Below are 72089 nucleotides of genomic sequence, written 5' to 3' on the forward strand. Positions count from 1 at the left end.
TATTGTTGGCTATACGAGAGAGATACTTATGTGTTGTATTTCTACTATAGGGGAGCGAACTAAAGAGTGTGTTATAAGTTCTAAAATATAAACATAAAATGTTGATCTATAGAATCAATTTTCATCTCCCACCCTATGAATTTGAGATATGCTTATATGTGAACCTTGAAAAGTGGTGCAATGTTAAATTCTAAGTCAAATAGCCTAATTTATTAAGTAGATTTTAATTCCTCCAAATAAAAAGATTAAACGGCCCCTAAAAGTGCATGGCTACCAGGAGCTTACAGGCCCACAGCGTGCCACACCCAAACAACATTAAGGTAAGTAGTATGCTACGACCATTTTCTCAAAAAAAAAAGAGACATAAGTACGTTTATGGGAAAATTTGATTAACCAAGAGTACTCATGGACCAATCTTTCAGTTGCAGGTACAGTATATTTGTCGGTGTTTCGGACCGGGGGTCCTCAACCAACTAGTGAATTTGTTCTGCGTGCTTCCTATTCCGGATGGTGATGCAAAGAGACACAAGGTTTATACTGGTTTAGGCAATCGAAGCCCTACGTCCAGTCTGAGAGGTCGATCTTGTATTCCTTGCACCGAAGTGCTCGTAGTAGGGGGTTACAAGCTAAGGGAGAGAGGGAACCAGTCCCAGGTCTCGGCAGGGTGTCGTGTGGGCCGTCTGAGACGTTCCTCTCAAGTGGCTGGAATGTGTGCGTTACGAGGTGTTCTTCGTCGTCCCCCCCCCCCCTAAGTGGCCCAAGTCCTCTTCTTTTATAGTTGAAGGGAGGACAAGGACAGTACATGTATTACTATGCGGCGTCGTGCCAATAGGGGTGGCACGTCCGAGCCCTGTGGCCTGTTCCTGTGGCGGCGTGGTCGTAGGAGTGGTCCGTCCTTGGAGTACTAGGGCGGCGTGGTTGTCCCATCAGATCCTGTGCGTCGTGGGAGCCCCGGGAATGCCTCGGAGTGGACGCGGCGGCGAACGTGCGAGCCACTGTGGACGGACTGTGCGCGAGGCCGAGACTTGGTCGGTGCCGAGGCTTACACTGCGGTGGGGGGGGTCTCGGCAGGCACGAACCCCAAGATCGCCGAGGCCCTGGTGTACAGTGCCGAGGCCTTGAGCGGGTGGCTGATCGTGGGTACAGCGTTAGGACACAGTGGCCGGTAATCCCCGTCGTACCCTGTCCCAGCCGGTATGGCGCTGATCGTGGACACAGTGTTAGGACACAGTGGCCGGTAATCCCCGCCGTGCCCTGTCCCGGCCGGTATGGCGCTGATGCGACCTCGGGTCGCGTCGGCCATTCTGTGGCGTTGAGCCACCGTCCGGCTGAGATTGCGGGAGTGGTTGAAGTATTAATGAGACGTGACGCGCTGTCGGGAGGGTCGACCGAGGCGAGGGGCGACGGGCTGCGGACGAGCTGGCCTCGAGCGACACGAAGAATGAGGCCTCGCGCGAGACAGAGATCAGGCTCCTTGCCGAGGCCTCGCGCGATACGGAGAATGCACCTCCTGCCGAGGCCTTCTGTGGAGAGCCTCGGGCGAGGCGGAGACGGCGTTCCCTGCCGAGGCCTTCCCTGGAGAGCCTCGGGCGAGGCGGAGACGGCGTTCCCTGCCGAGGCCTTCCCTGGAGAGCCTCGCACGAAGCGGAGTTTGCGTCAGGATGCCGAGACCTCCTGCTTGAGGCTCGAGGCGAGGAGGAGGAGGACCCAGTGGGCTCGGTCGTGGCGGGTGAGGGGCCCACAACTTACCTTCTAGTTTTTATTTTTTAGATGGGACTTTAGCGACCCTTTCGATATTTGCTTGGGGTACCCCGTTCTAAGGTACCCGACGACATTATACATTTCATTCCAAGGAACATCGACAGGTTTTGTACTACTATTACGTACGTTACGTGTAGTAGTACTCCTATACTATGATATCTCCTGCACCAATCAATCCCGTTGAACCACCTGTCGACTGTCTACTTGCCAAGGGAACAAGAAGAGCAAGCCGTAGTACACCCAGCGTCCCAGCGTGGGAGCCACAAGGGGCATGGGCGCATGGGCATCGTCGCTTGTTTCCACGCCGCGATTCGAACCTTCGTGACGAGGACCAAGGGAAAGCACGCGAAAAGTACTCTGTTCCACGGGAAATCTCGTCCCCATCATCATCGCCCAATCTGGGAGAAACAGAATCCCCACCTCGGCGACGGAAGGGCCGGCAGCTTTGCCATTCGCGGCGCCAGTGGCCGCACCCGCGGGGCCCGGTACGGGCTGTCCGCGCTAAACGCCGAAGCCTAGCAGCACTCTCGTGTCGTGCGCGCGGCGGGTCGGGCCTGGCCTTTCCCGGCTGGTTTGGTGCACCTGGTCTGGTCTGGCCGGCTGGGTCTCTGGCGCTCTCCCTGTCTGCAGTCTGCCAGTGGCCGTGAGGGAGGGAGGTGGTGTGACTGTGTGAGGTGCACGCGACACGAATGGAGACGGGTAGGCGCGTGATGCCAGTCCTGCATGTGCGCCTCATGCCCGCCGCCGCCGCGGCGGTTACAGGGTGCACACCTAGCTGGGATGTGCACCGTCCATGCATCGCCAGGCAACATGGTCAGTGCTAGGCAAATAATTGTGAACCGGTCCGCCAATTTGCACGTCAAATGTTTTTGGTGTAAATTTTGAAAGCATCAATTGATTTTTCCTATGAAAACTAGTAGGAGCATACTGTAGATTAATAAAGATTGTACTGTAGTAAAACGGAACGATGCATGCTTGGTCGTGGACTCGTGGTGCCCACACGCAAAGTGATGGGTGGCACCAACGATTACTTGCGGACAATCCTCGAATGCCCATTTTGGACGCACTTGAACGTTACCCAGGACTTGGAAGCCGAACGCGACGCGAGACTAGTGGCACGAAAGGCGTTCCGAGGAACGCGACGCGAGGCTAAATGGTGCAAAGGCCTTGTGCGGCACACGCCGCCTTGGTTTGGTTGTCGAGCAGCACGACACGAAGCACCCGTGCGCGCAGCGCTGCCGTGGTGGTAAAACCAAATCGTGAAAAAACTTTCCTAATTGATATTTCTTCTCTTGTCTCTTATTCGCGGTGGATCCTGAAACTGAGTGCTGCGGGAACACGATCCACGCAGAGTTCTGCACTGGAAACGCCAGGCAGCGAAACGCTGGATTCTGGAGTGCAAACGGCAGACAAAGGGGACGCGGATTTGAACCGGAAACGGCAGACAAAGCGGAAGCGAAACGCTGGGTTTCGCACGGCAAACGGCAGGCCGCGGTGAGATTAAGAGGAACGGCATGCGCATCGGCATCGCATATATCCGGCGAAGTGAACAGAGCAATGGATCTCTGCAGGGTGCGGGGGGAGGTGCGTACCAGGACGACGGCGTCGCGGGCGGCCATGATGACGATGTCGGCGCAGGAGACCACGCCGGGGCAGCGCTCCTCCAGCGCCTCCTTGATCTTGTCGACGACCTCGAACGAGCGCAGGGAGTCGATGTTGGACAGCGCGTCCTTCTCGCCGAGCATCGTCGGCGTGGCGTCCATCAGCACCGAGCCGTCGCACCCCTGCAGCCGCCCCGGCCCCGCCACCACCGGGAAGGAAAAACAGAGAGAAGCCATCGCGTCAGATCGACTGCAAACGGAGGAAGGAAAGGCACGTAGTAGGGCAGCCGGAGCGAGATGAGATGCGTGGGCGGGGCTCACGTTGACGAAGCAGTCGTGGAACTGGAGGCGCATGACGGAGGCGACGCTGCGGGCCTCGCGCGCGCGCGCGCGCGCCATGGTCTCGCGGACGATGTCCTCGGCCTCCGGGCACGTCTCGGCGTAGTACCCGACCTTGAGCTCCCTCGCCGCCGCCTCGCCGCGGCAGCAGAGGAACGCGAGGAACACGGCGACGGCGGCGACCAGGGGAAGGCGCCCGCGGGGGACCGCCATGGATAGAGAGAGAGAGGGGGAGGGGCGGGGCAAGGACGCCACGCTCTGGTGGTCCGCGGCTGTTCCGATCCGAGACGAGACGGGTCACACTGCACCGCACTGCACTGCACTTCGCCCTCTGCTCTGCTCGGCTGGGCTGTTTGGCACCGTACTAGTAGCGTCCAACTCGCGAGGCCACGGCGGCGGGCGGGTAGTTGCTGTGTTGATAATAAGGGGGGCTGGCCGCTGGCTGCAGGCGGGGAGGCCAATGAGCTGTCGGCACGGGGTTGGGGAGGAGGGCGCGGGGGCCGTGCGCGACACGGGGAGCTGTGTCAAGTTGTGGGCGGACGGGACGGCGCGAGCACGGGCGCCAGCCTCCAGCGCGCGGCCGGCCGGGTCGGCTCGCGTCGGGTGCGCCAGGCGCCGTTCCTACTACACCACCAAGACCTACCAGTACACTGTACACCACTAGCACGCGCCGGCCGGGCGCGACGGCTTCGGTCACACACGGTGTTTACGTTGGTGCGCGTGCGGCCGTGCGCGCGTCAAAGATATCCGCGCTCCGATCGTGCTCCGTGTCGCGGTGGAACTGTGGAAGATGCTGGCATCAACCCGGACTTTTCTGTGGGCGTCTGTGTGTCACTGTACGTGGACGGTAGTATTTGAGTTTTGCTGGCCTTTTGGAAATGTGAAAAGAACAGTCATTACTTATTCTGGTCAAAGGTATGAACGGTGGGAGAAATGATATGTAGATGTGGGGAAAAAAATGCGCATGGGATTCTCCATTATCTCGGATTGTTCATAAAGGAGGATTTACTCAGTAAAATTAAGGCCATGTTGGGTCCAGGTGACTAAAGGTTTTGGTCTCTTTTAGTCAATAAATTGTTAAACAAGATGACTAAAAAGTGACAAAACTGGTTTAGTCCTCTAGTCCTGAGGGTGACTAAAGAGAACTAAACCAGCTAAAAGACACCCCCTGTCCCTCATTAATGCACAGAAGAAGGGAGAGAGAAGAAGAAGAAGGGCATTTTGGTCTTTGTATATTCAGCCTGTTCGCTTATGCTAAAATTTGACTTATGCTTATGCTGAAATGTTGTGAGAGAAAAATATTGTTCCATGGCTGAAAAGTAGTTCTGAATAAGTTCAAGCGAACAGGGCTATTAGCTTTAATGGTCTTTGGTCCCTGGATCTAAACAGGTAGAGCTTGGACTAAACTTTAGTCCAGGGACTAAATGGAACCAAGCAGGCCTTAAGTGAAATCTTTAGCTAATATTCTAACTAATATCTTTCCTACCACCAAACTAACAATTAGTTGTTAGCTTGTTTTTTTAGCTGACTGGACTAAAGGTTAATTGAAGGGATTCAAACAAGATCTTAGATGTCATGAAGAGAAGATGAGATAGCTAGTAGCAATAATCTAAGTTTGAGTGTAGCATAATATCATCTTGATCTTATCATGTATCATCCTGATTTTATCATTTATAACCTGTCTTAATAGACATAAGCATAGTTATTAGGATCGGACCAGACATTGAACCACTTAAGGCCTCGGTTCACGGTTTGATTGGTCTAACCGATTGAACCGTCAGTTTAACCCGGTTCAAATAGAATGAAGATTGATACAAGAACACAACTGAAGTCGTGGCTCAGTGGTGGAGAACTTGCTCTCTGACCCTGCAGACCAGAGTTTGACTCCCTGCTGCCCCCCCTTTTTACATAATTTTACAGTTTCCTCTCATTTCTCTCCTCTCCTCCCCATTCCCACGTTGGAATCCCACGCACGGTGGTTGGCTACCCGTTTTTTTCACAGTCCAGTGTCCGGTTTTATATTAACCATAATGCCAACATTATGTAAATCTTAAATACTTATATGTGTATTTTGGTTTAATCTTTTCATAATGGTAATTGTGGGTAACTTATAATAGGTCTTTAGACCTAAATCTATTGTAATGGCAATGTTGGATATTTTTTTATTTTTATACGATTATTAACATGGTAAGTTTTAGACCTCCAAAGCAAACATGAAACCTTATTTTGTTGCCAAATACAAAAGTGACAGATAGATATGAAGAATACTTTTAAATTTGGTTACGTGTTTTCTTTCAATCTTATTTCTTTTTTTAAAGAACTTTCAATCTTATTTCTCCTTGGAACTTTGTGCTGTCTGGTGACATTAATTATACACCCTATGCTGAACAAAGAAAAGATATACATAATTTTACAGTTTCCTCTCATTTCTCTCCTCTCCTCCCCATTCCCACGTTGGAATCCCACGCACGGTGGTTGGCTACCCGTTTTTTTCACAGTCCAGTGTCCGGTTTTATACTAACCATAATGCCAACATTATGTAAATCTTAAATACTTATATGTGTATTTTGGTTTAATCTTTTCATAATGGTAATTGTGGGTAACTTATAATAGGTCTTTAGACCTAAATCTATTGTAATGGCAATGTTGGATATTTTTTTATTTTTATACGATTATTAACATGGTAAGTTTTAGACCTCCAAAGCAAACATGAAACCTTATTTTGTTGCCAAATACAAAAGTGACAGATAGATATGAAGAATACTTTTTAATTTGGTTACGTGTTTTCTTTCAATCTTATTTCTTTTTTTAAAGAACTTTCAATCTTATTTCTCCTTGGAACTTTGTGCTGTCTGGTGACATTAATTATACACCCTATGCTGAACAAAGAAAAGATAATATATTATTACATTTTACATTATGAAAACCATAAATAAACATAAATGAATAAGATACAAAGAAGACACGTGTAGATAAATTAACATCAAGTTCTCATAACAAATTGAAAAGTATATCATTTGTCATCTTATTATTCTTTATTATCATCCAAATCACCATTCTCAACATTCTTATTGCTATTAAAACCATCCACATTATTACTATTCTCATAATAAATAGCGGTCTACCAATAGCGGCGGCTCTTGCAGGCGCTATGAACACTATTTATTACTCTGATGCTCTGTTTCCTGATGGAAGCAACCTGGCTTCTTGAAACAAGTTGGTCAAGGTGGTTGCCAATATGTTCGAAACCAGTTTATAAATTAATATCATGCTGTATGCCAGGCTAATGGGCCGGCACCCACTCAGTGTCTTTCAGTCTTGGGGAGTCTCAAACTTTCCGGTCCATGTCATGATCGGGTAGAATTAGAATATACAATACAAGGGTACTATGCAGGTTTCCAGCAGCACCTATATATTCCATCCGCACTACTAGTGCCTTGAGAAAATTTAGTGTGAGTGATCGCTTTCAATCTTTTATCTTATCCCGGTCTGGAAACTTGACTAGTACACGGTACAACCATAGTCACCTGTTCGGCCATATTTATTAACTATGATATAGTATTTTTCTTTCACAACAAAATAGCATCAGCCAGTTTATAAGCCACAGAAACGATCATGCGAACATGGCGAACTATGCACTAATAATATCATACTACTTGCAAAACATGCGAAATTGTGGCCCATGCAGCTTACCACGTTCTCTCGTCAAATCAAATCAAATGCTATATAAAAGAAAACTCCTCTGGTTCGGTTTCCAAGTGCAGGAGTTCTTTGCTCTGTTCGCTTGGACTTGTTTGATTAATAAGCTATGGCTGAAAGTACCGTTGCCTGATTTGGTGTAAGAGAAAAATATTATTCATTGGCTAAAAAAATATGACTTATAAGCCAAACAAATCAAAACGAACAGGTGCTTGGCCGCATCTTCTCCCAAGTGGAAACGCCAACTCATCACAGCCTCTGAAATGGTATGGCGTCAAACTTACGCAAAAACGAAGCATCCATCCACCACTTTGTTCAGGGGAAAGAGAGAATCCACACGCGGAGTCCAAACTGCAGGACCCAACCAACACCACCCGCGCACCGGTCCCTTCCGAGGGTGCACGACAGAGCTCACCGAGGCGGCAGCATCACGGCAGTTCGACGCGACGCATGCAGAAGCCTAGCATCACAGGACGGGGCCGGCGACGGGGACCAGATAAAAATCTGGCGCAAAACGCCGCGGGCGCGGGCGGCCGGAGCCGGGGCCAGCGCGCGCGTGCTAGGCCACTAGGCCAGCCAGCTCGAAGTGCGGCGCAGCAGTAGCCTACTACTACTCCTGCGATCCTGGCGTCCTCCTGCGTGACTGCGTCCGAGGTGAGCCGGGAGCGACCGGTCGGCCGGTTGACACCCAGCGCAGCGACAGGCCGTGCCGCGGCGGACAACTTTCGAGCAGTGCGTGATGGATCGGCGCGCGGGGCCGGTGCCGTGCCCCTGGAAGGGACAGCAAAGCGACTCGTGACCGCGCCGCTTGACCAAGGGCCTGTTAGAGCTCCAGCTCTGGTTAAAACAGTTTTAGTTACAGCTTCTGCAGAGCCGATTCAATCAGAGAGCTAGAGCAATTTTTATGACCGTATGACAAAACAACTTCTTCTAGTAGTCCAAAAGGATGAAATGCCCGTAATACCCTTTTTCTTTTTTCTCTTTTCTTTTTCCTTTCCTTTCCTTTCCTTTTCTTTTCCCAACCTTATCTCATCGGTCAAACCACCGACGCATCCAACCATCCGCAGCCCCACGACCTTATCTGCATCTAGCCATCCACATCTCTTCAACCACCGACGCCCGATGGCCGCCGCATTCGCATCCTCACGCTCGACGGCATCGGTGACCTCGGTGGCATGCGCCCGACGGCTCCACGCGGCATCCCTGCGCCCCCAACGAGCGCTCGCACAACAGCGACCCCGGCGGCCCTGCACGACGTCCTTGCGCTCAGCGGCGCGGCTCCCGCCCCCGAGGGCTCACCCCTCGGCGACTCCAGCGGCCCCGGCGTCTCTGCACTTGGCGGCGCCCGAACGTCCCAGCGAGGGCAAATCCGCCTGTCGCCCTGCGCTGGGCCCACGGAAGCAAGCGGAGCCGGTGGAAGCTACGATTTTCTAGCTCCCACCCTCTCTCTCCTCCTCTCTAGCGGAATATCCGCGACTCCGAGCGCGAAGCCGTTTGCGTTGCCCCTGTTTGATTGAAGAAGGGCAAAAATGGCTCCAGGAGCTGGTCAGGGAGCTTTACCAAACGGCCCCGAATTCGTTGGGCGTGGGATTGGCAGCGACGACGTCTAGGAAAAAGCTGCCTGGTAGGGAGTACTGGGTAGTGATAATTGCCGTCACGGTCAAAGGATGAGGCGCGGGAGCGTCGGCTGGGCTTGGTATGGGCCTCACCTGGACAGCGAAAAGGTGCATACGGGGTGGGCTATATGACCTTGCTGGACCCCGGGCCGAAATTCAGACAGGTTCACGAGAGAGCGGAGAATGGCATTGAGACTCGAGAGGAACGGAAGAAATTTCAGGCCCCGCATTTCGGAAGGACCAAAGGAATCACGTCCGGAAAAAAAAGGGGAATAAGCCGAGTTCCGTTTCGGGGGAAAGGAAGCTATTGATGTGCAAAACACACAAAATAGAACATCAGCTCTGAAAACTCAAAGAAGAATCTTTGCTCGCTCTCCCTCTCACCTCTGCTTGCTCAGTTGCTCACGTTCCTATTTCCTTGGCCCCTCTAAGCCATGTCTTAGCTTGAGCCATATAGATAATTCAAATATTTGTATATCTTTGACCATTGATTTCAAAAAATTTATGTTTGGACTCTGGACTTTTTGGTCTGAATTCAATCATAGAGAAAAAAACACTTTGTTTGATGGACTTTGGACTTAATCCCCTTGTTGCTATAGACCTTTTCCTTCTATTTTTATAAAGGATTAAGCTATCCTATTTACATGCTATGGACCATGGTTACCCAACCATTATGTTGTGCACATTGTTCACCTTGTAACATGCTTATCTTACAAGAGCCTAAACTACCAACCATGTAAACTTTACAATGGCTAGCGCCCTGACTCTAAGCCCATAGCGATTTTCTTTGCAATGCTGAAGGACTCTGTAGTAACTGCCGAGCTGACCATAGAGGGAGGCTCTCCAAGCAAGCTGTCCAACTCTTCAGAATTCTCATGTGCCCATGGGTGTTGAATGACCTTCCTTAACCTATCAAGCTTATCTGCCACCTCCTTCATTGATGGCCTATTCAAACCACTCATCTCCAAGCACCGCCACGCTAACTTTGCAATCTCCTCGAGATAGTCCATGTTGCCATTGTTCTTGATTTGATCATCCAGGATATTCTCAAGCTTGTTTTCCTTCATCGCATATAGAAACCTCATCGATAGGCTCTTCTCATGCTCAGGCCCTTCAAGGTTGAATGCCTTCTTGCGTGTGAGCAACTCTAGGAGAACAACTCCAAAGCTATACACATCACTCTTGTCTGTCAATTGGCATGTTTGCATGTACTCCGGGTCCAGGTACCCACAAGTTCCTTGGACAAGTGTAACAAATTGTGATTTATCATTTGGTGCTAGGATGGATGCACCAAAGTCGGAGACTTTTGCTGTGTAGTCACCATCCAGGAGGATGTTGGTCGATTTGACATCACCATGGATGATTGGTGGAGATGCACATGAATGGAGGTAAGCTAAGGCCTCTGCAGACTCATAGGCAATCCTCAAGCGAGTGCCCAAGGAGATGTGTTTGCCATGGTTTCCATGGATGAGATCGAACAGAGTACCATTTGGGATGAACTCGTATACTAGCATGGGCACTTCAACTTCAAGGCAGCAGCCGAGGATCTTGACAATGTTCTTGTGATTGATTTGGGATAGGATTAGCATTTCCTTGCCGAATTCTTTCCTTTGTTGCTCATCGATTGTCATACATCTCTTCACGGCTACTTCAGCATCGCTCTTCAAAACTCCCTTATAGACTTTTCCATGGCCTCCATGACCAATGACATGCTGTTCATCAAACCTGTTTGTGGCTTGTTGTAGTTCTTCTTCGGAGAAGATTTTGAATGCTACACCCTGTTGTGATTTCATCTCCTCAAATAGCAGCAGACCACCATGTTGTCGAAAATACATCTGTTTGATCCGGTGTAGCTTTCGCCTTTCTCGGATCAAATATGTACAAGTAATGGCAATCACAAGAACGACAAGTCCAACACTTCCACCTGCATAATTATTCAAAATGATCACTTTGGCTTACCCTTGGTCAGCAGTCAGCACTAAATAAAAATGCCAGATCCCATCAGAGGTGAACGCAGGGGACATAAAAAAAAGTGCATGCAAACTTCCTCGAAACCTACCAACAACTGGCTCCATCCAAACTGACTTCTGCTTTTTTACGCAAACGCCATTGATCAAACTTTTTCCCGGCGAGCATGAACAATCATAACCCCCCACTGTATTTTTGCATATTCCAGCGCAAGGGTAAGTAACCTTGTCCTGGCACTCATCAATGTCTGAAACCGCACCAAAATGCTTTGTAAAAATCTCTGCGTGAGCACTTGAAATAAAAGAACAACAACTGGATAATAAAAGAATAATAATGGAGCTGAAGTGGAACCTGTGCATCCGCCTGCGATGTATGGATTGCCTTTGAATCCCCTGGAGCACTTGCATAGATAGCCTGCATCATTCGTGATACACTTGCTATAGTTGCTAACACACGCGTAGGGCACATTCTTGTCAATTTTGGCAGCTTCACATGTCTTCTGCGTAATCCCCCATTCCATCACGACAGGAGACCTCGAGTCGTCTCTGTCGTAGAACACTGAAGAGGTGAGATAAGTGGTGCTGAAGCTGAAGGCTGCTCTCTCCATGACAGTCACATAATTGCAAGGGGTGTTCCTCCATTTCGCAGTCGTGTTGTATAACGAGTTGAAAAAGCCTTGGTAAACCCGCACGCCCTTCGGGAGGTCCGCCTGGCAGCACCCAGCACCAACAGTACCAGAGCATGAGCCGTTCTTGGCTGGTATGTTGACGTCGCATGTCGCCAAGCAGCCGATGATGTACTGCAAGTGTTGCACAGCGGTGCTATATGTCGATCAGCTTGCTGCGAGTTCATTCATAATTTCATATATATGTGGACAGGACCGGAGAGTGGCAGAACGTCATCAGCAATACTTACGGAGTCACTGAGCATGTAGGCGAAACTGTTACACCCGAGGACGATGATTTTGTTATCGTCTGCCGATAGCACATAGGGCGAGCCAGTGATGTTCATCCACGCGTAGTTGCCGTACAACATCCCGCTGGTGGTTTGGTTGTAGCACTCCCGAGAGATCCAAGTCTTGAGCCAGGCCTTGCCATCCTGCACCGAGAGCTTGATCACCTCCAGGTTATTGTGGAAGAGCTTGGTTGTGCGGCCGACGGTGGTGCAATTGAGCTGAAAGCCGGCGTGGATCGCACACTGCGGGTCTAAGCCGAACGGGTACGGGACGTCGATGTCCCCGCACCTTGCTGCGCAGCCAGGACCCCGTGCAGCCGGGACGTCGTCCGCCGCTGCAGCGGCGGCGGCGAGCATCCACACGGCCGGAAGGCCGAGCAGAAGCCGTGAGAACTTCACCATGTCTCTCATGATATGTGGAGTTTTTGTCTGGTTCTTTGGGTGGTTTGCGTGGTATCTGGTTGCTGATATTCTTGTTGGCATCAGTAGTCTGTCTATACTCTCTATCGATCCATGCATCTACATATAAAGAAGGTAGAGTGCTGTTAATATATCGTAGTATATTGATAGAAGACACAATGCAACTATGCAAGTTGTCAATGTGAACGCACGACATATTCCGAAGGATGGAGTGATGGACTGACCTGTTCTTTTTCGCAATTTTCATCTGGGGAATCGCAGTTGGTGAATTGACCACGTGTGGTCGTTGCGTGCATATGCATGCATCCTTCCGTTGCAGTATCGCTCTCAAGCGGCAATGATTACACGTTTTGACGTTTTGTAAACGCCGAACGAAGCATCACAAGAAGAACGCGAGGTGGTTAATGTTCTTCAGAAATCAGACCCGGTTATAAAAAAGGGCAGCCGCCTCGTGTTTTATTGTATTGTATGCCTGCTGTTATCTTGTCCCTCTACTGCCAAAGTTGTATCGACTTGACGAGTACATTAAGGCTTATTATCTGTTTTTGCAATAACATGAAAACTATCCAACAATTTTCTTGATTGCTATATATGTTCTGAAATTTGTTTGGAGATGGTCGTTCAAGTCGCTTATATATATATATATATATATATATATATATATATATATATATATATATATATATATATATATATATATATAAAAGGACATCCGTTCGTTTCGCTGAAAAAACAAGCTGAAATACTGTTCCGGCTGATTTGTTGTGAGAGAAAAATACGGTTACGGCTGAAAAAATAAACTGAAAAGTACGGATTATAAGACAAGCGAACGGAGACAGAAACGCCATTAGCAGTACTTATGGAGTCGCTGCGCATGGATCGCGCACTGCGGTCTAAGCCGAACTGGTACGGGACGTCGATGTCCCCGCACCTTGTTGCGCAGCCAGGACGTGGGTCCTCCGCGGCGGCGAGCACCCACACGGCCTGGCTGAGCAGAACAGGCCGTGAGAACTTCACCCATATCTCTGATGATACGTACTCCGTACTAGATTGTTGTGCTGATTGGCCCTTTGGGTGGTGCTTCGGGTGGTATCTTTGATTGTTGATTGATAGTATTGTTGTACGTTGGCAGTATATATATTTTTTTTGATTGGGTACAACATGACGTATATAACCCACACACTCCACACACACGCGTGCGCATCCGTACACATGTAAAAAAAAAAAAGAGATTGGAGGCTCTCTAGCCTCCGGTGCATGGAAAGTGTGCAACACCACCCGTGTACCTTAAAATTTTTGGAAAATTCCAGAAAAAGGCGCTGACACCAGGGGTAGCGTCCCACCACCACCAGATCACTGGCCCATTCACGGTAGTATAGATTTTTTAGAGGCTTGGTTGCAGCAAGTCCATAAAATTAAAAAACGGTAATGCTGCGGTTCGGGCCTCAAAAATTCCCACTCCGCCTTGTGCGCTTGCAGCAAGCTCCGCTCCCTGTCTGCCGCCAGCCAGCGTCGACCACCTCCGCTTTCCTCCGCCCTGGGGCCCTCGTCTGCCTCCATGATGCCAGGCTCTGCCGCTTGAGTCGTGTCTCCCGCCTGCCCCTTGCAGCCGGCGTCCTCTTCATCACCTCCTCATGCAGCCGGAGACAGTGAGGGCGTCGCTAAGATTGAAAGTGGACGGAAAAAATCATGTTCCGACTCGTTCCGTTTTTTATTTTGTTCCGTCCGTTTCTGTATTTGTGAGATCCCGTTTCGGAAACGGGAGAGGGGTTTTTCCGTCCGTTTCCATAGGATTCCGTTTTCATCTAGAATTGACTCGTATTTGTTTCGTTTTTCATCCCGTTTTCAATCTATGTGAGATATGTCTAGAAATTGATATGTTCATAAACCTACTAATCACCAATTATGCATGTAAACATGCTAAAAAATGGCATGCTTGTGAATATTGGATCGATAACTTCGTACGTGTATATTATTTTGTGACTTTGTTCATGTATACTCGAGAATATTTGATCAGTGTTATTCTAAATTAATTTTTCGGTTCTCCGTCCGTATTTGTCTGTTTCCGTATTTCCGTATATCCCCATTCGTTTTTATTTCTATTTTTTTTCCGAACCCGATCCTATTTCCGCTAAAAATATAGAAACAGAAATGAAAGAGGAGCTTTTCCACCCGCTTCCATCGGTTTTCATCCCAAGGCGTCGCGGCTGGGCCGTACTTCGTGCCCGCCTCGAGGCTCCTCGCGCCTCGGTGCCCCAGCGAAAGAAGCTCGTGGCGGCCAAGTTCGTGGTGCTCTTCGCTCCGCTGCTTCCCAGTCCCGATCTGCCCATCGAGACGGTTATCGAGTTCCTCAGCACACCTGACATGGTGGTCGCCGGGGATGAAAACTGGTACGGATATTTTCCGACCGTATTCGAAATCGAATCCGTTTAGAGGGGTTGAGATCTGTCCGTATCCGAGTCCGGATATCCAACATCCGATACCGTATCCAGTATCCGAATACTCAAATCGCATATTTATGATGTCGATATCCAATCGTATCCTATCCGACATAGTTGACACTATCCGTATTCGAATCCGGATCCGGACAGAAATATGAAAACAAATGTAATATCGGTGATATCCGTCCGTATCCGATCCGTTTTCATCCATTCGCCGCGCCTGGCATGTTGCAAGCGTTGTTTCATGTGTTTCAGAGGTATGTTGAAAGTGTTTCATATGGATGTTGCAAAAGTAGATCGGGATGTAGCATATGTTGCAATGGCTATACACGTATGTTACAGGCGTCTGTTCCAAATATTTCATGTGGTTTTTCAGACGTAACTTGCAAGCGTGTTTATCTGGATGTTGCATATATTTCACACAGTATGTTGGCAGTGTTTTCATCTGAATTTTGCATATGCTTGCAATAGCTTTCAAGTGTCTTTCATATAATTTTGCAAGTGTTTCAGATATATCACATCATCATCATCGTCGCACTATAAAAGGGTTATTCTATAACAACCGTTTGATCTAGACTCATACTATATAATTCCTCTGTCATCCATGATCTTACATGTAAGATACAAAACTCCTCCTAAACCAAGATTTCTTCTGGACCCTCTGATCTTAGAGATTCCTTGCCACCACACAACTAGATCACGTCACAACACGTCAGCCGCCGAGCAAGCCGTGTCTACAATGGACACTGGACCAAACTTCGCATGCGCACGTCCATGCACCGTATATAAACAATGACTAAGGAGGTGGTATACTCCAAATTCCAGTCGGAGTTGGCTCCACGTGTATACATATATCTCAGAGTACAGATCCATTTTTTTTTGCAGTAGTAATAAACCTTCGGTACAAGGGTTTGGTTCAGGACCCAGCGGCGCACGGTTTGGCTAGACAGGGCCGCATGTTGCACCCTCAAGGCCACATAGGTCTGCCCGTGTGCCAGCATGCTGTCCAACGAGCAAAGCTTTGTGTATAAAAATACAAAACCAAACAGCGAAAAGAGAAAAAAAAACAAAAATATCCCACTACTTTACTAGTCTTGACGAAGACTAATCTATACCTATATCTATACCTTAGGACGAAGAGACAAAATTTATGCCACCTCTAAATTTTCGTCCAGACTAATCACCGCTTTCGTGTCCGTGTCTTTTTTTCGTTTTCGTCCCTATTCCTTCTCCCGCTGCTTTCTCTTTATTTCTTCTCCCGCTCGTAGGTTGGTCCCATATGTGGTCTCAAGAAAAGTGCTGTCCCACCTCCGGGTGATGTCCAGTGACTTTCCTTTGTCGTGATGCCCTTTTTGCGTTTTTAGTTTTAGTTTTTTATTTCTCGATGAAACAACTTTGGTGTCTCTTATAAAGACAAAAAAACTAATAAATACAAGGGGTCTTCGAAGTTTTGACCCTTCCTTAATAAACAAATAACTTTATTGCTACCGCCCTGTTGGCTTAAGCTTATGCAGAACTACTTTTTAGGTATGGAACAATATTTTTCTCTCATAATATTTCAGCATAAGCCAAATTTCAGCATCAGCGAAAAGAAGAATAAATTATTATTATGATATGAATAATTAGCTGATGGCCCAAATAATCAAACCAAAAATTAAAATCTTGAGCACTTTGTCTCCTAATCTAATCAAAAGAAATGTTTCTCTAATATGTTCGCATATATCGGTGCAAATCTCTAAGCTATCCGAATATACCGGTGGAACTTTCAACAAGGGATGCCATGTGGGAAACCGATTTTTAATAAGATATTAAAATTACATAGCTATATATACCTAATATTAAAGAGACAAATTAAGAGGTCGCGACCGCTGCAATTGTGTAACAAGATGAAGCGAATAGGATTTGATAGTTTTTTACACCCGTTGCAACGCACGTGCATGTTTACTAGTATTGCAAATATTTCACATGTATGTTGTAAAAGTAGATCTGGTGGTGCACATGTTGCAACAGGACCCATCTGCTACGGCTGCTGGGGCGCCACTGAGCGGGCACAGATGGCGGAGGGGGCACGAGCGGTCCCGCACGCGGTCTGGCGGCGTGGGCCCTGTTTGGGGGCAGTGAAACGCAGGTGCGGGCGAGGGCGTGCAGGCGAGGGCGGGAAACAAAGTGTAGGCGAAGGGCGTCCATCCAGACATCCGAGCTCTAGCCGCGCCGGTAAAAAAAAATACAATCTCAAGTTTGTGTGGAAGTAAGTGAGGAGGACATGCCTACCATACCCAATTTTTTTTTTCGATCTTTCATTGTACAAGCTATCGATAATTAGTATCTCTAGTGCTGTCTGCTGTGCAAATCTCACGGTACAAGCTATCAATAATTAGTAGTCTTTGGTGCAGTGCAAATATTTGGTAAAAGCAACAATAATTGTGAGTTTGGACGCCAGGCAAAAAGTATCACATGACTATTGGCCCTGTTCGACAGGATTTATAGTTGCTGTGACTGATTTGTTGTTAGAGAAAAATACTATTTCATAACTGAAAAGGTAGAACTGATTCTAACTGATAAGTTCAAGATAAGCTCAAGTAGACTGGGCCATTGTTGACAGAAAAATAATTCTTGTAGTCCTCACATCACTAGCCCAGATTGAAATAATCCAAGACAATATAGCAGGGCACCCTAGAAAAGACTTACGACTATTAACAAACTAGGCAATAACAGCAGCCAGTTGTATTTTCAGGATGTCGATAGTATTCTCTATTCTGCATTAATCCACAGAGCAAGCACAGGCTTCACAGACTCTGCTCCAGAAAAAGGTAAAGTGCTCTAGAAACTGCAGTTTTTTTTACGAAGCTGTCAGCCTGTTCGGTTAGCTGGTTCGTATCGTTGCTGGTTCGTGAAGAAGTACTACTGGCTGATTTGTGTGAGAGAAAAATACTGTTTCAGCTGAAAATTTACGATCGTTTACTCACGAACAGGCTGTGTTTTATCAAGAGCAAAATTAGTAGAACAATTTCAAACAGGCCCCTTACTCCCATCCAGTAGGAAGCGGGCTACATTCGAGCCCAGCACCGACGGGCTTGACGCGCTTCCCATCCAGCCCGCTCAAAGCCCAACTGGCTCCAGTCGCCGGTTCTCCGAGACCCAACCCAGCTCCCTCCCAGCTTCCCCCCTCACCAAACCCGCATCCGCACTCTTCGCCGCGCCGCCGCTCCTAAACCTCAGAGGTTCAGACCGTCGGACGCAAGCCCCTCGTCTGTCGTCTCTCTCGCGCCACCGGCGCCTTTTCGCACGCCGCCACCGAGGGGGCGAAGGAGCGCGCACGCGTGCGACAGAGGGGTAAGATGGGAGGCGGGCGGAAGCGCGGGCGCACGCAGCGCCGCCACTTCAAGCAGGGCCGCGAGAACGTCTGGAAGCACAACCCTCAGCGTCCTCCCGCCGGCGAAGGAGGCGAGGGGCGGGAGGGCAATCCCTCGTGGCAGCCCTTCGCCACCGAGAACCCGGCCTTCGAGGACTACTACAAGGTATTGACGCTTGCTTCATATCACGCCCTGCTTCCTGTTGCGATCTATTGTCCCAAGCTGTCAATTGGTGCGTTGCTAGCTTGTGATGCTAGTCAGATGGTGGTGGGATACCTCGGGGTTGGTCTTCATGTAGGCTCTACCTATGACGATTTGTTGATGTGGTAGGGCCTGATGTGTTCATTTAAGCTATGATGAGATTGTTAGTCGCAGATATACGAGTCTACTGCAATTTGTAGTATTAAGCTCTTCTCTTACCGTATGCTCATGGTGAGATTCCTTAGCTTGTTGTAGATTTCTTGTAGAATTTTAGCTTTTCAGTTGGATGTATAATTTCGGAAACTTTGGATTGTGATTTTTGCTAATCCTGTTCAATTTGGCACATGCGTTTGTCTTGCAGGAGCAGCAAATTGTTCCTGAGGAAGAGTGGGATAGCTTCATGAGTATGCTCCGGAAGCCATTACCTGCCACTTTTAGGATTAATGCGAGGTAATGCTTCTCTCTCAAGTATGAAGGTGGATACATAAGTTTTGCTCTATTGTTTGTTAAGTTGTTTTGACTAAGCTGAATGAGAAAGCACTTTGCTTATGAACCAATAGTAGATACCACACTCTTGATTACTGTTGCATCGAAGTGTATGCATTGGGTATCGTACTGTCGGGTTCATAAATCCGGGGCCCCTCATGGATCGGCTTCCCAGCAAAGGCTCGGCCCAACAGACGACGTTGTGAACGACGTGCAACTCCTGCGCCGACCCAAAAACATAACAAGAGGACAGAAGGGTGAACTAGCCTCCGACCGGAAGGCCTGGCCAAGGAGGGACGGCCGCCTGCTTCCGACTCTGGCCCGCCTCTCCGACTGGAAGGCCTCGTTTCCGACTCCGGCCTGCCTCTCCGACCGGAAGGTCTGGCCGAGTAGGAACAACGCTCGCTTCCGACTCTGGCCCGCCTCTCCGACCGGAAGGCCTGGCAAAAAAGGAACGGCGCTCGCTTCCGACTCTGACCAGCGTCTCCGACCGGAGATGCACCGAACCTCTACTTACAACTCTTCTCCGACTGGCGCAGTCGGAGCCGACTGGGACCAACCGATCGGGGACGCTCGCTCGATAAGGACCCAGGGAACGGGCAGAGCAAGTAAAGCAGGACGCACAAAGTCAACCGCAATACCAAGGACCTGTACCATGTATACCTGCAAGGCAGGATCGACAGGACATGTCAGAAGGGTGCCCTGTAACCTTCCAGGCATGTCAGAACCCAAGCAGTGTTGTGGGCGCCGACATTTGCCCTACAATATTGTAGGCGCCCTCAAACTCCCATACCAGGCGAACATGGTAAAACTACATATGTGTCTCTAAGCATCAACAGTATGACAGGCACCGACATCTGCCATACCGGAAGAAGACGACGCAACCTCACACATGCATCTGACATCAACAGTATTGTAGGCGTCTACAATCGTCTTGTACCTGTACGACGTGGGCAACAAGACTAGTAGCATACGTACTCTCTCTCTTGTATGGCCGTCCCTTCATCTATAAAAGGGGACGCGCTCTCTCTGAATAGGGGAGATCGATCAACTCCGAGAGGATCAGTTCACTCACACACAACAACAGAACCACTTGGTTCAAACCTTGAGCACACGCTCAAACACTCAGCGCACGTAGCAGCTCCCGTCAATCTCGGTCCTTCAGACCAGAGTCCGACCAGACCTCTTGCACCATCCATCTTACTCCCTTCCGTTTGTAACCCCACAGCAAACTTCGAGCACCTGGGCTTAGGAATAAAGTCACCGATTGACTCAAACTGGACGTAGGGCACGTTGCCTGAACCAGTATAAACCCTGTGTCATTGAGTGCTAGGGCCACATCCGATCACAACGTACGGCAAAACTACAAATATTTACGTGTTGATCACTTTCTGCACCGACAGTTGGCGCCGTCCGTGGGGAAGACGCCGTACGTTCACACTTTTGGTCATCGGATGGCCCATCTTTCCGCCATCTTCCCCATGGTAGGCTCAAGCGATATGACTCGCTTCGGCTCGCTGGAGTTTCCCGCACTCCCACCTGTTGGGATGTGGGCTTCCTCCAGTCATCGAGCCGTCCCAGGCCTTCTTCTTCGGAAGCCTGGACTTCGTCGTCGACCGGCTCAGCGTGCTCCACCTCCGCGAGGAGGCACCCATCCCGGCGCCCGTCGGAGGGGCACCCTCCGTCGGCTCTGAGACACCCGACGACTTCAATGACGAGGTGCCTACGCTTCATTCCGAGCAAACGCTCTGCTCAAATCCCGCTGTGAGTAATGTACATGCTGTTATTTACTCGCTATTTACTATCTTCCCCTACGGCCTCGCGTCCCCCGCGGACGCGTACGCTCGGGAGCTCCAAAGGACGCTGGCGCCGCCCCCCTCTCACATCCGAATTCGTGGGAATGGCGAGCTATGCTCACAACACTTTCAACGAACTCCTAGATGACGAGGTTGAGAGCGACGGCTCCAGCACCGGTGACGTGGCACCTAGCCACCGTCTGTCTCGGGAGTGCGCTATGGCGGACGCTCCGAGACAGCCGCCGGTGGTAGCGGAGTCCTTGCAGACTTACACCCCTCCGGACCCTCGTGCGGGGGCCCTCGCGCTTGCACAAGAGCACGGCGAGGAACTACGACAACGGCAGCAGAACCAACCGCCACCTGCGCCGGCGCGCTCGGTGCACCACGCTGCTCCCCGTGCACTGTAACTCGGCGAGCGGTGCCCGAGGTCGCGCCCGCTAGGTCCAGCACAACATTATGGACGGGGGAACGATCCCCCACAATTCGCTCGGGCTGGCTAGAACATCGCCGCCGTGACAATGCTTCTGCGCGGCCTTCCCGAGCCGAACGACCCCTAGGAACAGACGATCCACCGGAACTTCCGGGCACTAGTGGAAACCGCCGCCGTTCAACAGGTGGAGAGCTCCGCATCGCGATACCGACTCGCGGCCTCTCTCCCCACCAGGGGAGTAGGGACGCACCAGACGAATCGCTTCATCCGCTCACCGCTACAGCCGCCGAGCGCGGCACAGGAGGCCGTTGCTGCGCCTCGGCCTGACCTGGCGCCTGCTCCGCACCTGCCGCTTATGCGCGAGCGGCTCGGGCCAAACCAAGACGCTCGTAGCGTCATCAGCAACAGGCGTCGTGCCCGGCTTGGATGACGTCCATCGGGCGGCCATGAGGGCAGGCGACACAACCCCGGCCGGACCATCGCGGGGAGCGGTGAAACACATCCCAGGCGTGGTCGCCGGCCGGACGACCGGAGTCGCATCCCGGATGACCCGGGACCACGGTCCTTTGGCCGACGCATCTAGAGAGCGTCGTTCCCACTGCGCTTCCGACAGCCCACCAAAATCGCCAAGTACACTGGGGAGACGAACCCCGGTATATGGCTCGAAGATTTCCGGCTCACCTGTCGAGCCGGAGGAGTGGATGATGACCACTTCATCATTCAGTACCTCTCCCATTTACGTAGGGGAACATGTTCGATCGTGGCTCGAATTCCTCCCGCACGACAGCATCCGCGACTGGGCGGACCTCAAGAGTGTCTTCGTCGGGAACTTCCAGGGGACGTATGTCCGCCCTGGAAACTCCTGGGACCTCAAGAGCTGCCAGCAGGAGCCCAACGAGTCCTTACGTGATTACATCCGCAGGTTCTCGAAGCGGTGCAACTTCCTTTACTGATGTCTTCGACGCGGACGTCATCAGCGCATTCCTCTCCGGGACAACCTATGAGTCCCTGATCCACAAGTTTGGCTGCCTGAAGCCCCGTACCACCCGCGACCTGCTCGACGTCGCCGCGAACCACGCCTCCAGCGAGGAGACGGTCGGAGCGGTCTTCAACGGAGGCCGGGACAAAGGCAAGTCCAAACGCGAGGATCAGGACGAGGGCCCCTCCACGCAGAGGGGCAAAAAGAACAAGAAAGATCGGCACCGACCGGACAACTCCTGCGTTGGTCGTCAGCGGCTGATCACACAGGCAAGCAGCCCCTAGCAGGGCCTCCCTGGCCACTTCGACGAGCTCATGGAGAGCCCGTGCACCAACCACGCCTACCCCGTCAAACACCTCTACAAGGACTGCGAGCTACTCAAGCGCTTTCTAGCGACAGGCCGGCGGGCCGAAGGAAGGAAAAGGCAAGGAGGCAGCAACCAAGAAAGGGGGTGTGGCGGGCATGGATCCGGACGACTGAAGGTCCCTATACGGCGACCGAGGTGATCCGACCGGGCGCCTACCGACTGAAGGACGACAATGGCGACGTTCTCACCAACACTTGGAACATCGAACAGTTACGTCGTTTCTTCCCTTAAAAATTCGGTCTTACCGTCTTTTCACTTAACGTTTGCTCCTATAAAGCACCCCGGCCTGAACACTTTTGGCCTAGGGTCGCTCGGGCGCTCCACGAGGGTGCGATGCCACCTCTTTTTTTTACTATCATATGATAAATACATTTTTTTCCCGAACGAAAGGATAGTCCGTTCCTTTAATTACCTTACGTAACTTTGCTTTAAATATTCCGACCGACCGCACCCCGTCTCTACCTACGGTTACAAGCAGCTGAGCCTCGCGGGCCACGCCCGGGCTCTTAAGGTTGCAGCCTACGGGACGAACGGGCAGGTGCGAAAAAGAAAGAATAAAAAACAAAGTTATGCTAAGGTAAAAATAAGAAACGGACGGGACAAGCTTCCCCGAACGAAGTAGTTCCATCACAAAAACAAACTGACTGTATTCATTAATACACTAAATGTTTACACAGGGGGCTCCCCCACGACATTATATTTACATTTGCTAAAGATTTCTACTCTGAAAACTTCTACTGCGGCTCCCCGGCGACATCGGCTACCGGCTCGACCGGCGAGGGTAGAGGCTGCTCGTCCTCCGGCTGGGCAACGTTTGGCTCGGTCGGAGGCGGGGCGACATCCGCTTCCGACCCAGGCTCTACTCCATTGGCAGGCTGGGCGACGTCCTCTTGACGTGCGCCTTCGGCCGTGTTCGCACGGCGAGCATCCATCACCCACTGCGCGGAGCTTGCTCGGCCACCAACTGTGCGTGTGGCAGCAAGCTCTCCCCGAGCGAGTGGATGTCCTCCGCGCTCCATCCGTCGGCGTACCCGCTGCAGATGGCGGCGAACTCCAGGTCTAGGGTGGTGCGTCACCACCGAAGTCAGCACCCCCGACGTCTCGTAGAACATCCTGTCGGTGATGAGGGCATGAACCTTATCCGGGACCTCCGTCAGTCGGATGGCGGGCGTGCTGGTGCTCGGCGCCGACCCTGAACACCTCCGAGACGACGACCTGGGCGACGTTGCGGAGCTGGTCAAGCTCTCCTTCGAGAGCACGTCGCTCTTCAAGGGACTTGGCCAGCGCCTCCGCGCTCCGACCCATCGTCGCCTTCACCAACTCCACCCTTCCGCCCAGCTTTGGAAGAAGGACGACAAGCTCAGAAGCAGGCTAAAGGAAAACACCAAGACACCAAAAGCAGAAAGGGTACGTACCAAGGTGGGTGTTCTCGAGGATGGAGAGTCCCTCCACCTGCCGAGACACCTGCTCGCGGAACCGGGCGTTCAACTCGTCAGTCCCATGCACCCGGCCCCGGAGCGCGAGCACTTCCTGGTCGACCTCCGATCGGGCCTTCCGCTCCGACTCCAGGGCCTTCCTCTCCGTCTCCAGGGTCTCCAGGGTACTTTGGAACGCCACCTCGGTCTCCGCCAGGGACTTTTGCAGCATCGCCTCGGTCTCCGCCTGGCGGACCTTCGCCGCCTCAAGCCCCTGCTCGGCGGCGGTCGCTCGCTCCGCCGCCCGCGCCCCGGTCACCTCTGCCGCCCGGTCTTAGGACTCACGGCGGGCGGACTCCAACTCGCGCTCGAGCTCGGCGACCCGGGCGTGCTCTATCCAGAGGAAACGAGACTTGCGGCTCGACATCTCCTCCAGACCCTGCAGAACAAGAAGCAAGCATGTTGAGGCAACCAACGAAACACCAAGGAGTCAAGGACGAACGCAGAAAACTCACCTCTGTGACACGAGGCAGGTCGACCGAGACCGCCTGCTGGACGGACTTAACCCGCTCCAGGGCCTCCTCCAGCTTCACCCTGGTTTGGACGAGATCGGACTCCATCGCAAGTCCTCCCCCCCCCAAGCACGTCTCAGAGCTGACACTCCTGATCATCCCGAAGGATGAACCGAACCTTCCTCGGGTCCTCGGGGCAGGGCCACACCAGGTCGGTGGCCCCCAGCCCGCTGGAAGGCCCAGCCGTCAACCGGACCACCGCCAGCTCTTGCGACGGCGATGATGGCTCCACCTCGTCACCTGCTTCACCGTCGGAGGGGATCTCCACCACCTCGATTTCACGGGCCACCGGCAGACGTTCCGGCTCCGGCTCGGCCGCATCTCCCCCCGGCACCTCCAGCTCCGACCGGGAGGGTGAGCCGTGCCGCAGCCGGTGGTGGAGGGGCCGCAAGGGTCACCTTCGACGCAGCCTCCGCCGCCGCCGGGATCGCCACCTCCCTCTTCTTCCACCGCAGCCGGTGGTGGAGGGGCCGCAAGGGTCACCTTCGACGCAGCCTCCGCCGCCGCCGGGATCGCCACCATCACCTTTGCCGTTGCCGCCGTACTAGCGACCGACTGGGAAGGTACCACCCCCGGAGGGGAAGGACGCGCCGCCACCACCCTACTCTCCCCGCCGCTCGCCACGGCGCGCTGCAGGGTGGGCCTCCAATCCTCCCGCACGGAAGTTGAGGCGATGCTTAGCCCCGTCAGCATCTGGCCGTAGTTGAAAAGGTACAGATCAGTCGCACTCTAAAAAACTCAACAGTGAGATCGAAAAGAAACAAAGAAGGCATACCGGGATGTAAGCGGTAGGGCTCTGAAGCCACGACCCGACGACAACGGTCCCGCCGGGCGAGGACCGCTCCTGGGCCGCGATCCACGCCCCCTCACTTCAACTGGGGGGGAGTCGACCCGACCGGCTCCTGCTCAGCCCGCGCGTCGCCACGACCGCCGGCAAGAGGCGCGCCGACCGAAGCAGCCTGCGGGGCGTCCCCCGGTTGCAAGTCGCGCGCCGGTGCTGGCCTCAAAGATGCGCGGGTACGAACCCGCTCCTCTGAACGCCTGGCTTGCTCCGCCGTGCCTGGAGCAGGTGGGGACAAGGCCGGCGACGCCTCCGAAGGGCGCGGTGACCGCATTGAAAGGTCCTAATATGGCTAGAGGGGGGAGGGTGAATAGCCTATTTAAAAATCTACAAATCAACTAGAGCAATTTGATTAGTATGATAAATAGCGAAATGCAAACTTGCTATAGCTTTATAAGTGTTGCAAGCCACCTATCCAACAATTCTAGTTGCAATGATTACTAGGCACACAACTTGCAATGTCACTACTCACTAAGAGCTCTCAATCTTGCTACTCTAAAGAGTTCCACTAGATGAACTTAAAATAACAAAACAAGCTCTCAATTCTAATTACACTAAAGAGCTTGCCACAACTAGTTTGCAAGAATATAAATGAGTGAGTATGGTGATTATACCGCCGTGTAGAGGAGTGAATCAATCATAAGATGAATACTAAATTAATCACCGGGAGAATACCAAAGGGCAAGAGACAACCAATTTTTCTCCTGAGGTTCACATGCTTTCCGGCACGCTAGTCCCCGTTGTGTCGACCAACACTTGGTGGTTCGGCGGCTAAGAGGTGTTACACGAACCTCGTCCACACAATTGGACATCGCAAGAACCTACCCACAAGTGAGGTGAAAGTGCATCTAGCCCTTTAGTGGGTTTTGGATGATTGAATGACAACGTGATTAAAGGACTAACCCGTTTGCTAAGTGTAGACAGGAAATTGATTATCTCACAGATACTTGATGAAATTGTATAAAGCCAAGAATTGATGTATTGTTGTATAAACAATCTAGTTCAAGCATAAGACAACAATGCAAATGGAATTCATGTGAAGGCTTATTTATTGTGGGATTTCAATGATCTATGTGAAAGCAAGCACGATAAAAGTTAATTAATGAGACATGAGGGATTGCATATGGAATGGTCTCATATTTGAAGCTTGCTAAATTGAAAAGAAAAAGACAACAATACAAATGAATGGATGATTCAACACAAGATGTGACTTGATGGCTTGAGATGGTGAAGATAGCAAGGAAAGGCTTTGAGGTACTAAGCAAGGGTGAAGGGCAAGCGACGGCTTGGCGGCCGAAGAACCTAGCTAGGGTGAAGAAGGAAGTACTTGCATTTAGTTGAGGTACTAATCAAGCTGCGATAGTCATATTGATGTGGAGGATCAAACCTATATTAGACAAAGCGTTGGAAGTGACTTGATGCATTTGGAGTTATTCATATTTAATGAATGGAATCAAGTCACATGCTCAAGATGGCTATGCTCAAGTGAAAAGATCAATATCAACATGATTGGCACCCTCACTTAATGAAGATTGGAAAACACGGCTTCGGTTCAAAGAGATCAACTCAAAAGGTTTAATTTCCTTATACTTTTAAATTTGAGTTAATAGGAATGCCGTACTATTAAGAGGGATGCAAGTTTAGGTGGTCTGAGGAAGATAGAGTGCTCAAGCATAATAACTAAATCAATAATGAGACACTCTAGCACTTCACGAGCACATAGAATAATTTTCTGTGACTGTCGGTGTCGGAAGTCCCGACGTAAGCCGGAACTCCCGACAGTCGGAAGTCATGACTCTTGCCGGAAGTGCTGACTCTCAGTCACAGCCTGCGCGGTGACTGTGGACGTCGGAAGTCCCAACGTGTGTCGGAACTCCCGACAGTCGGAAGTCCCGACGTGTGTCGGAAGTCCCGACAGTCAGAAGTCCCGGCCTCAGCGGTGTTGGCTGTTTGTTTAACTGTGCCCGTCGGAAGTCCCGACGTACGTCGGAAGTGATGACCGTCGGAAGTCCCGACGTACGTCGGAAGTGATGACCGTCGGAAGTCCCGACGTTTGTCAGAAGTTCCGACACTGACTTGCACACACGGACTTCTGACCTGTTGTGAACAGTGTTTTCTTCATACGTCGGAAGTCCCGAGATCTGCGTCGGAACTTCCGACGTAGATCTGAACGGTTTGATTTTCACTTGGGGTATAAATACCCCTCTCCTCACTTCTAACCGTTGCCCACTCATTTCATTGCGACAAACACTCGGCCAAACAGCCCCCAAGCATTCTAGGCTCCCCTCTCTTCACTCCCTTACTTCCAACTTCGATTCCCAAAGGGTTTGAGTGATTGGAGAGTGGATTGAGTGAGAAAAACACTTGGAGCAAGCTTGAGCACTTGATTTCTTCGTCAAGCCGGTTTGATTTGCATTTGTTACTCTTGGGGATTTTCCCCTAGCCGGCTAAGCGTCGCCCAAGAGCTTCCATCTTGTGGAAGAGCCTTGGGAAGTTTGTATTACCCTTGTTTTCTAGTGAAGAAACTCAAGTGACCTTTGTGGTATCCTTGAGTGAGGCAAGGAGGTGGAAGAGACTCCGACCTAAGTGGTCACCTCAACAACGAGGACGTAGGAGCTCCTTTGTGGGGCTGCCGAACCTCGGGATAAATCCTTGTCTCCCGCGTGCTTGTTGTTGTTGTGATTTGCTCGAAATTACTTGTTTGTGGTTGTCTTCCTCCCTCTAGCTATTTCTTAGGGTTTGGGCCTCGATCTACGGAGTGGTGGCTTATCAACGTCAAGAGAGTGACCCAACACCTTACCTTACCACTAGGAAGTGGGTTTGTAAGTTATCGGCATCACAAAGTTCATTTTAGCACTTGTAGTTCATTTCCCGTAGGGGTCGGAAGTGCTGACAGTTTGCGTTGGAAGTTCTGACCCAAGCTGTTGGGACTTCTGACACGTCGGAAGTTCTGACCCAAACGTCGGGACTTCTGACACGTCGGAAGTTCTGACCCAAACTGTCGGGACTTCCGACATTAACAGACTAGTGCATTTTGATTCAACTCTTTGGTTGCCGCTGTTTGGCTCCCTAGGTTTATCTAGTATCTTTTATACACTTTGTGGCTAACTTGTGAGGGGTTGTATTACTTTGATTTGGAGTTTCTATTTTGGAAACTCCTATTACTAATCGTTTCCGCATTTAAAGGTGTTGATTTTTTAGAAACGCCTATTCACCCCCCTCTAGGCGACATCCTAGATCCTTTCATGAGGTAACTCAATGACACGAGCAATCCACTAGGGTTACCTTTCGGCTCTCCGCCGGGGAAGGCACAAGACCCCTCACAATCACCACGATCGGAGCCGAAGACAATCGCCAACCTCCGCTCAACGATCCTCGTTGCTCCAAGCCGTCTAGGTGGCGACAACCACCAAGAGTAACAAGTGAATCCCGCAACGAAACACGAATGCCAAGTGCCACTAGATGCAATCACTCAAACAATGCGCTTAGATTCTCTCCCAATTTCACAATGATGATGAAACAAAGATGGAGATAAGTGGGAGGGCTTTGGCTAAGCTCACAAGGTTGCTATGTCAATGCAAATGGCCAAGAGAGTGAGCTTGAGCCGGCCATGGGGCTTAAACAGAAGCCCCTACGAAATAGAGCCGTTGTACCCCTTCACTGGGCACAACACGGGGTGACCGGACGAGCCGGTTATATCGACCGGACGCTGGATCTCATCGTCCGGTCAACGGATGCTCGCCACGTGTCATCGGCTTCAAATGCCGATTGCCCGATCTCAACGGTCAAGTGATGACCGGACGCGTCAGTTAGAAAGTGACCGGACGCAGGACCTCAGCGTCCGGTCGTTTCCAGTAAGGTTCTAAACGTGAAATTTTACGACCGGACGCGTCTGGTCATGCTTGACCGGACTCACCCGGCGTCCGGTCACTCAACGTTTCCTCTGTGCGCCTCACGTCAGCATACGTCAGCACTGACCGGACGCACCCTGCCAGCGTCTGGTCACTCTTCGCGCCAGTGTCCGGTCACAAGACCGAGACGCGTGCTCACTGCTGCTACTGACCGGACTCTTAACCCAACGTCCGGTCACTACACCACCAGCGTCCAGTCACTCTGTGAACCTCTGTCTTTTCTGTCTAGGGCGCCGGTGACACCGTTGGACTGTCCGCACTCTACGGGTGGACACTCCGCCGGTGAAGTTTCTAACCCTTGCTCAAATGTGCCAACCACTAAGTGTATCACCTTGTGCACATGTGTCAGCAAATTTTCACAAATATTTTCAAGGGTGTTAGCACTCCACTAAATGTGATGATGCACTTGAGGTCGATTCAATGGAAAATATGTCCATTATGTCTTCATGCAGCGAAGAAGCCTCACAAGATCTCAAGAGCGCCGAGCCGGAGCAAGAGGTGCAAGCCGAGGTGACTGCGCTGTCTACAAGCGCATGCCGGACGTGCCCGGTATCCCTACCAGACACGTTCGGTATGGCTGAGGCAGCCGGACAGCAGGCAGTCTATGATGATGAGGCTCAAGCCCGGTGGTGGCCAAGTGATGAGTCAACCTCAGTATCTCATGATACTCATCACTTGTGTCTCATGGCCAAGAAAAGCAAGAAGAAGGCTAGCAAGAAAGATCAAGCCAAGGAGATAGCACGAGTAGATGATCAAGAAGAGAGTGATATTGAAATTGAAGATAGCTACACTCTTGATCATCTAAGCAACAAAGACAAGCTCATTCTCATGAAGCTAGTTGAGAAGAATGATGAGCTAGAGGAAGAGAATGAGAAACAAGAGCAATCTCTTCAAAATCAAGAAAAGTTTCTCATCTCCAAATTGCAAGAGCTAAAGGGCATAAATGAGAGGTATGAAAAATTATCAATTGAGCATGCTTTAGTTACTAACTCCTCTTCTAGTGTTTCACAACTAGAGAAGGAAAACTTTGAGCTCAAGGCAAAATTAGATAAACTCTCAAGCAAATATAATGTGCTACAAGCAAACTATGTTCATCTCAAGTGCTCTCATGAAGAATTAGTAGAATCAAGCATCATGCTTGAGGTGGCTCATGAGGTTGTGATTACAACGGTAAAATCATCTCAACCTCCTACTCACACACTCACTTGTACACAATCTCAATTGAATATTTCTTGTGCTAATGAGTGTGCTTCTCAAGCAAGCCAATCTTCGATTGAGCAAAAATTTATAGAAAACATAGAGCTCAAAGAAGAGGTGAAAAGATTAAAGAAAGATGTGATTCGATTGAAGGGTAAGGAGAAAGCACAACCTTCTCAAGATAACCGTGATAACATGGTGAAGAAGCTTGAGAAGGGTTCAAACCTTGCTTCCTCCAAAACCCAACAAAAGAATCACATTTCAAGCAAGGCCAACACAACCAAGAGCAAGAAATATGAAAAAAGGATGTGCTATGGTTGTGGATTGTATGGACATGAGTGGGCTACGTGTCCACATAAGAATTGGGCCGACAAGGTTGAAGCCGCCACTCAAAAGGTTTCAATCAAGGAGGCCAAGCAAGTGAAGAGTGATGGACAAAGCGCTTGTCTCATGAGCAAGAAATTGAGGCATCCTACCAAGAAATGCCCTATATATCAAGAGTCAAGAAAGGAAGCCCAAGTTGCAACAAGAAGATGCTATGGATGCAATGAGATGGGCCACAAGGTTGATGGATGTCCATACAAGCAAAACAAGCATAGAGCAAACAAAGGTCGCATATGCTATGCTTGTGGAAGAAAGGGGCATCTAAGCTATGATTGCCCAAAAGGTAACGTCCCTAAGCCGAACACATTTGTTTATAATAATATGCTTAGGAAGACCTCAAATGGAGTTAGCACTAGCAAGGTGATGTGTTCACCACAAACTAGTACTAAGGTCATTTGGGTGCCTAAGCACTTGTTGACTAACCCAAAAGGACCCAACAAGAGTTGGGTACCAAAATGTGCTTAGGTTGATAATGTAGGTACTTGATGGTGAGATGAAAGCTTCGGGGTGGTTGAGCAAACAATTTGACAATATTCACTCAATCTATCAATCAATTCTTATCATAATCTCATATATGGTTGACCCGAAGATAAATCAATGACCATATCATTTACTTCATCTCTACCATTAATAACAAGTACCTAAAAACCTTATAGGATAGCCACTTTGTGTTTAGTGCTCAATGGCTCACAAATAAGCATATTTGTGAAATAATTGGAAGTGGCTAATTAGTTTCATTTAATAATTATCATGTTTGCCATGTGATGCTTTTAATGGCTCTCTAGTAGAGCAATGCATTTGTTCAGATGCAGGCATACAAGAAGTACTAGAGCTAAAACGAAGAATCACAAGCAACGCTTCAATTGTTTCTGTCCTGCACCTACCGGACGTGTCCGGTATGTCTACCGGACGTGCCCGGTATGGCAGGAACCAGAGCACTAATTGGGATGCAATTGAGGTTTGATCCATATGATTTCATATATCCTTAATTTGCTCAGAAGCTTGTGATCTATCAAACCTAAGTGGGTTGTGAGTATGTCTCAACGAATTTTAAATATGGCAAATCACTTTGTGTTGGTCAAAATAGAAATTTGACTCCCAAATTCTTAAAAGAATAAAGTGCTTGTTGAAAGTCATTCAAAATACTTGTGGTACTTATTTAGGGGGAGCTCAGTTTCTATTTTGCACCATTGTGGACTAACAAATTTATCTAGTATTATTTGTAGTCCTTTGGATGAAAATTGATTTCATATATGGTATGATTATTTGACAAGTGAGGTCAACATGATGTTGTCATGCCATGTATTATCTCAGTGGTGATATTGTGGACTAACAAATTTATCTAGTATTATTTGTAGTCCTTTGGATGAAAATTGATTTCATATATGGTATGATTATTTGACAAGTGAGGTCAACATGATGTTGTCATGCCATGTATTATCTCAGTGGTGATATTGTGGGCTCAAGACAAAGGTATGTATTTACATACATGCATTGTAAGTGCATCTAAGGCCCTTTATATGCTAGTGTGTGCATTTGTGTGATATAGGATAGATGTTTTTCAAAATCCCTAACTAGCATGTGTAGGTGGTGTGGTTTTTGAAAATCATGTGATTTTTGGGTCTTTGTGACCTAGTCATGTCATATTGTGATTGTTGCTACCCTTGGTTGATTATTTGCCTAATCACATGTGACATGGTTCTCTCAAGTCTACAAATATCCCTATGTCCCACTAAAATCTCTCTCAAGTTTTGAAAATCATAAATTTGCCAAATATTCAAAAAAAAGGAGAAAATCAATTCTTGGCTAATTTATGTCCCCTAAGTGAGAATCCTAAGCCTATTTCAATTGATGCAAATATTATGCCTAGGAAGGTTTGTTATGGTACCCTATTGGTTAGTATTGCAAAAATATTCCGCTATTCATACTAAGGCTATGCCTAAGTATGTTGCGTCTAACATGGAAGGACCCAAACTAGTTTGGGTACCATCGAAAAGTGGATGATCGTTTGTAGGTACCATGGCATTGGAGACTTGATTCAATGGAATTATTATTGTTCATCTTATGTTGAGTCAAGTATTGAAGCCTAGTGCAATTCTATCCCAATGCCAAGTCAAAATTGAGTGAAGTCCATATGCTATCAACATACAAGTGTCATATTCAAGTTGTGGGAATTTATTGATATATTTGAAGGCATGCAAATAAGTGGAGTTGAAGCTTGCAAAGATGATCATAAGCTATCAAGGTATATCTCTTGTTGATCAAAGTTTATTGGGTGCATATGAGTTAATTGAATTGGATATATATGCATATGTTGCTTGCTATAAGATGTTTGAATGGATTAAATGCTTAAGTAATCAAGTTTGAATTTGGTTTGATTGAATATGTTCATAAGATTTCTTCTAGTAAGTGGTTTGAATGGACATATGTCTTGTGAGAGTATTCAAACAAGTTGATTTCAAGTTTGGTTCAATTTGGAGAAAAATGGCTCAATTATTGAAATCTGTCCAATATTGAAAATCTGAGCTAGCAGTGATCATAGACATGTTTGTGTAATCAAATCTATTTGTATTGGCTTGAAATTTGGTCTGCATGCTCTACACTTATGGTATTAGTTGCTGTGCAAATTTCATGAGATTTGGATAAGTGATACTTCGGATTTGGAGTAGATCTGGTCAGCTATAGTGCAGCAGTTTTCAGCATGTACCTGTGTGGAAAGATATGAAATCTAGTAGCAATATAGAAGTCCAAAGAAGCTCAAATTTTTACAGCTACTAGAAGACTTAGTGTGTCACATCCTCACCAAATTTCGTGGTTTTTGGATATGTACTTTGGGAGATATAATTTATTCTTTGAAGAGTACAGAATCTGCCAGGAAAGTGACAATTATTGGATTGATCAAAAGTCACTTAGATTCAAAGTTCCTCAAATTAGAATCATATCTATAAGTGATTGAGGTACCTATGTTTTGGTTTTGGTTTGAGATAGAAGCATGACAAATGATGAGTACAAGACAATTTGTTTGAAGAGTGTATCTGGTACACATTTGGTACTCAAGCTAGAGATCAAGACCAAGATGAAGATGAAGATGGAGTTTAAGTTCTAGTGATAATTGGAGATCTTTTGATAGAAAGAAAAAGACTTAAACAAGTAGAAAGAAAAGGACTTAAAGAAGGATTCAAAGTTATTCATCAAATTAAGTCCAACAATATGGATCAATCAAACAAAATCCTTCAAGTGGATCAAGTGATTTTCTTTCAAGTTATTTCAAGTGAGCATCAAGGATGGTTCTTTGGAGAGAGGTCACTTCACCCTAGGCTTGGATGGCTAAAATCGAAGTGGTAATCTAAAGGAATATTTGAGGTACTTGGTTGAAGAAAATCAAGAGATTGGTCTAGAAAGCAAGCAACACCCAAAAGAGAACAAGTCATGAAATTTCAAGTGGTATTACAAGTGGTGCATCTTTTAGTTCTCTCAAGCAAGCAATGATCAAAGAAGAAGCAAGCCAACCACAACAAGAAGAGTGCACTTGATCATTAGTGATTCTCAATTCATAAGGGTGAAGAATAGGAATTTAAAGAATTGGTATCTATTGGTCTTCACCAAGCTTATAATTGGACTTCATGGTGCTATTGGAGAAATGAATTGAAATCTATATGACTATCTTCCTCTCCAATATAGCAAAGGTATCATTGTATTGTGCATGATCATTTTTCATCCCTTACTAGTATGCGGTTAGTGCATATAGTACATGCTTATAGGATCATGCATTACAAATGAAAATTTTTTAGATTCATAGACTACCACTGTTGCTTGAATGGTTATATAATCTAGTGGTTAGTGTATGAGTTTGTTCATGAGCTAGTAAACCCATGTACTTGATCTATTTTAAATTGCAAACAAGTGTCAAGTACAACCTCTTTAAGATGACAAAGGGGGAGAGGTTAATACAAAGAGGGAGAGATTAGTACAAAGTTTGTACCTTAAACACCCTTTATGCTTTGTGTGACCCTTTTTGGCGATAGATGACAAAGGGGGAGAGATATGATTAAATCTTAAGGAGGAGAGAGAGATGAAAGCTTAAGGGGGAGAGATATGGGAGAGATATGCTTAAAGCTTCAGGATAGTCTCATTTGCTTATCTTTGTACCTGAAGATATGTACTGCAGGCTGTCGTTTCTTGTTTTTGAGCTTCTTTGATGTATCTTGGATTTGAGATAGATTGTATCATGTGAAAGATGAGACTCACTTATGCTTTATCTATGTATCTCTTGAGACATGATCTTTTTTATATATCGGTGGTATCTGGACTTGAGAAAATTTGTAATGAGTGCTATGTGTGAATTACATGTGTCATATTTATTTTCATAAGGACTATGCATGCTAGAATGAAAATATTTGATGTGATGCCTTTATATTTATTCTTGTATGATATATCTTGTCATATGCATCACAGTTTCTCTTTGTCACACACACATGCACCCCACGGATGCAATGATTTAGGGGGAGTCTCCTATTTGTTTTAATATGTGCAATTGACATTTGAGGTCAGTTTGTGAATTCTAATCATAAGCACATATTAAGGGGGAGCCTCTCATAAATCATTGAACCCAAAAGTTTAAATGTTTATATCATTTTGTAAGCTTTAATCAAGTTGTCATCAATCACCAAAAAGGGGGAGATTGAAAGTGCATCTAGCCCTTTAGTGGGTTTTGGATGATTGAATGACAACGTGATTAAAGGACTAACCCGTTTGCTAAGTGTAGACAGGAAATTGATTATCTCACAGATACTTGATGAAATTGTATAAAGCCAAGAATTGATGTATTGTTGTATAAACAATCTAGTTCAAGCATAAGACAACAATGCAAATGGAATTCATGTGAAGGCTTATTTATTGTGGGATTTCAATGATCTATGTGAAAGCAAGCACGATAAAAGTTAATTAATGAGACATGAGGGATTGCATATGGAATGGTCTCATATTTGAAGCTTGCTAAATTGAAAAGAAAAAGACAACAATACAAATGAATGGATGATTCAACACAAGATGTGACTTGATGGCTTGAGATGGTGAAGATAGCAAGGAAAGGCTTTGAGGTACTAAGCAAGGGTGAAGGGCAAGCGACGGCTTGGCGGCCGAAGAACCTAGCTAGGGTGAAGAAGGAAGTACTTGCATTTAGTTGAGGTACTAATCAAGCTGCGATAGTCATATTGATGTGGAGGATCAAACCTATATTAGACAAAGCGTTGGAAGTGACTTGATGCATTTGGAGTTATTCATATTTAATGAATGGAATCAAGTCACATGCTCAAGATGGCTATGCTCAAGTGAAAAGATCAATATCAACATGATTGGCACCCTCACTTAATGAAGATTGGAAAACACGGCTTCGGTTCAAAGAGATCAACTCAAAAGGTTTAATTTCCTTATACTTTTAAATTTGAGTTAATAGGAATGCCGTACTATTAAGAGGGATGCAAGTTTAGGTGGTCTGAGGAAGATAGAGTGCTCAAGCATAATAACTAAATCAATAATGAGACACTCTAGCACTTCACGAGCACATAGAATAATTTTCTGTGACTGTCGGTGTCGGAAGTCCCGACGTAAGCCGGAACTCCCGACAGTCGGAAGTCATGACTCTTGCCGGAAGTGCTGACTCTCAGTCACAGCCTGCGCGGTGACTGTGGACGTCGGAAGTCCCAACGTGTGTCGGAACTCCCGACAGTCGGAAGTCCCGACGTGTGTCGGAAGTCCCGACAGTCAGAAGTCCCGGCCTCAGCGGTGTTGGCTGTTTGTTTAACTGTGCCCGTCGGAAGTCCCGACGTACGTCGGAAGTGATGACCGTCGGAAGTCCCGACGTACGTCGGAAGTGATGACCGTCGGAAGTCCCGACGTTTGTCAGAAGTTCCGACACTGACTTGCACACACGGACTTCTGACCTGTTGTGAACAGTGTTTTCTTCATACGTCGGAAGTCCCGAGATCTGCGTCGGAACTTCCGACGTAGATCTGAACGGTTTGATTTTCACTTGGGGTATAAATACCCCTCTCCTCACTTCTAACCGTTGCCCACTCATTTCATTGCGACAAACACTCGGCCAAACAGCCCCCAAGCATTCTAGGCTCCCCTCTCTTCACTCCCTTACTTCCAACTTCGATTCCCAAAGGGTTTGAGTGATTGGAGAGTGGATTGAGTGAGAAAAACACTTGGAGCAAGCTTGAGCACTTGATTTCTTCGTCAAGCCGGTTTGATTTGCATTTGTTACTCTTGGGGATTTTCCCCTAGCCGGCTAAGCGTCGCCCAAGAGCTTCCATCTTGTGGAAGAGCCTTGGGAAGTTTGTATTACCCTTGTTTTCTAGTGAAGAAACTCAAGTGACCTTTGTGGTATCCTTGAGTGAGGCAAGGAGGTGGAAGAGACTCCGACCTAAGTGGTCACCTCAACAACGAGGACGTAGGAGCTCCTTTGTGGGGCTGCCGAACCTCGGGATAAATCCTTGTCTCCCGCGTGCTTGTTGTTGTTGTGATTTGCTCGAAATTACTTGTTTGTGGTTGTCTTCCTCCCTCTAGCTATTTCTTAGGGTTTGGGCCTCGATCTACGGAGTGGTGGCTTATCAACGTCAAGAGAGTGACCCAACACCTTACCTTACCACTAGGAAGTGGGTTTGTAAGTTATCGGCATCACAAAGTTCATTTTAGCACTTGTAGTTCATTTCCCGTAGGGGTCGGAAGTGCTGACAGTTTGCGTTGGAAGTTCTGACCCAAGCTGTTGGGACTTCTGACACGTCGGAAGTTCTGACCCAAACGTCGGGACTTCTGACACGTCGGAAGTTCTGACCCAAACTGTCGGGACTTCCGACATTAACAGACTAGTGCATTTTGATTCAACTCTTTGGTTGCCGCTGTTTGGCTCCCTAGGTTTATCTAGTATCTTTTATACACTTTGTGGCTAACTTGTGAGGGGTTGTATTACTTTGATTTGGAGTTTCTATTTTGGAAACTCCTATTACTAATCGTTTCCGCATTTAAAGGTGTTGATTTTTTAGAAACGCCTATTCACCCCCCTCTAGGCGACATCCTAGATCCTTTCATGAGGTAACTCAATGACACGAGCAATCCACTAGGGTTACCTTTCGGCTCTCCGCCGGGGAAGGCACAAGACCCCTCACAATCACCACGATCGGAGCCGAAGACAATCGCCAACCTCCGCTCAACGATCCTCGTTGCTCCAAGCCGTCTAGGTGGCGACAACCACCAAGAGTAACAAGTGAATCCCGCAACGAAACACGAATGCCAAGTGCCACTAGATGCAATCACTCAAACAATGCGCTTAGATTCTCTCCCAATTTCACAATGATGATGAAACAAAGATGGAGATAAGTGGGAGGGCTTTGGCTAAGCTCACAAGGTTGCTATGTCAATGCAAATGGCCAAGAGAGTGAGCTTGAGCCGGCCATGGGGCTTAAACAGAAGCCCCTACGAAATAGAGCCGTTGTACCCCTTCACTGGGCACAACACGGGGTGACCGGACGAGCCGGTTATATCGACCGGACGCTGGATCTCATCGTCCGGTCAACGGATGCTCGCCACGTGTCATCGGCTTCAAATGCCGATTGCCCGATCTCAACGGTCAAGTGATGACCGGACGCGTCAGTTAGAAAGTGACCGGACGCAGGACCTCAGCGTCCGGTCGTTTCCAGTAAGGTTCTAAACGTGAAATTTTACGACCGGACGCGTCTGGTCATGCTTGACCGGACTCACCCGGCGTCCGGTCACTCAACGTTTCCTCTGTGCGCCTCACGTCAGCATACGTCAGCACTGACCGGACGCACCCTGCCAGCGTCTGGTCACTCTTCGCGCCAGTGTCCGGTCACAAGACCGAGACGCGTGCTCACTGCTGCTACTGACCGGACTCTTAACCCAACGTCCGGTCACTACACCACCAGCGTCCAGTCACTCTGTGAACCTCTGTCTTTTCTGTCTAGGGCGCCGGTGACACCGTTGGACTGTCCGCACTCTACGGGTGGACACTCCGCCGGTGAAGTTTCTAACCCTTGCTCAAATGTGCCAACCACTAAGTGTATCACCTTGTGCACATGTGTCAGCAAATTTTCACAAATATTTTCAAGGGTGTTAGCACTCCACTAAATCCTAAATGCATATGCAATGAGTTAGAACATCTAGTGGCACTTTGATAACCGCATTTCAATACGAGTTTCACCCCTCTTAATAGTACGGCTATCTAACCTAAATGTGATCACACTCGCTAAGTGTCTTGATCACCGAAACAAAATGGCTCCTACTATTTATACCTTTCCTTTGAGCCTTTTGTTTTTCTCTTTCTTCTTTTCAAGTTCAAGCATTTGATCATTACCATGTCATTACCATCGTCATGATCTTCGCCATCGCTTCATCACTTGGAGTAGTGCTATATATCTCATAATCACTTTGATAAACTAAGTTAGCACTTAGGGTTTCATCAATTAACCAAAATCAAACTAGAGCTTTCACGCGTCAGCTTCGCCTCCCGTTCGCCGACGACGTCCGTGCTCGCGGCACGCTTCCTCGGCGCGGGAACGTCGCCGCGCCTCTCTGCCTCCCGCTCACCGCCAGCGGACGCGGCCGTAGGCTCGCGACGCACCGCCAAAGACGCGACCTCCCGATCTCCCTCCTCAGAGGAGAGATCATGTTGTCACCCACCTCCGAGGGGTCCTCCGACTCGAGCTCCGCCTCGACGTCGCTCCTATTCTCCTCAGCCCACACGCGCCGGGCGATATCCTGCTCCTTCTGGTACTTTCTCCAAGCTTCCTCAGCTCTCTTCTTTTTGGCATCCGCCGCCTCCTTCAGGGTGGCTTGCCGAGCCACGCCCTCCGGCTCCTTCGGAAGGTGCGGTCGGGACTTGTAAACTCCAAGTCCCTACGAAACGGACGACTCAAAGTCAAGATACGTGAGAGCAAAAGGGGAAAAGAACACGGAGTAAAGGAGAGGGGAGCGTACCAGAGTGGACATCTTCGCAGCATGAAGAGGTTCAGGCTTTCCATCAAGGGTCTCACTGGCCCTCAGTTGTAGCACCCGATCAAGACGACTCCATACCTCATATGTCGCCAACTCCTCTGGCGATGCGCGGTCGGGGTCCGTCGGGCTGGAGTACATCCACATCGGTCGCGTCCCCTCCGCCAGCGGAGCGACCAGACGGTGGAAGGTGTGGAACACCCGCACCCCGTCAAGGCCGTGCCGCACGAGCTTCTGGAGCTCTGCCTCGATAATCTCCACCTTCTGCTGCTGGCTGGCGGGGCCCCACGACCAGCTCTCCTGCCTCTCCGGCCTCCTGCCGGTAAAAGGCGGGAACGGCGCCTCCGCCGGGTTCCTGATGTAGAATCATTCCCCATGCCACCCCCGATTGAAATCGCAGGTGGTGTACGCGAGGTACGAGCCCGACGCGCTCGGTTTCTTCTGCAGCGCGAAACCCCCCACCGGCGCGACCCTGAGCGGCTTTCCATCCGACAATGCTCGCCCAGAGAACATCCGCCGGAAGAAATCCACGTGCGGCTTCATCCCGAGGAAGGCCTCGCACACGGTGACGAATCCGGCGAGGTGCAGCACCCTAGTCGGATTGAGGTGCTGCAGCTCTAGGCCCCACTCATTGAGGAGCCCGCGCAGGAACCAGTGCGCGCGGTATCCTAACCTGCGCTCATGGAACGCGAGGAAGGAGACAACCTCGCCGTCCCGAGGTCGCGGGAAATCCTCCCCCGCAGGAGCCCTCCAGTGCGCCACCTTCGGCGGCAGTACCCCCTTATCGGCGAAGGCGCCCAGTACCGACTCCCTCACGACGAATGACCTCCAGCTCGACATTGCGCTCCGGATTCGCGAATGGATCTGTGAGTTTTCTCCTCTCCCCTCGCTCTCCCCTTTTCTCTCCTAAGAACCGCCGCGACACTCAAACGCTCTTGGCGAGAAGGAAGAAGGAGAAGAGGCGACATATGAGGAATAGGCGAAGGAACGGAACGAAAGCCCTCTCTCTTCCCCTACTTAAAGAAGGAGGCACAGCAGTTGGGGAAACGCGAGGGATTGGGGCGAAAAACCTTCTCCCTTCCCCCATTCAATGCGGATGAGAAACGATGGGACGGCGACTGGTCAGACGGGACGTGGCCTGGGTATGGCCCACCACTACCGCACGTCGGGCGCGAGAAACAAAGCGCAACTGTGCGCAGGTGGCTCTCCGCCTTCCCAGGCGGGACTTGGAAAGGCCCAAAACAATGGGATCTCCGCTCAGGAGAGACCAACGGGCTTCCTGAGTCAATCGGACGGCTGAGGCGAACGCCGAGAGACGGGTAAGGAGCAGAGGGACGCCCCATGTGGGCCATGCCGACCCCGTCACGAACGACAAGCGCGGATCTCGGTCGGACATTTCCGATTGAAGCTCCTCAAACCCCGTCACTCGAGTCATCAAGGTAACATTACCAGCCCAAGGCCCGCTTCAGCAGGCGATGACGGCGTCGAGGTCGAGGGGGCCACCGGCCGCGTCGGCGGCATCAGAGAGGAAAGGGAAGAACAGGAGGGGCAGTAGGGGGCGAGGGGCAGCACGGGAGCGCGGTGGCGGCGGCGGTGCATGGAGCCATGGAGGAGGCCTCGAGGCAGATCCGCAGCGTCAATGGCCATGGCAAGCTCAAGCTTGTTCATCTCATTCCAGTAAGAAAAATAAAAAAAACAACAAAAATCACAGGGCTCTAGATCTCACGGATTAATCACAAGTCCACAACACCACAAAAGAAATCGGAAAATAGAGAAATCGGACAAAAGTCATGCAATCACACAAATCAGAGAAAAGGGAGAGGGAGCTCAGAGGAGAGGCACGCTGCCTGCGCCCGGATCCATGGGGGAGGAGGCCGCTGTGTTGCCCCTGCGCACGGATCCGAGGGAGAGGACTCTACGTCACCGCTGCGCGTGGATCCGTGGGGAGGAGGCCTCTGTGCCGCCCCTGCGCACGGATCCGAGGGGGAGGAGGAATCTACGCCGCCCCTGCGCGTGGATCCATGGGGAGGAGGCCCCTGCGCACGGATCCGAGGGGGAGGACTCTACGCCGCCCCTGCGCGTGGATCCGTGGGGAGGAGGCCGCCCTGCGAGGAAGAAGAGAGGACGCCGCAGGAAGAGGCCGCCGCGCTGCGCCACCGTGCGTGCGGTTCTGAGGGGAGGGGCCGTCGCCGCGCCCTGAGCTCGGTTATGAGGGAGGGAGAGCGAAGACGCCGAGAGGGAGAGGGAGAGGCGAGAGGCGGAGAGGCGGAGCGGGGATGGGCGATGGCTGCTGGCTGTTGCGTTTGCGTGGGCATGGGGCTGCGCCGCCTGCGCGGGGCCATATGAGGAGGGGGAGGCGGCAGGTCGGGCCGCTAGCGGGCCGGCTGCTCTGTAGCAGGCCGTGCTTGGGCCCGCTAGCCTCCGTGCCGGGCCATGCTTGGGCCGGGCCAAAAAACGGGCCTTGGGCCGGGCCGACGGGCTCGGGATGCATGGCCAAGTATGGCCCTCGCACAGTCTGCCCCGAAGCAGACAGGGTCATCTCAACCTTCTCGTTCGATCCTAAACTCGAGCCAAACCCACAGAATCTCCATCGAGGTGAGGCCAGCGGGCCACCCGGGTTGGTCTCCGGAACGACCCAGGCATCTGCCGGGTTGCGGGTTAAGGAGCAGTGGAATGCCACATGAGGGCTATGCCGACCCCGTCACGAACGACGGACCCTCGAGCCATCGAGGCAAGCGACGTTAGCTCAGCCCCTCCGGTTATGAAAAACCGCGGACGGGGTAACGCACGAAAACTCCAACTCAACCTAACCCCTACCGAGCCCAACGGGGCTCAGGGGCTCAAGACGCCCAATGCCTCGGCGCGCCCGATGCTTGGATCCGCGACTCGCCCGATCCCTCGGCGCACCCGACGCCTGGACCCGCGACTCCGACTCGCCCGTCCCTTGGCGCGCCCGAAACTTGGATCCGCGACTCCGACTCGCCTGCCCCTCGGCGCGCCCAACGCCTGGATCCGCGACTCCGACTCGCCTGCCCCTCGGCGCGCCCAACGCCTGGATCCGCGACTCCGTCTCGTCCGATCCCTAACCTGCCTCGGCTGTGCCCGACGTCAGGATCCGCGACTCCGTCTCGCCCGATCCCTAAACTGCATCGGCTGCGCCCGACGCCAGGATCCACGACTCCGTCTCGCCCGATCCCTAAAAACTACCTCGGCTGCGCCTGACGCCAGGATCCGCGACTCCATCTCGCCCGATCCCTAAACTGCCTCGGCTGCGCCCGACGCCAGGATCCACGAGTCCGTCTCGCCCAATCCCACACGCCCGCTGACAAAATCCCGCAGGCGATTCTGCCCGAATTGCCCGGGGGCTCGGGAGCTACACCCGCTGACGAAACAAAACTTCCCCCGCTGGCAACACAAACCCCCCAGACGATTCTACCCGAATCACCCGGGGCTCGGGGGCTACACCCGCGGGTGAGATCGCGCGCACCCGCCGTCAAGACAAAAATCCCCTAAACGATTCTACCCGAATCGCCCCGGGGCTCGGGGCCTCCGGGTTTATAAACCCGGGGTCCCTCATGGACCGGCTTCCCAGCAAAGGCTCGGCCCAGCAGACGACGTTGCGAACGATGCGCAACTCCTGGGCTGGCCCAAAAACCTAACAACAGGACAAAAGGGCGAACCAACCTCCGACCGGAAGGCCTGGCCAAGGAGGAACGGCGTCCGTTTTCGACTCTGGCCCGCCTCTCGACCGGAGGGCCTGACCGAGGAGGAACAACGCTCGCTTCCGACTCCGGCCTGACTCTCCGACCGGAAGGCCTGGCCAAAAAGGAACGGCACTCGCTTCCGACTCCGACCAGCGTCTCCGACCGGGGATGCACCGAACCTCTGCTTACAGCTCTTTTCCGACTGGCGCAGTCGGAGCCGACTGGGACCAACCGACCGGGGACGCCCGCTCGGTAATGACCCAGGGAACGGGCAGAGCAAGTAAAGCAGGACGCACAAAGTCACCCGCAATACCAAGGACCGTACCCTGTACACCTGCAAGGCAGTACCGACAGGACATGTCAGAAGGGTGCCCTGTAAGTCTGTAACGTTCCAGGCATGTCAGAACCCAAGCAGTGTTGTCGGCGCCGACATTTGCCCTACAGTGTTCTGGGCGCCCTCAAACTCCCATACCAGGCGAACATGGTAAAACCTCCTACATGCCTCTGGGCATCAACAGTATGGCAGACACCGACATCTGCCATACCGGAAGAAGACGACGCAACCTCCCACATGCATCTAACATCAACAGTGTTGTGGGCGCCCACAATCGTCTTGTACCCGACGGCGTGGGCAACAAGACTTAGTAGCATACGTACTCTCTCTCTCTCTTGTAAGGCCGCCCCCTTCATCTATAAAAGGGGACGCGCGCTCTCCCAATAGGGGAGATCGATCAACTCCGAGAGGATTAGTTCACTCACACACAACAACAGAACCACTAGGTTCAAACCTCGAGCACACGCTCAAACACTCAACGCACGTAGGAGCTCCCGTCACTCTCGGCCCTTCAGACCAGAGTCTGACCGGACCTCTTGCACCCCCAATCTTACTTTCTTCCGTTTGTAACCCCACAACAAACTTCGAGCACCTGGGCTCAGAAATAAAGTCACCGACTGATTCAAACTGTACGTAGGCTACGTTTCCTGAACCAGTATAAACCATGTGTCATTGAGTGCTAGGTCACATCCGACACAACGTACGGCAAAACTACAAATATTTACGTGTTGGTCACTTTCTGCACCGACAGGTACTTTTCCATGACTATATATTAGGAATAACTCGCACTTCTGCTTTAGATCAACAATCCGACAGTTTCCTGGCTATTCTTGTGTATTTGGTTGTATGTTCAGGTTGTAAGATCATCAATGTGTTGTTAAACTGTGAGAACTATACGTACCACCTTATCCTTCTGAGTCCTGAGATATAAAAGTTGAAAGCGGCCCTGTTGTCTTATGAAATCTTTATTGTTTCCAAGCAAGAATTATTTATTGATTAAAGCTTCCTTACTCTTGAAAGTGTAACCAAATTCATCTGATCTTGTTTCATTATAAAATCAAGTTTGATGTTGTATATGCTGTTTACAAGAATATCGGGCCATTGTTGGTCTGATTCACTCGTATAGACAAAACCGCTTTGTTTAATGGACTTTGGATTCAATCCCCATGTTGTCCTAGACCCTTTTCCTCTTATATTTTTATAAAGGATTATGCTATCTCTATTATGGTTTGTTTGCTCTGTTTACATGCTATGGAATATGTACCATGGTTCATCAGCTATTTTGTTGCGCATATTGTTCACCGTGTAACATGCTCATCTTGCAAGAACCTAAACAGGCAACCATGTAGTTCCACAGAGTAATTGTACAAAATACTCTGGTAGTTTTACCAAGATTTTTCCGTACTTTTATGCTTTCCAGCAGTTGAGATTAATTGCTGTGTCTATTTAGGTATTTAATTACTCTATTTTAGCAAGCTAAAGTTTTCTTTGTCAGCTGTCAGTTTTTTCAAGATATCTGCTCGCAATTGGAAAACGACTTCAGGAAATCATTAGAAACTGAGGTTGCTTCTAAAACCCATGCATAAGTCCAAGTTAGAGTTAGTGCTTCTGACATTTTCTATTTTTGTCATTGACAGGTCACCGATGAACATGAAGAAGATGCTATTAGGCCTTTGCCTTGGTACCCGGGTAATCTTGCATGGCATTTGAACTTTTCTCGAATGCAGCTTAGGAGAAACCAGGCACTTGAGAGGTAAACACAATAACAGATGCTGTGTGATGTTCATTTTGCGATAATCTTGTCAAGTAGCAATATGTTATGTATATGGTATATTTTGAGAGAATCTTGTCAAATTGTAGTATGTAGAAATTACTTTGAACTTATTATGTTTTCATGTTGAAGGTCCTTGTAAGAGTTTTGAGGTGCTAACTTAAAATAAGTACATAAACTTTTTGTATTGCCTCAGATTTGCAGATGCATTGGCTGTGTATTCATATGCAAAATAAGTAATAACTAATGCCATATTGTGATGTAAAGAAAGGTTTTCCTTTTCTTTATTTTTGAAAAAATGATTTTGTTGAAAACTATTGTTGTGCGTAATAGTTCCTGTCACTGCAATATTCATGTTGGTCATTTTAATATTCCAGTGAGATAATTGTTTGTTCAACATTGACTTTTTTATCACTCAGTTTTCATGAATTCTTGAAGCGAGAGAATGAAGTTGGCAACATAACTAGGCAAGAGGCTGTCAGTATGGTAGGTACCTGATTCTTTTTTTCAGGGATGTGCTGTACTATTTATGTATTATTGTACATATCTTGGGTCAATCTTGTTTCAATGGTATGTATTGTTGCAGGTTCCACCACTGTTTCTGAATGTGCAACCTGATCATCATATTCTTGACAGTATGTTATCTATCAACCTTGTTCACAATATTTACATATTGTGTAGTTTAAGTAACAGCCTGTTACTCATGTACTGTCTGTTTGTCTAATGGCTACCTTTTCCAGTTTGTGAGGTTTTCAGCTAACAAGTTTGTGCAATAGTTATGTACATGTTTAAAATTACTGATATTTTTCTGCACGTGAGTAAACACGTCTAAAGGAAAAGAGAAAAATGATTACCATTCTAGTTACACCTTGTGTCTGACTACCCATCGACTAGCTGGATCTCTCATTGAAGCTGAAACTTTCTGTGCTTGACCTTTAGCCTTTATCTTGAACTTAATCAAGGGCAAACAGTTTCTACTTGGTCATAGTATTCATCTTGTATCTTGAGACTGGTGATTTCTCTAACCATGGTCTCATTTTTATTATCTTATTATGCAGTGTGTGCTGCTCCAGGATCTAAAACTTTCCAGTTACTTGAGATGATTCACCAGTCAACGAAGCCTGGAATGCTTCCAAATGCCCTGGTGTGTTTCAATATATATCACATGTAACTGATGTACTTACAAGTTTTTTTGGGTTCCTATTGGTTTTCAGAAAGGTATTGATTGCGTCATTAGTTATCTTACCTGATGCTTCCCCCATATAATCAGGTGGTAGCTAATGATGTTGATGTGCAAAGATGCAATCTTCTTATTCACCAGACCAAGAGAATGTGTACAGCTAACCTGATTGTGACAAATCATGAAGCACAAAACTTTCCTGGTTGTAATCTTGCAAAGTTCTCTTCAGAAGTGTGTATGGATGAGGCAAAGCTGCAGAGGTTGGAGTTTGACCGCGTTCTTTGTGATGTGCCTTGTAGTGGTGATGGGACTGTCCGTAAGGCTCCTGATATGTGGAGGAAGTGGTGAATACTGATTCATTTGTTCATTTTGCTACTGTGTTCACTTAGATTCTTATCAATTGGATTGACTATTCAGGAATGCTGGTATGGGGAACGGACTTCATCGCCTGCAAGTGGAGATCGCTATGCGTGGTAAGGATTAAAACATGTTTGGAGCATTACCTGATTCATAACTCTTCAGTTGGTTCATTATGTTAGAATTTTCTTTTTTGAAATGCTTTAAACATTTACCTTTGCAGTGTTCAGCTGTTGATCTTCTTGCACAAGTGAACTGTTGTCATCATTCTTTGATTATGATTTAGGTCCTTGCAGTTGTGGCTCTCCATTAAATCTTTCATGAATTTGATTGCATTGCCAATTTGATAGCTTATTACTCCTTCAGAACTTGCAAATCTCTTTATATATTTACTCTTTATATATAGGATAACAATACATAAGCATAAAATTCGGTTTGTTTCATATCAATCATGTATTTTGGAAACTGACATGAAATTGATATACGTATATGTTTCTCCAACTATGGCGAGTAAATGCTAAGTTATTTCTGCTATTAGGGATTTGTTACTCATGAGATTAGGTTTGCATATTTGATTATTTGTTGCTTGTTCAGGTATGGGTTTGCTCAAAGTGGGTGGGAGGATGGTTTATTCAACATGTTCAATGAACCCTGTTGAAAATGAAGCTGTTGTTGCTGAGGTATTTTTTTATTGTTGATTTCAACTGTAACATTTACTGTATAAATATTTGGTTTGGTCAAATATTCTTCTCTTTTTTGTTTTGGTAGTTTCATGGTTGGATCTCTCCTTGAAAAATAGTGCTCAGGGCATATTAAGTCTGTTATCCAAGAAATGCTTGGCCAACATGACATGTTCTTTTTTTTATATTGATTTTGTAATTTACTCATTTATAGCTTCTCAATTTTGTACATTTTTGTAACATCAACAGTGTTCTGCATAACTCCACAGATTTTGCGGAGATGTGGGGACTCTGTTGAACTTCTTGATGTTTCTAATGAGCTACCTGAATTAGCCCGTCGTCCTGGACTTAGCACCTGGAAGGTTAGTATACATGTTTCTAAAACCATTCATATTAAATATATTATGATGTCTTGCATGATTAAATTTGGTTTCCTGCGAACCTAGGGTTTGATATCCTTTCTGGAAGCAAACACATTCAGGAAACTTTTGCACATGACACAGAACCTCTTTAGTCATTCAGCAGTGCACAGTGCATCTGCTGGTACATGTGAAGTTGCATTTTCATATTGTACAATTTCTGCTTAACTGTGTTGTTTATTTATTTCCTTTTGTTATCCTCAATAGTTTTTGGCACCTGAAATAAGTAAAGAGGAGACAAGTGTGCTAATTTTTTAACTGAAAAATAAATCTTTGTATTATGACACTTTCTCAATAATAATATGTGGGTATAAACATGTGTTTCAACTTGTTTACAGTTTTTTCTCTGTCTATAGTATTTGTTTGCATTGTACACTTTCAGTTGGTATCCACATTTGAGTCACACGATTCTATCTTCTGGGGTCTCCATAAAATTTTATAATTCAAGGTAGTAAAATTTTTATCCTGCTCTCCCCTCAGTAGTTCAAGTATTGCAGGTACGGGATAGAGGGCCTTGGTTTGGTGTGCACGAAGATGTACCTCGCTACAGGAAGCATGTGATATCACCAAGTATGTTTCCCTCTGGGAAAGGCAGCAAAGATAGTCTTACGGTGAGCAACAGCGTTGAGGTCAACACAGATGTAGCTGATGCAGACATGAAGGATTCCAACAGACATGGGAGAGGGAGAACAAGAAACAAATATAACAATTGATGACAGCAATAATGGTGACAATCTGAAAAACCGAAGAGGGAACCAAAGTTGATTGCTGAGTCTGGTGAAGCTACAGCTAGTAGTTATAAAAAGTTAAATTCTACTCCCATCCGTACAGAACATTCAGATTATCCACTGCATCGCTGTATGAGAATTGTTCCTCATGACCAGAACAGTGGGGCAGTTTTTCATTGCAGTCCTTCATAAACTCTCCCCTACTGAACGGTAATATTCTTCCACATTCATTTATCCTGCATATTTCGTTGTTTACTACATCAATCTCACATACATTACAGTTACGGTTTCTACTTCCTAGTGCTTAAGTATGGTAAATATCGCACCTTTTCAGAGAACCAGGTGGTAGATGGGGTAAAAAGTGAGCAGAATATTTCAAAAGACAAAATTGAGAAATCTGGAGAAAGATTTAGGATCAGATAAGGCATCATCTGAAGAAAATATAGTGCATCAGCAAGTGATTGATAACACAAATGTTCTGGATGGAGAACAAAATGGAGACAGGGATAACAAAAGTTCAAAAGATAAGAGCTCAGAGGATTCTAAGGTGAATGTTAATGAGGCGGAAAATGGTCAAGCAGGAACAAGGGATAGGAGGAGGCAGCAGAACCAAGGCAGGTGGAGAGGGGTTGACCCTGTGATATTTTTTAAAGATGAAGTGACAGTCAAAAGTATTGTATCTTTCTATGGTATCTCAGATTCATTTCCACTTGAAGGTCATCTCGTGACTAGAAATCCTGATACTAGTCATGTGAAGAGAATATACTATGTGTCAAAATCTGTCCAAGATGTTTTGGAGCTCAACATAAAAGTTGGCGAGCGGCTTAAGATCACCTCACTAGGCCTAAAGATATTTGTAGGTGTCCAATTAATTTCTGTTCTTTATCAACCTAAACTATTATCAGAAGCTGACATTTTTTATTTAACATTGTGATTTATTCTACCATTGTACTCTCTTTCAGGAAAGGCAGTCTTCAAAGGAAGGCTCGCCATGCACATTTAGGTTGTCATCAGAGGGATTGCCGCTCCTGCTTCCATACATCACAAAACAGATTCTATATGCATCTGCAATTGACTTTCCAGCATCTTTTACAGTACAGGACTATTAAGTTTCCTGATTTTGTGGATGCAAAATTTGGTGAGGAAGCTTCAGCTTTGCTTCCAGGTTGCTGTGTCGTAGTTTTACGTGAAGGTAAGAGCAACAATTTTTTGTAGTTTAAAAGATGAACTCAAAACTTGAGCAAACTAAACATCTGATGATGGCTGAAAATCTTTCTTAAAATTTCAGGGCATCAGGATATAGGATCCATAGCTACAGATCCCTCAGCCATTGCCATTGTTTGCTGGAAAGGAAAGACCAATTTGTGTGTCATGGTTTCTCCACTAGATGGGAAAGAACTGCTTGAGAGGATTTCATTGCGTTTTGGACTCAAAATTCCCAAAGGGGATAAAGAGAAACCCAGCCAGGAGATTGCTGGATCTGACGAGCTGCTTGATTGTGCCACTGAGGCGGACGATCAAGAATGTTTTCCTGAAAGCAAAGCATCTGACATCGAAATTTCAGATGCTAAGGATGCTGAGTAGCTTACTACGTATACTACACAGGAGGTAGCTAGCTGTATCATACGAGTTGGCTATTTGTTTTCAGTCACTTCAGTTGCTAAGGAGAGAGAGTTGCCACATGGGAACGCACATGATATTAGACACAAAACACCTGGTAATCGTGCATGGTGACACCACATCGTGATAATCCCTCCCTGCAACTGTAAACTTATAACCTGTTTGTTTTTCTCCGAGAGGTATCGCATCGATTTTAAAATTTTGCACTGAACACTGAATCCAGTGAAGTTTGAGACGAGAATATTTTTCGAGACATTATGTGTAAGTTCACTCTGAATGCTGAGATCTGAAATTTTCCGAGGCTAACTAGTGATTAGAGGCCTGTTCTTGTGGCGGTATTGTTGAGCACCAGTCACAGAACGAACAAGCCTGTTCGCTTGCTCGTAAACTGATCGTAAATTTTCAGCCGGGAACAGTATTTTTCTCTCACACCAAATCAGCCAGCAGTAAATAATCCACGATCGTTTACGGTCCTCCCGAACAGGCTGAAGATGATCGTCCATTATCTCCGTTGTCGTCAAAGGGCAGCACGTGCTTAGAAATGTCTTGCATGACAAACTCAAACTGGCAAACTTGATTTTTCGGACGAATTGATCTAATGGTTGGACCTATAATTCTTGTACAGGGACATACTGAACTCAGAGCTCTGAAAGTCTGCCACAGGAGTTTGGTCTCCGCATCTGGCGCCGACCGAGGCAAATCTTTGGCACTGAAAGTGAGAAAAGTCTGCCACAGGAGTTTCTTGGTCTCCGCATCTGGCGCCGACGGAGGCAAATCGTCTCGGTTTCCCCTCCCAGTAACGCAAGTAACCAGCGCCCATACGTTCAAGTCCAAGCAGGTTGAAGGGAGCACCGAAGAAGAAATTGACGTCGTCATGGTGGAGCACGCGACACAGACCAGACCAGACCGGAAGATGTTCCGCGCTAACAACGGTGTACTCCCTCCTGTCATAAAATAATTGTCGCTGCGATACTCATGCCGGTCAAACTTTCTTAAATTTGGTTAGTAAATTTGGTTAGGTTTATAGAAAATATTAGCAATATTTATATCTTTAAATAAGTTTATTACGAAAATAGATTCAATGATCTATCTAATGATATTAGTTATGTATTATAAGTATTAATTTTTTTTGTATATATTTGGTCAAGTTAAGAGTGTTTGACTACTCAGGATGTGAGAACAATATTTATTTTGGGACGGAGAGAGTAACTCGCACTGACGATAGGAAACAAGGAAATGGTAAGATAGCCTACGTTATTATAGGTCGTTTTAGTTCCACATTAAGTTAAAATTTCTCTAATCATAATAAGTTTTATAAAAATACACTAACATCTATAACATTAAAAATTAAATCAGTTTTACATGAAATGTGTCTTGATGGTGTGTTTTGGAACTTGTAGATGTTAAATACTCCATCCTGTTCCAAATTATAAGTCGCTTTGACTTTTTTGGTTCATCCATTTTGTTATGTATCTAGACATATTATTATATCTAGATGTATAGCAAAATAGATGTACCAAAAAAAGTCAAGCGACTTATATTTGGAACAGAGGGAGTAGTTTAAAAAAATATGATTAAAGTTAGACTGACATATAATTTGTAAAGGAGGAAGTGCGACTTTAGCTTGGATAAACATCCTATTAATCACATTTCACATGCATGCTTGGTGGATCGGCTAAGCATTTGGATGTGATTAATTTGAAGGTCTTTGGTTTCAGTAACCATTCCATCCAAGGAGGTGGTGCATCATGAGTCTATTTATTAAATTTAGTGTGAATGTGTGTAGGAACTCTGGTTAGCCTAGACGGGCATTGAATAGGCCTGTCAAAACAAACACTCAAACTTTCATCAAATTCAATCTGCGACACTACCGTTCTGACCTCGCGGCACTACGGATAGCAGCACTGCTGGGCCAGAACAGCGGCACTGCAGCATCTGTAGACAACTTCGAGTCACAGTTCAAAATCAGTGAATATAAACTTGAATCAGAGAAATTTCTTAGCTTCCTGCAGATATGAGATTCACATATTGAGAGCTAGAAGTGGTAGAAACACAACACACAAGTAGATCGACCACAAACCCTAAAAATCACCTCAACAACAACATGAAATGCAAATGATGTAAATCAAGCACAAGGTGACACGATGATTTAACCCATGGTTCAGCTCACCACCAAGCCTTGCCTACGTCCACGTTGTTGAGGTTAGCCACTAAGGCTAGGGCTTTGCAACCCTTCCTCGTTCTCAAGTCAAGAGACTCAACTCTTGAGATGAGGGGTGAGTTTACTAGCTTCAAAAGGTGGTTACAAACCTCCTGGGGCTACCATACAAGTTGGCAAGCTCCACGGACGACTGCTCTAGCCGGCTAGGAGCAAAGCTTCCAAGAGTAATAAACACAACCACCGGCCAAAACATGAATCCAAGTGCTCTTTTGAGTTGGGGAATCAAATGATCTGCTCTCCAATTGAATTTAGGACCTTTTTCTCTCAAGGATTGATGAGGAAATCAAGGAAGAATGCTTGGAAGCTCAAGGTCACCAATGGAGGAAAGAGAGAATGACACTCTTTTGTTCTTGGACGAGCTGAATGAGTGGGAGAGGGAAGAGAGTCGTTGGGGAGGATGAGGAAAGGTATAAGTACCCCCAGCTCCAACGGTCACTTAAGTCACGACAGTGCCGCGGCTCAACTGCGGCAAGTGCCTCTCTCCAGGTGCGGCACTGCCGCACTAGGCAAGACAATAAGGGTAAGAGTGAAGTGTTGGCTATCTTGGCTGAGTAACTGAGGATGTATGTGTAAGATTGACCACTTGGTAGCACATGTTAGCTTAAGCATTGTGTCCCCCATTTATAGTATGACTTTTCTTATTTTAAAATATAAAAGAATTTAAACCTCCTTTGAGTTTGAAGCCATCAACATTTGTAATTGGAGGCTCCTCCATTTCGTGTAGCATCCTCGAATATAGATTCCCTACTCGCCATCTCGATAAATCTCATTAGTTCTCTAATTGCGTGGTCATTATCACCAAAACCCACAATTAGGGCTTGATTGCACTTTCAATCTCTCCCTTTTTGGTGATTGATGACAATCCTAATTAGAGCTTACAAAAGATATGAAATGAATACTGAGATTTTCGAGTCCATGGGTGTAGAGCCTCCCCTAAATGTGTGAATAGAGAATTGAATTCTCAAATTGGCATAAGAAGCCAAGATTCATATTTTAGTGAAAGAGATGGGGTTCTCCCCTATATCCATGCTCCTATGGGGTGCTGCATACTGTGTTAGGTATGTAGATGTGATGTGAATGACAGTTCATGCACAACAAGTTTTGCTGTAATAGCTGGGTGCGGCACTACCTCTCCTAGGTGCAGCACTGCCGCACTTGTTATAACTAGCACAGATAAGAACAGACACCACACAACATGTAACACATATAAAGATATATATTCTAGCACAATTTTATCACAAGCTACAACACAGATTAATTCATGTCCATATCCCACACATATAAAGTACTTAGGTAGCATTATTACATAAATAGAGTTTTGAATTATCTCTCAAACTCTCAACCTAACGAAGTCTACTCTAAACGCATAAGAACATGAAGCTCCAGCTGCAACAACCTCCTCTCCATGGCGACAAAAAAGTTGTTGACCCCTCTAATTTTCTCCCCCTTTGGCATAAAGTACCAAAAAGAGAAGAAAATAAGAAAGACCAACACTCACTCATCTTCTTGGATGGTGTCCCAATCGACATCACCCTGCACCAGCAGCTCCACTAGCACCTGCAACATCCTCCTCACCACCATCATCATCGTCATCGTCGAAGGAAGAGGACACCACCGCCCTCCCTTGGCGATGGGTGGTAGAAGTGTGACGCTCACGCCTAGTGCTTCTCCTCATGGGCTGCAAGGTGGAGCTCAACCTCATGTGAGGGTCAAGCTCTGGCTGCTCCTGCTCCTCCTCCTCTGAATCTATGTCAGGAGAGGCTAGGGAGGTTGTCAAACCTCGGCGGTGACTGTACTAGAGGAAGAGGTGGGAGCCCTGCATGCTCTCTAGCCTTCCGGTTGGCTTCACGGTTCTCCAACCAGTCCTCATATGCAGTCCTCGCTGCATAGGTGCATGTGATGAAAATGGCCTTAATCCATCTCCCAAACTTCTCCATCTTCCCATCCTTACGACACCTAGAGCGAGAGGAACTCAGGCACGTCCTCAACTGATGGAGAGTGTCTCACTGCCCTGCTAGCACCTGAGGCTTGGGTCTTCTCAATCTTGTAGACTATGTAGCGACCATCTTTATCAAACCTATAATCGATGACCCTCTCAATCATGAACATGAGATAGGGGGCATAGGGCATCCTCTTTCTCCCATCCTCCATGGCCCATCCTCCATGGCATTCCTCAGCTCACGCCACATGAAGCGAGGGATATTGAATCTAGTCACCTCTAGGGGAAAATCTAGCAAGCACATTCCTCACATAGCCATTAAGATCTGAAGCTGCTCCATCTTTTCAATTTATTATGTGCCTGATCAAATTATTCAGAATGTAGTAGTAGCTCTTTAAGCCACTGACCTTACCATCTGCACTTCTCCTGTCAATCCACATATATACAATATCATGGATCTCAGCTCTAGCCTCATCATGAATATAAGTGAAGCCCCGCTCCTCCTCTCTAAAACCAAGGATCTAGCAAAAAGTCACAAAGTCAATCCTATAATGTTGTCCTTCAGTCATTCAGTGAATCTCATTAGTGTAGATGTCATAGAAGAAGGTGGCATGAAACTGGGCTAGCATTTCCTCATTCCAATTGTACCGGAGGCTCATGATATCAGTGAGGCCAAATAGCTCACAAGCCATTGATCACTTTATGAACTTAGGCTCATTCTTCCCCTTCATCTCCTCCCTAGTCAACATTCTGCATCTTGACAATCTTTGACTTTTTGGAGTTGAAAATCACTGAGGCATAAAAGTTGGAATGAAACTCATTCCAAAACCTGTAGTCCACCCCAAATCCTTTGGCTGCTCATAAGGATTGTTCTCACAGTGCTTCTTCCACTATCTTTAGCTTTCCCGCATAGTTGAGCATGGGATGCACATGTGTGTCAATGGGACTGCCTCATGATCACTTCCTCAGAATACTCTCTAATGTAACCTCTGTCAAACTTCTCAAGGTAAGGTGGAATATCTAGGCAAGCACTTGGAGGAATGATGCGGCCAACCCTCTCCAAGTTCTCCTCCTAGATCAATTGATCCCTTCTTCCCCTATCACTAGCATCCCCTCTGCCTACTACACTACTGCTGCCCCCTGTGGTTCTGCCATGACCACGACTGAGGCATTTGCTTGTCACAAGGCTCGATCATCTTCCTCTTCCCCCTCTGGTCATCTTCACCTTCGAAGGCCATCGAAAAACATAGACCAAAATGAGAAACAGTATAAATGGAGAGTAGAAGTTACCCTATAAAGCAAGTTAAGTACTCAAGAAGAGTCAACATGCAAGCGAGGAAGCAGCTGATGTGATACTGCCCCCAGACATGCGGCATTGTCGTGCCTGAGAGTGATACTGCCGCACCAGTTGTTTCACCAAGACTGCATTTTGCATCTTCTTGTCTACTGAACTTACTTGATATTTTAACTCCCAGCCCACTATATAATCTCAACAAGTATAAATATGTCTATGTCATCGATTCATCTAGATATGATTGGAAGAAAGCCTAATAATCATGAATCTTAGCATTGGGAGCTACGTGAAATAGATAAAGTGAGTCAACCATTGAACCAAGTGTATAGCACTGTCGGCTTTGCCACATAGGTGCGGCACTGCCAGTGCTGAGGGCACAACACTAGCCATAGTAGTTAATTTGGCTCCAAGATTGAGTCATAATTTCTACTTTAATCAATCCTCAAAGCACTATCCAAACTACAATCTATTTTCCAATAAACCATCTAAGACAACTAGAATCGACACATTGCATAGATCGGGAAGGATTAGGGTTTCACCTTTGATTCACACGAATTGAGGAGGAAAGAGATGAAATGGCTCCGCCCAAGAGCTTCAACGTCCACCGATGATGAGGGAGAAGGCCGGTGGTGGCTGTGGTACTACCGGACGGCGGCGTAGCAGTAGGGTGACGACACGGCGGTGGCTAGGTGCGTGAAAGAGAAGGGAGAGAGAGGCGGTGGTGGTGGGTGAATGAGGAGAGGGTTACCCTAGGGCCAGAAGAAAAGAGTAGAGTAAATGGTCCCCCACGGTAACTGCTGTCGTGGGCTGAATTTTGATTGAAATTCAAAGTGCGGCACTGTCGCAAGGCAGGCACGACACAGCCGTACTCCTTAGACCAACAAGATTTAGTTACTAACTAAATAGCTCCATATATATAGGATATGGACACATATGTTAAGCATACTATGATCAGCATCAAATAATCAATACAAACAACGATCATAATGCACTTGTTTCTTATGATAAAATATTTTAAAGCACAATATTTAAACATTTGCAATTCATTTCTCCTATCTATGCGAGTTCATCAATCAAGGTGTGCTATAGTTTCAAACCACGTTATGAGAATTAAGTATATTTAGCTCACTACGCAAAGCACAAAACCTTGACTCATCGAGAGGCTTAGTGAAGATATCGGCTAGTTGCTTTTCGGTGCTCACATGGTGAATTTCGAATATCTCCTTTGGTTTTGTGGTCTCTCAAGAAATGATGTCGTATATCTATGTGCTTAGTTCTTGAGTGGCTTACGGGATTATTGGTGAGCTTTATGACACTTTCGTTGTCACACAAGAGTCGGATTTTGGTGAAGTGACATCTGAAATCTTGAAGGGTTTGCCTCATCCAAAGTAGTTGAGCACAATATGCACCGGCTGCAACATACTCGGCTTCAGCGGTGGAAAGAGCTACATAATTTTGCTTCTTAGAACTCTAAGACACTAGGGACCGTCCAAGGAATTGACATGTCCCTGAGGTGTTTTTTTGATCTACTTTGCAACTGACGTAATCAGAATCCGAATACCCAAGTAGATCAAACTTAGAGCCCTTAGGATACCACAAGCCAAGGTTAGGAGTATGTACTAAATATCTCAAGATTCTCTTAACGGCCACTAAGTGTCACTCTTTCAGGGTTAGCTTGAAATCTAGCACACATGCACACACTAAGCATAGTATTGGGCCTAGATGTGCACAAATAAAGTAGAGAGCCGATCATGGAGCGATATACCTTAGTATCCATGGCTTTTCCTTCATCATTGAGATCTAGATGTCCATTGGTTGGCATGGGAGTTTTGATAGGCTTGACATTCACCATGTCAAACTTCTTGAGCATATCATGGGTGTACTTCGTTTGGCTAATGAAAGTTCCATCCATCACTTGCTTGATTTGAAATCCGAGGAAGAACTTTAATTCACCCATCATGGACATCTCAAATCTCTTGGTCATGATCCTACTAAATTTCCTCACAAAAAGAATGATTAGTACTACCAAATATTATGTCATCGACATATATTTGGCACATAAATATATCTTTGCCAACTTTTTAAGTGAAAAGGGTAGGATTCGCCTTTGCTTATTTCATAGCCTTGTTTAAGCAAGAATTTCTTAAGGCATTCATACCATGCTCTTGGTGCTTGCTTAAGCCCATAGAGCAGTCTTTTGGAGTTTGTAGACATGGTTGGGAAACTTGTGATCTTTAAAGCCCAGGTGGTTGCTCAACATAGACATGTTCTTGAATAGGGCCAGTTGAGAAATGCACTCATTCAAATCCATTTGATATAGCTTGAAGTTGTGATGAGTGGCATAGGCTAGTAGCATTCAGATTGCTTCAAGCCTTGCCACCAGGTGCATATGTTTCTTCAAAGTCCAAGCCCTTTACTTGAGTGAAACCTTGAGCAACCAATCTTGCTTTGTTCCTTGTCACCACTCCATTCTCATCTTGCTTGTTCCTAGAAGACCCACTTGGTGCTAATGACATTGGTATTGGGTCATTCCACCAAGGTCCACACTTGATTTCTTTCGAAGTTGTTGAGCTCTTCTTGTATGGCCATCACCCAATCCGTGTCTCCAAGTGCTTGTTCTACCTTAAGAGGTTCCAAAGAGGAAACAAACAAGTAATGTTGGCAAAAATTTGCTAAATGTGAATGAGTTGTTACCCCTTTTGAAGACTCCCAAGGATGTTGTCAATGGGATGATCCCATTGTATTGTTTGCCTTAGCCTTGGATGCTCAATGGCCTCTTGTTCATCTTCTGAACCTTCATCATCTTCTTGCTCAAATATGGGTTGTAGGTCTTGTCTATGAGCTGGAGTCGAATTAGCTGCTGCTGACTATGTAGGTGTGGCACTGCCTGCTCTCATGTGCGGCACTATCGCGTGTAGGTGTTGCAGTAGGTGTCTGCTACTGTTTAGCATCAGGTACATCAGTAGAAATAGGTGCAGCAACAACTTGAGGAACCTCCACTTCAGTGACTTCATCTTCTTGTGGTTTAATATCACCAATAGCCAATTACTTGATTGCTTCACATGGTGGATCCTCCTTTCCTACAACACTTGAATTAACTTGCTCCACTTAAGAGCCATTAAATTCATCAAATGTTATGTCTACCGTAATCTCAACTCTCCTAGAGGTTTTGTTGAAGATATGGTAGGCATGCTCATTTGATCCATAACCAAGAATAAAACATTCATCAACTTTAGGTATAAACTTAGAAGTTTTAGGGTTTCTTGTTAAGTATGAAACACTTGCACCCAAACGCTTTAAAGTAAGATACCTTAGGCTTGTTACCGGTTAGAAGCTCATATGAAGTTTTCTTCAACTTCTTGTGTAGGTAGAGGCAGGTTGATGGCATGGCAAGAGGTGTTGACGGCATCCCACCAAAAGATGTCCTACGTCTTGTACTCATCTAGTATTGTTCTTGCCATGTAAATGAGTGTACTCATCAACAATAACAAGACCATATTTGTTATCCCCTGAGACTTAGGTAGGAGACCGGTCCAAAGAGATCCATATGTATTAACTCCAATGGTTGCTTGGTAGTCATGATGCTCTTCGGTGGGTGAGGTACGTCAACTTGCTTTCTGGCTTGACAAGCGCTACAAATCCTATCTTTCTCAAAGTGAACATTTGTTAGTCCAATGATGTGTTCATCTTTTAGAAGTTTGGCCAAGTTCCTCATCCTAACATGGGCTAGTCGGTGATGCCAAAGCCAACCCATGTTAGATTTTGCCACTAAACAAGTCTCAAGCTTAGCTTTACTTTTGTTGAAATCAACTAAGTAAAGCTTGTTCTTTAATCGACCAGTAAAGACAATAGAGGAATTCTCCCTTCTAAAGACTTCCACACCCTTATCTGTAAAGAGACAATTGTAGCCCATCTCACACAATTGAGAAACAGACAACAAGTTGTAACTTAACGAATCAACATGTAATACATTTGTAATTGAATGCTCAAGGGTTATAGCAACTTTATCGAGACCAATCACATCCCCCTTTGAATTGTCTCCAAAGACAATATTTTTATTTGAGTGCGTCATCGGGGAATATGATGAGAACATACTCCTTTCTCTGGTCATGTGATTTGTACATCCACTATCAAACACCTAACTTGATCCACCGGAGGAGTATGCCTACAAAACAAGTTTAGTTGCTATATTTAGGTCCCCAATTTAACTTGGGGCCTTGCATGCTAGTCACAAGAAACTTAGGAACCCAAATAGAAGTATTCTTATATATGTTGGTTTCCTTTCCAACATATTTGGCAACTACTTTTCCACTGTTGTTGCTCTTTAAAATAAAGCATGATGTCAAGCTTTGTCGAGGTGCATAGTTCTTTGGTTGATAGGCATACTTGTTCTTGTTGCCCCACATTGATTCGTTAGGCTTCTGGAAAACCTATTTCTGCTAGAAGACCTTCTTCTTAGGGCTTAGTTTGATCAAGAACAAAATTGGTAGCCTTTCTATTTTTGCGGGGCGCGGCACTACCGCTCGGCTGACATGGTACTGCCACGGTCTATGTAGGCTAATCTGTATCAATTTTGCTCTTCCTCTTAAACTGCACACACTCATAGCCATTCACTATCCTTCTTCTATTTGTCTTGGCTCCTTTTGTGTTCAAGCCCATGCTTGATTGAGGGATGCCTTTCTTGCTTGAATTGTAGTCCCTTTTGATTCATCATTCTTCTTGTCATTAGATTGGGTCTCACCCATCCACTATTTTTCAATGATTTCATTGAGCCTAGCAATCTCCTTTCTCATAGCCTCCATATTTGCAAGGTTAGTGGAATAGGCATTCAAATCAAGATTAAAACATTTTCCACAACCTTGACTAGTGGAGGGAGTAGAGGTTTCTTTTTCCTTAGGGAGATGTGAGTTACTATCCCAAAGAATACCATATTGCATCTCAAGTTCTTTGTGCTTTTCATCCAAGTCATAATACTTTTTCTTGAGAGCTTTATTTGCTTTCTTTGTAAAAGCATGGTCTTCTTGCTCTTTGGCCAAAGCCTTGCGCAAGGATTCCACCTCACTTCTATCTAATGCAAAAGCTTCTTTGCTAGCAATATAGAGATCCTCTTGTTGGATAAGAGTCTCTTCTCTAGATTCTAGCTTGACTTGGACACTCTCTAAATCCTCCATTAGCTTAGTGATGAATAATTTAGTCTTTCATCCAAATTTTAGTTATCATGTTTATTTCTTCATCACTAGATTCATCATCACTAGAGCTATCACTAATATCACTACTAGATATATCACTAGGAGGTGGAGGAGATTTGTTCTTCGATTTGGATTTTACCTTCTCACACTTTGCCATGAGACAAATGTGAGGGGAGTAGTAGTCATCGTTGGACATGTTGTTGAAGTCTTGGTGTAGAGGATGACTTGTGAATAGCAATGGTTGCAACCTTCTCATCCTCCTCACTTGTGCTCTCTCTAGTTGAGTCCCATTCATGCCCAATATGAGCCTCTCCCATGTACTTCTTGCTCTTTCTATGGTCGGCCTTCTCTTCTTTCTTGTCCTTTTTGTATTTGTTGTCCTTGATCTTATATGGACACTTGGTAATAAAGTGATCGGTGCTACCACAATTATAGCATGTCCTCTTTTTCTTGTTTAGAAAATTTCTCTTCACTACCTTGTAGCCTTGCTTCTTTAGCCCCTTGTGAAACCTCTTCATAAATAGAGCAACATCATCAACCTTCTCATATTGATCATCATCATTTTCACTTTCACTTGAAGATGATGTAGTTTCTACTCTTTCTTGGACTTGCTTGATTGCTTTGGGCTTGCTAGTTGAAGCTTGCTTGTTGATCTTGGACTTGCTTGTAGAGCCTTGCTTACTTGATTTGTTGGTCTTGAGAGCTACATCCTTGATCTTGATGCCTTCTAGCTTTGCTTGTAATTCACCAAGCTTCTTTCTCTCATTTGCTTCTTCTCTTTGCATGTCAAAGGTCAAGATCCTCCCAAGTACATCATTTTGGTGTAAAATACTCAAACTTCTTCTTGTCTCTAATTAGAGTCACTACGGTCTTATTTCTAGATGAATAAGTCTCCAACATAATCTTGACAACTTTATGATCATCTAGCTCATCACAACCATAGCCTCTAATCTTGGCCACCATTGTCATCAACCTATCAAATATCTCTTGTGGCCCTTCTCTATCCAAGATTACAAACCGGTTGAGCTTTGACATCAACAAATCAATTCTTGTCTTTCTCACTTTGTCAACCCCTTCATGTGCTAGGTGCAAAGTGTCCCATATTTGCTTGGCAATATCAACCCCAATCACTCTATTGTACTCATCACCATCCAAAGCACTAAGCAACACACTTGTGGCTTGACCATTGAGGTGAATGATTCTCATCTCTTCTAGTGTTTGGTTCTTGGGATCAATCGGTGGCTCAAATCCATTGCAAACAATCTCCCAAATGCTGGGGTGAAGACCTATAAGATAGGCTCTCATCAAGTGCTTCCACTTGGCAAAGTTAGTCCCATTGAAATGGGGTAGCTTGCCCATGAGCACGTTGATGAAAGACCTCCGATCATGGTTAATCATAGGTATAGAAGAGTAATTAAAGGATACGATGGCAATTTGTTGTTGTTGGCTTTGCCCTTTCCTGTCTTATCCTTCTTGCCCCCCTTCAACACCTGGTTGGACTCATCATCATCTCCATCTTAGAACTATTTGATATGTCACTTGATGATGCATTTGTTGCCTTATCTTCTTCCTTCTTCTTCCTAGCTTCTCTCCTTCTTCTTGCTTCTCTTATGAGCTTTCTTTCTTCTTTTCTTTGCTTCTTGTCTTCTAACCACTGCTACTCCTTCCTCTCTCTTGCTTCTCTTTTGAGTTTTCTTACCTCCTTCCTTCTTCTTCTCTCATTGTCATTGAGAGCTCTTTCGGCATCGGTAGCCTCAAGATGTGGTAGAGTGGTGTTGCTTGATATTGATGCGCTCATCTCGCTGCTATTGGTGTCGACATCCATCGGCTTCACACCACTAGTTCCTCCACTGGGCTCCATACCTCACGCGGTGAAGTGCACATGAGGTAACATTCTCTAATACCACTTGTAGGATCTCTGGTTAGCCTAGAGAGAGATGAATAGGCCTATCAAAACAAACATTCAAACTTTCATCAAATTCAACCTGTGGCACTGTCGCTCTGACCTTGCGGCACTGCCGGGCTAGAACAGCGGCATTGCAGCACCTGCAGACAACTTCGAGTCACAGTTCAAAATCAGTGAATGTAAGCTTGAATCGGAGAAATTTCTTAGCTTCCTGCATGTATGAGATTCACATATCGAGAGCTAGAAGTGGTAGGAACACAACACACAAGTAGATCGAACATAAACCATAGAAATCACCTCAACAACAATATGAAATGCAAATGATGTAAATCAAGCACAATGTGACACGATGATTTAACCCGTGGTTCAACTCACCACCAAGGCTTGCCTACGTCCACGTTATTGAGGTTAGCCACTAAGGCTAGGGCTTTGCAACCCTTCCTCGTTCTCAAGTCAAGAGACTCAACTCTTAGATGAGGGGTGAGTTTACTAGCTTCAAGAGATGGTTATAAACCTCTAGGGGCTGCCACACAAATTGGCAAGCTCCATGGACAACGCTCTAGCCGGCTAGGAGCAAAGCTCCAAGAGTAATAAACACAACCACCTGGTCCAAAACGTGAACCGAGTGCTCTTTTGAGTTAGGAGAATCAAATGATCTGCTCTTCAATTGAGTTTATGACCTTTTTCTCTCAAGGATTGATGAGAAAATCAAGGAAGAATGCTTGGGAGCTCAAGGTCACCAATGGAGGAAAGACAGAAGGGCACTCTTCTGTTCTTGGACTGAGCTGAATGAGTGGGAGGGAAGAGAATCATTGTGGAGGAAGGGGAAAGGTATAAGTACCCCCCAGCCCCAACGGTCACTTAAGTCGAGGCAGTGCTACGGCTCAAGTGCGGTAGTGCTGCACTACAGCAGTGCCTCTCTCCAGGTACGGCACTGCCGCACCAGGCAAGACAAGCAAGGGTAAGAGTAAAGTGTTGGCTGTCTTGGCTGAGCAACTGAGGATGTATGTATAAGATTGAGCACTTGATAGCACATGTTAGCTTAAGCATTATGTTTCCCTTTATAGTACAGTCTTTTCTTATTTCAAAATACAAAAGAATTTAAAGCTCCTTTAAGTTTGAAGCCATCAACATTTGTAATTGGGGGCTCCTCCGTTTTGTGTAACATCCTCGAATATAGATTCCCTGCTTGTCATCTCGATAAATCTCATTAGTTCTCTAATTGCATGGTTATTATCAACAAAACCCACAATTAGGGCTTGATTGCACTTTCAATGTGTGGTGATGACCCCACTCCTCATTCTTAGTTGTGTCTAGATCCAGGGGCTAAAGTTTAGTCGTGTCATATCGTATGTTCGGATGCTAACTAGGAGATCTAAATATGAGCTAATCATAAAACTAATTGCACATGAGTAGACTAATTAGCGAGATGAATCTATTAAGCCTAATTAATCCATAATTAGCAAATGTTTACCGTAGCACCACATTGTCAAATCATAGACTAATTAGACTTTATAGATTCATCTCGCAAATTAGCATCAATCTCTGTAATTAGTTTTGTAATTAGTCTATATTTAATACTCCTAATTGGGATCCAAAGATTCGATGTGATAGGGCTAAACTTTTGCCAAAGGAAACAAACACAGCCACATTAGATTGCGATGAATGAAGTGGTGATGAAACAACTCATTTCGTTGCACAAACCAAATAAAAAGGTGAAGAGTTAATAGATGATGATGGACTACCTTATTCATCAAAACAAATACCTAGATTCGTTAGTTTGCAAATTGCTTATAAGCACCTTAGATTATATATCTGTATAAGTCACTTTTCCTAGCCTTTCACTACTACAATAAAAGTTAATTGAGGCATTTGGCAAACGGGCTCGAAGGCGGGCAGGGTATTTGAACCGCCTCGGTTAATGCCTAGGATTAATCGAAGCGGTCATTTTTATTAACCGAGACGATCACAATCAATCGCCTCGCAAAATCGATTTATGGAGGCAGGAATCTATTATCGAAGGCGGGCCTTAAAAGATGTCCGCCTCCAAAAATACCCCCATTGTCAGAGGCGGGGCCCTTATAAGGTCTGCCTCCGTTAATATTCCTAAGGCCCGATAGGCCCAGGTGAGGCCCGATAGCCGGAGTAAGTAATACAGGAGGTTAGGGTTTCTGATTCACACATTTGTCTCCCCCCTCGTGCAGTCGTGGCTCAGAGCCGTCTCCCTCTCATGCATCTCTCTCCTCTCTCTGCTCCATCCCAACCCGAGCGCGCCCCTCCTCCCTACCCTCCGAGCAGGCCGTCTATGGTGCCCCTCCCCACCCTAGAGTGCCTGTCGGCGGCGCCCCTCCCCACCCTCCGAGCAGGTCTGGCGGAGGAGCTCCTCCCTCCCCATGGCGCGACGATGCTCCTCCCTCCCCTTGGCATGGCGGCGCCCCTCCCTCCCCTTGGCGTGACAATGAGGCCAAATCCGAGCGGCGGCTGGGGCGGTGGCGGCAGTGGCAGATGCGGTAGTGCAGCAGCCTCTCTTGCTCGGAGGATCCGACGGTGGAGTGGGCCTGTCCAAGGATTTTTCTTTTTTTTTTCTATTTGATTTACCGTGGTGGGTATTTGATCGTCTCGGTAAATCACGATTAACCGTGACCTTTGGACCGAGCGGACGTGATGCCCGCCTCGGTTAAGATTACAGGAGTAGTGTTTTTGCTATAATTAGTTCTAGAAAAAATCGCTTAGGTTCTACGTATTATAAGACAAATTTTGTGCCTCTAGACTTTGTTGAGAAAAAAGGTTTCACTTAACAAAAAAAATTCTAGAAATATATTTCATTTATTATATTAAATAAAGTTTATTCAAAATATAATATAATAAGTCATATAACAAGGGATATTATTGTTTTTAACCGTCGACAGGGGAGTCCCCTACCTTTTTTTGTTTTTAACGAGGGGGATTGTTAAAACAAATAGTTTTACAATATCTATTTTTTTTTGGAATTATGGCTTGCACACTATTTTAGAGCATCTCCGAGAGTCTTTCTAAATCTTACTCTCTAAATTATCATTTGGAGAGTCATTTTTTATAAAAATCGCTTTCTATATCTTTTCACTTTCTAATAGTTTTTCTATATCTTGTGGGCACTCTAGAGTCATTCTCGTCTTCTATTTTTGGCTAGCGAAAAATTCAAAATAGAAGATGGCTATATTTAGATAATCATTAAGATAAGCTATTGGAGGGTAGTTTTTCATAAAAATCTCTATTCCTAGCAGAGCATCTCCGAGAGATGTTCTAAAAACAATAGCTAAATTGTACATTTTAGCCATTATGCAAAATAGAAGAGTTCTAAAGAAAGTACATTACTCCAAAAGCTTAGCTAAATTTTTGCTTTTTTATATTTAAACTTGCCACGTTGACACATAGGTGATCAAAATCCCAACCGCTTCGCTTCCCTTCGTGGTTGTCGTTGTTTGTGCACCCACGAGGATGCCCGATCAGACGGACCAGAGGTTTCGCAACCAAATCGATGCGCAGGAAGGGTCTCGTGCACGCGGGAACGTGCAGCCGTGAGCGGGAAAATCGGAGGATGGCGAGCGAGCGGGCCTGCTTTGTGCTTTCTATGGCTAGCGAAATTTCAGGGATACCTCACTTGCTATTTGAGAAAACCATATAGCACACCTATTGGAACTTATTTTTTGCTGTAAAAATCCAAATATAGCCTAGACATTAAGGACCACGTCTGTTGGAGTTGCTCTTATAACGATATAGAGAATCTCTTAAAGTTGCTCTTATCCTAAAATATTTCTATATATGTATGTGGACAAATGTTATTTTAGGACGGCGAAAGTAGATCCAGTTACCCTAACTCCTCACTCCACGGTCGTAGGGAAGCTAGCTTTGCGTTGAACATCCTTTGGTCGGTATAACCATAACATTCCGTTGTAAAAATTAACTATTCAAAAATGTAACTTATAATGGAACCTCGCTCCTTTATCTAAAAACAAAATTCTGATATAATAAGTCACCTTACAAGAAGACATGCATGCCGGTAGTTTATCTGTCATGGGCTTAAAACTATCATAGGCTCACTGCTACGTACTCCCATTCAACTAGTATAAAGGTAGGTCGTTTTAAAGTTCTACTCGGTAATTTTTTTTTCTAAAAAAACTGGATCATTAATATACATAAAAAGTTACATAGACGTTTAGCATACATTTGATGTTACTATAGAAAATAGTTTCATAATACGTAAGCTTCAACTTTAGAACATCATTGGTTCACAAAAAAACTAAAACTAAAAATAAAACACCATTCTTTTGCAAAAATACTGTACAAGTCAAAGTTCATGTGGGAGACCATGCCTACATCTAGAATCTGGGGAGTTTTCAACATTTTACTGCTTTTCTATACGACCAAGGGTCGTTATTTATCTTCACAATATATTTTCTGAAACGGCAAAGGATTTTGTAGTCTAAACTAGACAATTCTTGAGGAAAAACAAATTAACGATGAAGAATCTTCAACGATTACTTTCCAAGAAAACTCCATGCCGATTACTTTAGTAAATAACACTAAAAAAATGCCCTTGCCGATTACTTGGTAATAAATAGCTCTAAAAAATGTCTCAAATTAGACTAACAACAGTTGGGCAATGAAAAAAAATTCCTAAAAAGAAGGCCACTATCCATCGGACATTCACACAAAGCATTTGGGAAATGGTAAAAATCTAGCAGCGCTTGCCGAATCCTGGGAGCCTGAGCTCGACCTACACACTTCGAGGAAGTTGGCGAGACGACGCAGCAAAGACAAGGTCACGCAGAGTTAGGCCCCAGTAGCTTTTGCCGTGATATTGCAGTTGCAGGTTGGACTGTCTGCGCTGCGAAAAATCCGCCATCGTGCCGTCCCGTCCAAGGTCCAACAGTCAACAGAGGACCGGCTCAATACGCTTGTTTGGTACTGTAAGTTCAAAGCAAGCCGTCGAACGAATGTGTGTAAGCACTTGGCTTTCTGTGCAAGCGTAGACTTCTATCACCACCAACATGGAGCTAGTGAATGCGAACATCCATATACGTAAGCAGAGCTTGTATAGCCAAACTGTCCACACGTAATATGCATCTCGTACATTGTGGCAACCTAATTAATTTAGAACTGGTGTACATTTCCGGGAAAAACGTCGAACCAAGTCGTCGATCGGACACGACCGACTTGGGAAAAAAATTTGCGTGCTTGGCACGTACGGTGCGACTCTGGGTTGATTTACAGATTATTTAGTGCTACTAGTTAGATCGTCGTCCATATTTCAAAATGTTGAGTAGTTTTATCTAAAGAAAAAGGATGCTGAGTATCTAGCATTCTGATCTCTTGGGTGTAGACTAGCAGGAGTAGGACTGACGAACTCATGGTTGAAAACTGTTGTCAATGAAGGAAAACAAACTAGTATTCTAAAATGCGAATGTGCTTATAGGGATGATGAAAGTGAAAACAAAAAAATCTATTTTATGGAGCCTGTTTCCGAGTTTTTCTAATATTTTAGGATAGAATAAAACCATCAATAAAAAACATACTTCCTGTAAGTCGTTTTGACTTTTCTATGTACATGGAAAAATGGGCATAAGAAAAATGCTATTTTAGTTTCATAATAAAAACTATGAATGTAGAAAAAGTCAAAATGACTTACAATTTGTAACAGAACGAGTATATAAGAAGTGCAACGAAAACACTGTCGAAACCTTTCAATAGTTTCCAATGTTTCTTGTATTTCACCAATAATTACTGACACTAAATTTATGTTTACCCTTCCTACTTAGTGTAGCCCTTGACCCCATGCGTGCCCATTTTTCTTGTGATATACTGTAATTCACTATATCCTTTCTAAATTATAAGTCATTTTGTCTTTTATAGATATATAGTTTTAACTATTATCTTGACATAATATATATTTATGTGAAAAAGCTAGAATGGCCTACAATTTGGAATGGAGGGAGCACAATCAATGTAAAGTTCTTTGTTGTGAAAGGTCAGGTTTTACACATTTTGACCAATAATAGTCAAGTTATATGCATGCTAAGTATAAAAAGTTGAATCAACTGATTTATATTTAGTGAAGAATCAATGGTAAAACATATTTTTGAAGACTTTCTCCTTCTCAAATATGCTTTACATCAATAAACTGAAGTAGCAAATAAGTACTCCCTTCATTCTAAACTAAGACGTTTTAGTTTTTCTAGATACATAGCTTTTGTTACCTACTTCGATATCTATTATGTCTAAATACATAGTAAACCAATATATTTAGAAAAGTCAAAACGTCTTATATAATTTAGAAGTACTATTCTTATGTATGGAGTTATACTACATATCGGTGTCTCAGCGAAGAAATGTCGGTTCCCAACCGATATCGAGGTGTTTTTTTTGTTGGACATATATATGGTTTTGTTTTCCGTCGATGCCTTATTACTCTCTCCATCTAGAAAAGAATGTCATTATGGGATCTGTGCCGATCAAAGTAGCTAAAGTTTGACCAAGTTTATAATAAATAGTATTAATATTTATGTCTCTAAATAAATTTATTATGAAAACATATTCTATGACTAACTAATGATACTAATTTTGCATCAGGAATGCTAGTATTTTTTTATATAATTTTGGTCAAAGTTCAAACTGATTGACTTTTTGGGAAGCGATAATTGTATTCTTTTATGGACGGAGGTACCGGGCAATATTGATACCATATTCGATTTCGTTTTTCAGAAAAACAAAACAATTAAAAACTTTGGAGCTATTCCGATCGTTCCAGACCGAGTTCATCCCTATCGTATGCTAATGTTCTATGTAGCTAAGAATCGAACTTAGACCCGCTACTTTATTGTTGATCCAGATATGCACACATCACACTGTGGTTAGCCATGCATACACGCTATGAACAGTAAAAGAATTTGAAACTATATAACCAGTGAACACGAAGAAATCACACGTTACCACTGTCCTATTCAATGATAAAGATTGCTTGTAGCATTAAATGACACAAAAGATGCATGCATAGATGATGTTCTAGGATTATTAGTTCATGGCGATGATATATGTGAACCTGCAGGACGTGCGTCTGTTGTCCCGTCAGTCTGAAAAAATGTCAAGGAGTCGTCGTCTAGTGTATTCAATTCAGAATCCAAGTACAGCATATTCAAACGAAGTTAGGCCTAAACTAATTTCTCTATCACTTCATCGTTCATTGTACTGCAAACGCTCAGGTCGCAAAACGAATTAATGAACTGAGGGTCGATCCGTGTATGAAAGCGGATTAGGTTTTGTAGATGCCGCAGCGCACAGAGCCCTGGTCGTGGTTTCTTTCATCATCCTGGATGTGGATGAACACAATAAAGTTCTCACTCGTAATCATCAGTAAAGTGTGGTACTAGCACACTGCATTATATTGATCGATTATTTCACATGCACGACAGCTTAGTTAGTACTAGTACACTGCATTATTGATCGGGCGGAGAGTGTTGGGGACGCAAATACATTTCAAATTCTTTCTTATAGTAGTACACAGCAGCTTGTTGAGATCACTGTATATATCTTTTTATTTTAGTTAATTAAATACGGAGTCCGATTGCTATACGTATTGAGCTCAGTTGCAACGCACATGTTTGCTATACTTAAATAAAAAGGCGCATATCATCTCTAGACAGGGGCAGAGACAAGAATTGATTTGTACATAGGAGGAACTATTCAAGCCGACATTAATCATATATGATGAAATAATATAGATATAGCATAGATAACAACCAAATAAACGTTTCTTTAACAATTCAAAAGAAAGAAAAAACTAGAAGATTTAAGTAAATATTACAATAAAAAGGAATTCAAAAGATAGCAAAAAAAACTTAAAACTAAAATTAAATATTACAAAACAAAATTAAATATTTACAAGAACAAAGGAGACGGAAAGACAATAAGAAGACTAATCCTAAATAATATAGATATCGTTTGAGATCAAAGCAGAGGAAGAATAAACAAACAAAGAACTAATTACATTTATTAACTAGCTTATTAATGACATGTTTGGATTCTTAGGTCTAAAGTTGAAGACTAAAACTTTAGACCACTTTAGCTCACTTGTGTGGTCTAAAGTTTTGTGAGCTGCTCTAAGCTTTAGATAACACTTTAGACTTCCTGTTCCGAGCCTCAAGAACTAATGTGGTCTAAAGTTTAGTGACACTATGGGATCCAAACAGGGTCTAAGGCTTGCCGTAGAGACCAACCAAAACATTAGATACACAATAATAAAAAGCACAACAATGAAAACACAAAAGAAACCTAGATTACATAGATGTTAAAAATTATCATGAAGAAAAAATCAATCAATGAAAAACTAATTAATTTCATATAACTAGTTAATTGAGGAGGAGCACTACTTTGGGGTGGCGCTACTGGCTCTACACGGTTGGAAAATCCAAATTGCAATAATAGTCGGTTATACATGTATATATATTTTTGGGAGGGATTTATGTGTGTATATATACACAGATATATGTGCGTATTCAGAAGGACATATATAGGCTCGTTTGGCACAACGGAGCTTCACCAGTAAAACTGTTTTTTTAGAAACAACTTAATGAGCAGCTTTCTCGTTGAAGCTGAGCTGTTCTGAAAAATCTGTTTGACAAAATAGATTTACCAACAGCTTCATGCATAGCTGAGAGAGGGAAATGAGGGAGAGAGAGAGAGAGATGTGAGCTACTTTTTCAGCTTCACCTCTTTTAATTCCTTTGCGAGAGCATAAAAAAAGAGCTTCATCCTATGAGCTGTTTTGAAGAAAAAAATGTTGTGCAAAAAACAGCTCATAACGTTGGTGAAGCTGTGCCACCTATAGACTGCTACGTGTATAGCCGATTTATATTACCATTCTTTTAAAGGTTTAGGAAGCTAGTATATGTCATGCGGCGTAAAAGAAAAGGTGACAACTGAGAACATTGCGACACACGCGAGAAATTTTGAAGTAATTCTAGAGAGA

The 72089-nt window shown here is 46.1% G+C and overlaps 2 protein-coding genes and 1 pseudogene across 3 annotated transcripts in view; 1 reads left to right on the forward strand and 2 right to left on the reverse strand.

Moving 5' to 3' along the window:
• LOC136549925 (peroxidase 17-like) overlaps nucleotides 1–4108 on the reverse strand; it is a 5393-nt gene extending 1285 nt beyond the window's left edge. The window contains exons 1-2 of the mRNA XM_066541361.1: nucleotides 3684–4108; nucleotides 3354–3545 (exon numbers count right to left, since the gene is read on the reverse strand). Of these exons, the coding sequence (XP_066397458.1) occupies nucleotides 3354–3545; nucleotides 3684–3914 (423 nt within the window). The 5' untranslated portion in view covers nucleotides 3915–4108. The remainder of the gene's footprint in view (nucleotides 1–3353; nucleotides 3546–3683) is intronic.
• Nucleotides 4109–9625: 5517 nt separating this feature from the next.
• LOC136551975 (putative wall-associated receptor kinase-like 16) lies at nucleotides 9626–12360 on the reverse strand. 2 transcript variants are annotated; one of them, XM_066543502.1, is made up of 4 exons: nucleotides 11900–12360; nucleotides 11336–11783; nucleotides 11076–11231; nucleotides 9626–10940 (listed from the first exon to the last, which is right to left on the reverse strand). In XM_066543502.1, the coding sequence occupies exons 1-4, from the start codon at nucleotides 12347–12349 to the stop codon at nucleotides 9769–9771; spliced, it is 2226 nt and encodes a 741-aa protein (XP_066399599.1). In that variant the 5' UTR covers nucleotides 12350–12360; the 3' UTR covers nucleotides 9626–9768. The 2 variants fall into 2 exon arrangements, with proteins under 2 accessions (XP_066399599.1, XP_066399600.1); XM_066543503.1 differs by having other exon boundaries at nucleotides 11336–11805; nucleotides 11900–12097.
• A 5608-nt stretch (nucleotides 12361–17968) lies between these two features.
• Nucleotides 17969–50860, forward strand: LOC136549928 (uncharacterized; annotated as a pseudogene).
• The last annotated feature ends 21229 nt before the right edge of the window (nucleotides 50861–72089 follow it).

Source organism: Miscanthus floridulus, chromosome 4 (assembly GCF_019320115.1).
Source record: "Miscanthus floridulus cultivar M001 chromosome 4, ASM1932011v1, whole genome shotgun sequence".
Classification (NCBI taxonomy): Eukaryota; Viridiplantae; Streptophyta; class Magnoliopsida; order Poales; family Poaceae; genus Miscanthus; species Miscanthus floridulus.

Coding starts and splice junctions, on each gene's coding strand:
- LOC136551975 (XM_066543502.1), bottom strand. CDS start 12,349: ATGAGAGACATGGTGAAGTTCTCACGGCTTCTGCTCGGCCTTCCGGCC. Junction 11,784..11,899: donor CCTACATGCTCAGTGACTCC/GTAAGTATTGCT, acceptor CAACACTTGCAG/TACATCATCGGCTGCTTGGC. Junction 11,232..11,335: donor CATCGCAGGCGGATGCACAG/GTTCCACTTCAG, acceptor GTGCGGTTTCAG/ACATTGATGAGTGCCAGGAC.